Source organism: Neovison vison, chromosome 1, assembly GCF_020171115.1.
Source record: "Neovison vison isolate M4711 chromosome 1, ASM_NN_V1, whole genome shotgun sequence".
NCBI classification, from domain to species: Eukaryota; Metazoa; Chordata; class Mammalia; order Carnivora; family Mustelidae; genus Neogale; species Neogale vison.
The window spans coordinates 116,464,156-116,535,568 of NC_058091.1; the positions used below are offsets into that span (position 1 = coordinate 116,464,156).

The window sequence follows — 71,413 nt, forward strand, 5'->3', positions numbered from 1 at the left end:
ACTAACATGTTTTGGGAAGCTTGAGGCCGACAGAGAAATGGGGGGTGGAGAGGAATTCCTGAGGCCTTCATTGTTGGCCAATCTCACTATCATCTTTTTTTCCTTTCAAGTGTGGGGGCCGGGGTCAGGCAGGGTGGATCCCAGTGTCTTTCTACTCTGCCACTGGAAAAGAAGCGCCCTCTCCTCCATCATCCATCATGTTGCAGATCTGGGGTGTGGGAAACTACCACCATGGGCCAAATGGAGCTCCTCCCATATTCTCTCAATCAAGTGGTCTGGAACATTAGCTATGGATGGTCTGTGGCTGCTTTCAAGCCACAGTGCAAGGGTGGAGTCCTTACTGGAGACACCACATGGACTGCAACACCTAACAGAACATCTTTACAGAAGACTTTTCAGAAAAGTCTATGCCAATCCCTGGTCTCAAAGATCCTAGGATCATGCCCCTTCTTTCAGTAGAATGTAGTGCCCTCTGGGTCAAATCTAATTTCTTCACCCCCAGAGGCAAGGACTTCCATCCTTTTAGCCAGAATGCCATCTCCGTCCTCCTCTCTTGACACCTTGAATGGCATGCCTACAGGTCTGCCACACCAAGGGAATTCACTGTCATTCCCATGGTAGTGATGCTCAGAAACAGAGGTGTAAGTGTGAACTTGTGAGGATGAGCGTGTGTTTCCTCTTTGGTAGCCACAGTGTGTAAGGAAAATACAATACAGTAGCGTGCTTTCTGTCCCACAGGAATGGCCACACACTGTGGTTGCATAGTGATCTCAGAAGGAAGCCCTCTTTTTAGAACAAACTTCATCTTGGGAGTCCCTTAGAACAAGGGACTCCCAAGTCCCTTGTCCTAGACACTAGTTTCCACCAAGGCTTGGGCACAGAGAGGGACAGAGATTCCCCCTGCCCATCAGGGTTTTGAGGGACACGTGCTGTTCCAGGACCAAAGATCCCAAAACCATTCATCCACCTGTCATCCAGCCAGGCATCTGTGAGAGAGATCTACTCCAAGCAGAAAGGGAAGACTGAAAGACAACAAATGACAGCTTTGTGTGACAAGTGCCACCACAGGGGACACTCAGGAGGACTAGGGGTGTGCTAGGGGGACCAGTAATCCTGCAAGATCACTTCCAAATGCTGAAAATTTTTCTTCTAGTTGGTCCATGGAGCCCACTTCAGCATGGACAATGGACCTACCCTGCCCCTAGGCCCTAACCCTATGCCTGGGTTTGGTTCTCAGGCTTCTCTCCCCAGAGGTCTGGTCCCCAAGTCCTCCTGATAGGGGACCTAAAGCCACACCCCAGGAGTTTGCCTTCCACCCAGGACAAAACCATGTCTTTTGGACCAGCAGAGAACCCTCAGAGTGGGAGAAACCTGCATGTACCCCAGAGGCCACCCCCATACTTAGCGGCCCCCTGGGCCATAAACCCATATTTGACACCTCATTTGAACCACACTCTCCAATCAGCCCCCCAGCGACCCTCCCTCAGCCCTGGTACATAGGACCTGCCATGCACTGAGCCCCGAACCCTGACTCTACTTTGGGTTGCCAGTCTTCTGTCCCCATATGCTTGACCCCCCAATCCCTTCAGATCGGGGAACCCTGAGCCATATTCCAGGACTCTGCCTGCCACTCAGGAAGAGACTGTGCCATTGGGACCTGCGCTAAAACCCCCAGTCTGGGAGAACCCTGCATGCCCCAATCAGGCCATCCCCACCTTCTGCGCCACCCTGCGCTACAAACCCAGATCCCAAGGCTCAGCCTCTCCCCATCCCTTAGCTAGGCCTCCAGGGAGCTCACCTTCCTGGTGGCTAACAGGGAAGCCCCCTGGACAGGACCATGGTCCCACATGTCCCCAAGATGTACCTAGCAAGAAAGCACTCCCAACAGTGGGTGGGCATGCACATGACTGGTATAGCCTCACAATGGCAGTCAATTCTCACTAGTATTCTGCCCAATTGAATGCTGCATTGATCAGAAAGCTCATGAGAATTGGTCGGATACCCAGGCAAACTAGCCTACGGCAGTGGGGTCTTTCAGGGGGGACCGCGTCAGCCCTTCCCAGGGTCCCGTATGGTCGTGGGCCAAAGCTTGCGAGAAAGCCCTCTAAACACCAGGTGTAACTGAGGCGCAGATGGCCTCTGAATGGAGGCCAAGCGTGTCCTCTACTCTGCCCTCTGGGGAGTCTGCCTAATATTTGGCAGTTGGGGCCTGCCATCACCCTAGGCCTTAATCCTAACCCTGGGTTGGGTTCGCAGGCTTTCATCCAAGAGGCCTGGCCCCCAAGCAGTCCACATTGTGGACCCCTGAGCCACACCCCAGAAGTCTGCCTACCACCCAGGAGGAAACTGTGGCCCATGGAGATGCACAGAACCATCAGAGAAGGAGAAACCTGCATGCACCCGAGTCCACCCCCAACTTCGAGGGTCCCCCTAGTGACAAACCCAAATCCTGACACCCCATCTGAACAGTCCCTCCACTCAGACCCCTGATGATCCCGCCCCAGCGCTGGCAAACTGGGCCTGCCATGCTCCCAGCTATGAACCATAATACTAGTTTGGGTTGTCAGGCTTCCATTTCCAGTGGCCTGGCTCCCCTAACCCTCTAGATTGGGGAACCCTGATCCAACACTAGGACTCCACCTGCCAGTGAGAAGGAATCCATGCCATTGAGAGCTGCACAAAACCTTCAGAGCTGGAGAAAGCTGCATGCCCCTCTTCAGTCCATCCTCACATTCGACACCCCTCCCCCTACCCCAGCCAGAAAACTGAAGCCTGACACTCAGCCTCACCCACTCCATCTACTCTCCCCCCAGGGAACACGACTCCATGGTTGTCCTCAGAGCAAGCACATGGGAACATCCCACGGTCCCACATGGCCCCTACACATACCTAGTGATAAATGGCTCCCAATACTGGGCAGGCGTATGGCCCGAATCACCGCACAATGCCGGTGAATTCTCACAAGCTTTCTGCCCAAAACAATGTCAGTTTGGGCAGAAGGTTGGTGAGAATTCACTGGGAAACCCCAATGAACTCACTTCTCACAGCGAAGGCCTTCAGGGGAGCCTCCTGAACCCAGCCAGAGGTCCAGGGTGGTCGCGGCCTGAAGACTGATAAAGTGCTCTAAAGCCTGGGCACATGGGTGACCTGGATTGCCTCTGGACACTGGTCAAACATGCACTCTACCCAGCTGCCCCCAGGGGAGCCCACCTCAGGGCCTTTTGATGGGGCCTGCCACACCCCTAGGTCCTAACCCTAACCTGGGTTGTGTTCTCAGGCTTCCGTCCCCAGAGGCCTGGCCACCCTGAGCCTTCTAGATTGGGTACCCCAAGCCACACCCCAGAGCTCCACCTGCAACCCAGCAGGAAACCATGACATTGGGAGCTGCCCAAAACTCTCAAAGCCGGAGAAACCTGCATGCCCCCTCAGGCCACCCCAAACTTCAGGGCCCCCAGACCAGAAACCCAGAACCGGATGCTCGCTCTTATCCTCTCCCTCAACTCTGCCCCCCAGGGAACTCGCCTCCACAGGGGCCCTCAGGGAACATCATGGGACTGGCTCGCAGTCCTGCAAAGCCCCAACATGCACATAGTGAGAAAGCGTTCCCAGCATGGGGCGGTGTGTGGCCTGAACTGCTGCCCAATGCTGGCCAATTCTCACAAGCCTTGTGCCCAAATCTATATTGATTTGGTGAGAAATCTCGTGAGAATTGGCCAGAAACGGCCAGCAACTTCACTTCCTGCAGCAGGTCCTTTGAGCTCCGGGAGAGCCACCTGGTACCTGCTCAGGGTCCTGCATGGTAGTGGCTGGAAGCCTGCAAGAGAGCTCTCAAAACACCAGTGCATGTGTGGCCCGGATTGCTCCAAACTCCAGCCAAACCCACCCTCTCTCAGCCCCCTGGGGAGGTAGCCTCATCACCATCAGGTGGGGCCTGCCACTCCCCTAGGCCCTAACTATAATCCTGGGGTGGGTTCTCAGGCTCCCCTCCCAGAGGCCTGGTCCCTAAGCCCTCCAGACTGGGGACCCCTTAGCCACACCCCAGGAGTCCACCTGCCACCCAGAAGGAACCCGTGCCCTATGGAGCTATGCAGAACCTTCAGAGCAGGAGAAACATGAATGCCCCCTTGAGGCCACTGCCACCATTGGTGGCTCCCTGGCCACAAACTGCTAGCCTGACTCTCAGCCTCACCCCGTCCCTCAACGCTGCCCCCCGGGAGCTTGCCACCGCGGGGGGTACTCAGGGGAGCTGTGTGGGCCAGACATGCAGTCCCATACTATCCCAACACACGCCTAGCGAGAAAGCACTCCCAGGATGTGCAGCCCAAATCGTTGCCCAATGCGGGCTGATTCTGAAGAGCTTTCTGCCCAAATTGACAAGGATTTGGGCAGAAGCTTGTGAGAATCGGCCCAAAACAACTGGCAAACTTGCTTCCGGCTGTCCGGGACTTCAGGGGAGCCTTCAGGCCTGGCTTGTGGTCTTGAGTGGTCACAGCACGAACCCTGCAAGAAGGTGCTCTAAAAACCATGCGCACATGTGGCCAAACGCTCTGTCTACTCAGTCCCCTGGCGTGCCCATCTCAGTGCCCGCAGATGGGGCCTCACATGCCCCTAGGACCTAACCAGAACCCTAGGTTGGGTATCCAGACTTCCATCCCCAGAAGCCTGTCCCCCAAGCTCTCCAGATTGGAGACCCTGGACCCACACCCCAGTAATCTGCCTGCCACCCAGATGGAAACTGTCATTTGGAGCTGCTCAGAACTCTCTGACCAGGAGAAACCTGGATGCCTCCCTGAGGCCACCCCAACTTTAGGCAGCCCCCATGGTTACCAACCTGGAGCCTGTCGTGCTCATGATGCCTTTCCTCAACTCTGCCCCCCAGGGATCCTGCCTCAGCGCTGGCATATTGGGCCTGCCATGCCCCTAGTTCTAAGTTGGGCTTTCAGAATTCTGTCCCAAGAGGCCTGGCGCCCAAGCCCTCCAGATTGGGGACTTCTGAGCCACAAACTAGAACTCCACCTGCCATCTAGGAGGATACCGTGCCGTTTCAAGCTGCACGAAACCCTCAGAGCAGGAGAAACCAGCATGACTCCCAGAGGCCACCCCCACCTTTGGTGCCCCACTGGGCCACCAACATGGAGCCTGAGGCTTGGCCTACACCCCTACCTCAACTCTGGCCCTGGAAAGCTCCCCTCAGCTGTGACCCTCAGGGGAGTCGAGTGGGTCTGGTCTGTGTTCCCAGATGGTAACGAGAAAGCACTCTAAACAGCTGGCACGGGCATGGCCCAAACCACTGTGCAACGCTGGCCAACTCTGATGAGCTTTCTGCCCAAATACTGATTTGGGCAGAATGCTCATGAGATTTGGCCGGAAACCCAAGGTCAACTTGCTTCCAGCTGCGTGGGCCTTCAGGGAAGCCGCCTGGGCCTGACCGGAGGTCCCGAGTGGTTTCAGCCCAAACCCTGTGAGAAAGTGCTCTAAAAGCCAGGGCACAGGTGGCCAAACCCTCCCTCTACTCAGCCCCCTGGGGTTTCATTTTCAGCACTGGCAGATCAGGCCTGCCATGACCCTAGGCCCTATCCCGAACCCTGGATTGGATTTTCAGGCTTCTGTCCCAAGAGGCCTGGCCCACAAGCCCTCCAGATTGGGGACCCCTGATCCACACTGCAGGGGTCCGCCTGCCACCCAGGAGGAAACTGTGCCATTTGGAGATGTGCAAAACCTCAGAGCAGGAGAAAGCTGGATGCCCCCCAGAGGCCACCCATACCTTCAAGTGCCCCAACAGGCCAACAACATGGAGTCTGACGTTCAGCCTCAGCCGCTCCCTCAACTCTGCCCCCAGAAAGCTCCCCTAAGGTGGGGCCCTCCCAGGAGCCACGTGTCCTCAACCCAAGTTCCTGAATGGTTGCAACATGCACCTAACCAGAAAGCACTCTCAACAGCGGGCACGAATGTGGCCGGAATCGCCACAGAAAGACGGCCAATTCTCACGAGCGTTCAGCCCAAATCGATATCGATTAGGGGAGAACGCTCAGGAGAAGGCCAGAAACACCCAGCTGCACCGATCTTCAGGGGAGACGCCTGGGCCTGACCCGAGGTCCTGAATGGTCGCGGCCCGAACCCTGTGAGAAAGCACTCTAAAAGCAGGTGCATGGGTGTCCAACCCTTCCTCTACTCAGCCCCCTGATCTCAGTGCTGGCATGTTGAGCCTTCCATGCCCCTAGGCCCTAACCCAAACCCTAGGTTAGGTTTTCAGGTTTCCATCCCCAGGGACCTGTCACCCAAGCCCTCCAGACTGAAGACCCTGAATCCACACCCAAGGAGTCCGCCTGACACCCACATGGAAACTGCACCCTTTGGAGCTGTGCAGAACCCTCAGACCTGAAGAAACCTGCATGCCTGCTCAGGCTACCCCCATCTTCGGCGCCCCCTACTGGCCAAAAACGAAACCTGCCGCTCAGTCTCACCTCCTGGCACAAATCTGTACCCCCAACCCCAGCTCGCCTCCGCTGGGGTCTTCAGGGAACCGCGTGGGCCCAGCTAGCACTCCCTCAGAAACCCAACATGCATCTAGCAAGAAAGCACTGCCAGCAGGGCACCAGAGCGCGGTCTGAGTTGAAGCCGAATGCAGGCCGATTCTCATGAGCTTTCTGCCCAACTTGATGCCAATTTGGGCAGAAAGCTGGTGCGAATTAGCCGGGAACCCCAGCCGAACTCGCTTCCAGTGGCGGGGGCTTATGGGAGAGCCGCCTGGGCCCGCCCGGGTCTGGAGTGCTGCTGCCGGAAGCCTGAGACAAAGTGCTCTAAATGCTGGTTGCAGCTAGGGCCAGGATGGCCTCCCAATGGCCAACCCCCTGCCCTCTGCTCTACTCTGCCCCCAGGGAGCACATTCCAGCACCAGCAGGTGAGGCCTGCAATGCCCCTAGGCCCAAACCCAAACCTTTGGTTGGGTTCTCAGGCTTCTGTCCCCAGAGGCCTGGCCAACCCAAACCCTCCAGATAAGAGACCCCTGATCAGCACCCCAGAACTCTGCCTGCCACCCAGGAGGAAACTGTCACTGGGAGCTGTGGGAAACACTCAGAGCGGGAGAAACTTGAGTGCACACCCACACCTTCGGCGCTATTAGGTCAGTGGCCCTGGGAATGCAGGAGGAACAATAAAAATGGCCGCCCTCTCCCTTAACCCATGACTCTCCCGCAAAGGACAAATGCTGAGAGCACATCACCATCAGTAACCCGATACTTATGCAGAAAATAGGAACATCAGGACTTCCCCTCCCCTCCAATCATCAAATACCTTACCTTATATGGCTGTGAACCTATGCCTTGTCTTAACCCAGATAAAAGATCCACTTGACCCCTCCTGCGCGTGACTTCCCCGACTCCCCTCTCCTGAGTGTCGGAACCTCGCCTAAGGCGCCTTTAATAAATCTTGCCTTGTGCCTATCTTGCCGGGTGTCATGTTTATCACACCTGTAAAACCTTACAGGGGCCCCATTTGGGCCAAAAACCCAGAGACTGACACTCAGTCTGACCTCACTCCCTCAAATCTGACCCCAGGGAGCTTGCCGCTGGGGGCCGACAGGGAGCGGCATGGGCTTGGTTGCAGTCTGGCAGGGCCCCAACAAGCACCTGGTGAGAAAGCACGCCCAGGATGGCTCCAGCGTTCCGCCCAAATCGCTGCCCAGCGCCAGTCAATTCTCTCGAGCTTTCTGCCCAAATCCATGTGGATTTGGTGTATTTAAAGAAACTTTTATTCTGACTCTTGGAACTCCCTAGCAAAGAGCTCACCAAGCTATACTTTTGTCCGCTGAATGGATTGTCCTTGAGCTGCCACATAGCTTACTTTCTTGTCTTCTTCACTCAAGTAAGTGTTCTTTGTTTTCAAATTGGCCTTGATTCTCAAAAAAAAAAAAAAATTGGCCTTGATTCTCAAAATAGCAACTTCTATTTTGCTATTTAGGGGTTTTGAGGGATTTTGGTTCAAGGACCTGTTTTGGTTTTTTTTTGTTTGTTTGTTTTGTTTTGTTTCATCTGGGGATGAAATTTTCCTAGATATAAAGTATGTTTTATTTTTATTATCTTTTTTTAAATTTATTTATTTACTTGGAAGGGGAGGGGCAGGGAGAGAGGGAGAGAGAATCCCAAGCAGACTCCACCCTGAGTGCAGAGCCTAATGTGGGGCCTGGTTCTGCAACCCTGAGGTCACAACCCTAGCGGAAACCAAGAATTGGATGCTTAACCGACTAGGCCATCCAGGTGCCCCTCAAGTATGTTTTAAAATAGTCTTCTTGTCACTTTTAGGATCTTACATATGTCTTTGGGATTTTGTTCTCCACAGGACTCAGTCCTTCCAGTTTCTAGAAACTGTGCCCCCCCAATCCCATCCTTACTGGCCTAGGAGTGGCAACAGCTCAGACATTACCAGCCTGGGGAAACGCACAATGCCATGTATCCCCCACCCTTGTAGACAGTCTCCTTATTTAACTCTCCCTAAATTAACCTAATTTGAAGTGTGCCACCTGTTTCCTCTGGGACCCTGACTGGTACAATAACACATAGGGAATTTCTCACCTTGTTAGAAAGAGGGGAGGAAAGCTAACATTAATAAATGATTTCTTCCAGGTATCATTCGATTCTCCCTATAATTGTATGCACTAGTGGATTAGTATTTCAGGAAGAGGAGTTGAGTTTCAGAGAGATTAGGTAACTGAAGGTGACAGGGCAATTAAGTGGCATATCTACAATTTACATATGTGAGCATCTGACTTGGTGCTCTATACACTTCCTTATCTACCTTCCTGGAAGGAACTTCATTCAATTTTCCTAACTGATAACAACTTTAAAGGGAAACAGTCCTTTAGAGATTCCCAGTTGTTGACAGTGTAGGGGCCTACTTAGTCAGATGGACTCCATCTCAGTTAAACAGCCATTTTGTTGTTTATGCAGTAAAACTTAAACTGACCCTGCCCACCCCACCCCACCCCACCCCCCTGCCCAGGAACTTACTTAAAAGCAAGTCTGGGAAACCAGTAAAATATGGTCAGCCAGTCCCTGATAACAGAGCCCAGAATGCAAGTAAGAGTCAGGTCAGGTGGAGACAATCTCATTGGCCAGGCTCAACCACCTGGCCTTTGCTCTATAAAAGCTAGTCTATGAGACTGGGGGTCGTCGCTCCTCCATAAGAGACGGCCCGGTCAGTCAGTTTGACTCTCGGTGCTGGCGCAGAATAAAGCTTGGCTTGACCTTAGCTTTGTATCAGTCTCGCTCCTTTGATCACAGACCCCATCATACAGGACAAAGTCTAAATTTTTACCTTGCTACTACTGGTTTACCACTCATTTATTCATTCATTCCACTAATGTTTATTGAGCATCTGCTCTGTGTCAGGATCTGTTTAAGTTCAGAAGATACGACAGAGATTAAAATAGACAAAACTGGGGTGTCTGGGTGACTCATTGGATTAAGCATCTGCCTTCCACTCAAGTCATGATCCCATGGGCCGGGGATCGAGTCCCACATGGGGTTCTGTGCTCAGCAGGGAGTTGGCTTCTCCCTCTTCCCTCTGCCCCTCTCCCCGTGTGTGTGCTCCTTCTCCCAAATAAATAAATTAAATCTTCTTAAAATTAAATCAATATAAAAATAAATAAATAATATACTAAATGATAATAAATAAATAAATAAATAACAATAGAAGAGACAAAACTCCCTGATCTCATGCAGTCGATATTCTAAAAGGAAGACAAACAATAAAATATATAGTTTATCAGACAGAGGTAAATATTGTGAAGAAAAATAAAGTAAGGGAATGAGTGAGGGGTATGGGGGAGATTTAGACTTTTAAGTAGAGGAGGGAAGGCCTTCCTGGAGGGCGGCTTCAGAGCAAAACCTTGACGGAAGTACGGGAGCGAGCGTGGATACCTGCGGGCAGTGGAAAGCAAAGACTCTGAGGCACAAGCCAATGGCAAGTTTGAAGAAGAGCAAGGAGGCAATGTGGCTGAGGCTGAGTGAGGGCAAAGTAGTAAACAATACGGTCAGAGCGGTTGGTGGGGGCAGGTAAAGTGGGGCCCAGAGGACTGGGGCAGACCCATTGGAGAGCTCCAAGCAGAACCCCCTACCCGACCCTAAAGCTGCTGGGTTGAGAAAAAACCGAGGAGGAGAGGCAGGGATGGAGACCCATTTGGATTGGACCCTCAGAGCTTCTTCTCTTGATGTTCACAAATCAACAGTGGCATTTCCGTGCTGCTCCGCACCCCTCCCGTGCTCTTTGTTCATGCCCCCTCCTCGCCAACTCACCTAAATCCTATCCTTTCCTCCAACCCCAAAGCAAACGTCTTGCTTCTTTGAGAGGATTAAGGAAGGGCTCTGCAACGCCAGAGGAAGAGGTTATTAGCCCTGAAAAGAATGCCCCAATTTGCTGATGGTTATTAACCTGGGAAAAGACATCCAGAGGAAAACTTCCCAAGGCGTCCAGAAGGTGCGGGGCTTACAAAACAGACCGAGATATTGTCCTGCTCATATAATTCATAAAGCAGTCCAAGGAGCTTGTTTGTGGCATTCATTGAACTAATCTTTTTTTTTAAGATTTTTTTGTCAGAGAGAGTGTGTGTGTGTGCGCGCACAAGCAGAGAGAGAGGCAGAGGGAGAAGCAGGCACCCTGCTGAGCACAGAACCTGGGCTCAATCCCCCCGACCGTGGGATCATGACCTGAGCAGAAGGTAGACACTTAACTGACTGAGCCACCCAGATTTCCCTCACTGAATTAACCTTAATATTGAATTTCTTTCTTTGGGTTATTCTATTGCTGTTTTTTTAAACCTCTTGTGATCTTTTCTCAAACAGGATCTTCAATAGGAAGTCAGGGAGGCACTGGCTCATTTTGTGTTGCTTTTCTTCAGAGGAGTCCATGTGTTGCTATGCTTTCTCTGGAACAAACGCTTGATTTAAAGGGAATGTACCTGCCAACTTCTGCTTTCCTCTGAGAAACCAAGAATCCTCCTGGAACAGAAGGAAGAAGACCCTTCCTCTCCCTTTCCTTTTACCCATCACCGTTGGTTCACACCTGGTTTGTTGGAGAACGGCCGACTCACTGACTGTCTGTGCAGAGAGACCCCCTATGAGATGTTTGTGATGCCTCCCGGGAAAGCCCAAGGAGGCCGTGCCACTTAGAAAACACGAGTGCGGAGAAGGGGAGTAGGGTTATGGACATTGGGAAGGGTATGTGCTTTTGGGTAAATTGGAAGGGGAGGTGAACCATGAGAGACTATGGACTCTGAAAAACAATCTGAGGGGTTTGAAGTGGCGGGGGGGTGGGAGGTTGGGGTACCAGGTGGTGGGTATTATAGAGGGCACAGCTTGCATGGAGCACTGGGTGTGGTGAAAAAAATAATGAATACTGTTTTTCTGAAAATAAATAAATTGGAAAAAAAAAAAAAAGAAAAGAAAACACGAGTGCTGTGGATGGCCCCAGGGCTCCTTGTAAGGAAATCTTAAGCATTTTCTTCCGTGAGTGAAACTGAATGTCATCCTCAAAGCAGAGGACACAGAAATGGGTGCTTTCTCCTGGCCCTTCCCAGGGTACGGGGCCCTCCTGCCACCTGTTGGCCCCACCTTTGTTGCCTGTGTCCAGATCTGCAGGACCCTGTTCTTTTACCTCTCTGTCTACCTCATCAACCCTCCCCCTTTTTGAAGTATTACAAGTATTAAGAAAGTTATAAACTAGAAGCTCTATATATACATTTTGAGTTCTTTATAGGAAGAGTGTTATTTTAAAATGAATAATTTTTAAAATGAAACAAATATTGTTATTTTTTGAGCATGAAACAGCTTTGTGTATTTTTTTTTTTTTTTTTTTAGTTTTATTTATTTATTTATTTATTTGAGAGAAAGAAAGTGAAAGAGAGAGCAGGGATTGGGGCACAGGGAGCAGAGGGGGACGGAAGACTGACAAGCAGACTCTTTGCTGAGTGCAGAGTAGACATGGGGTTCAATCTCATGGCCCTGAGATCATGACCTGAGCTAAAATCAAGAGCCAGTCGCCTAACCAGATGTGCCACCCAGGTGCCCCAACACCTGTCATAGCTCTTTGTGAAGGAGGGATTCCACTTATTCCTGCTCACATGGGTTCAAAAGTTTGTAGACTTTGATCATATGAGCATCACTTCTGTCCTTCCAAAAAGAAATGTCCTCATTTTTTCAGTTTGTCTTAGGCAATGCCCATACAGTTCCATCATTATTTAGGTTTTGGCTTGTTGGCATGGAACAAATGCTAAAAACATCTTTCTTATTTTATTTTACTCTTTTGATAGGCATAAATCAAAACAATATTAAAAAGTTTCCAATGAAAACTCCTGCTCTTATTTTCTATCCTGAATCCCCTTTATGTCTAGAAGCTTGCTACATATCCTTTTGGAGCTTCTTTTTATATATATATTAAATAAATACATATATATATATATATATATATATATACACACACTTACACACAAAATGTAGCATGTAGTACACATTGTTCTGTCTGTACCATGATTTTTTTGCTTTGCATGGTGATCAGGCACTATTCTAGTTGTCTTACAAATGTTAACTCATTTACTCCTCATAGCAACCTTATGAGACAGGTATTATTATTAGCTCTGTTTTACTGGTTTTTTTTTTTTAAGATTTTATTTATTTATTTGACACACAGGAAGAGAGAGAGAGAGCACAAGCAGGGGTAGTAGCAGGCAGAGAGAGAGAGAGAAGCAGACTCCCCACTGAGCAGGGAACCCAATGCAGGACTTGATCCCAGGATCCTGGGATCATGACCTCAGCCAAAGGCAGACGCTTAACTGCTTGAGTCACCCAGGTGCTCCACTCTGTTTTACTATTAAGGAAACAGAGACAGTTAGTGGAGAGAGGCTATAGAGAGGTTAGCTAATTTATCTAAGGGCACATAACCAGGAAGTGACATAGCTGGAATTCCAAGACAGCCAGGCTGTCCTCGAGTCTAGGTTCTTTTTGTCCCTGTTTTTAAAAAGATTCACTTATTTATTTGGGGGGAGGAACAACAAGAGAGGGAGAGAGAATCTCCAGATGACTCTGAGCTGAGCATGAAGCCCGAAGTGGTGGATCTCACAACCCTGAGATCACGACCTGAGCAGAAAAGAAGAGTCAAACACTTAACTGAGCCCCCCAGAGGCCCCTGAGTCTAGGTTCTTAACTGCTATGCTATACTGCCCCTTGGAGAGCTTGCCATCATCATGGAGTTCTATTAAATGGATCTACCATAATCTATTTCATCAGCCCCTTTTAATGGATGTCCAAATCGCTTCTAATTAGTCGTTATCATAAGCCAAGCTGGAATAAATAACACGTACATTTTGGATATGTGCAGGTCAATTTATCGAATACATTTCTGTATTAATGTGCATTTATAACTTTTGCCAGATCTCGCCTTTCTGCCTTCCATGGGGTTGCCGAGTGTCCTCTGTTCCCCTCAGCCTCTCCAGTAGAATAAGTTAGTAAACGTATGAATTTCTGCCAAAATAACGGGAAAAAATGTTATCTCAAAAACTTTAATTTGCACATCTTTTATAAGCACATCTTTTATAAGGAGCGTCTTCTTTGTTTCCGGGCCATTCAACACTTTATGTGGACTGCCTATTCATATCCTTTGCTCATTTTCTATTGGGTTTCTGGCCCCATCTTAACTAGTTTTCAGGAGCCCGTGATACATCAGTGCTAAGCCCTCTTTGTAACAGCATCTATAGCTTCGGAGTTTCTGCAGAAGGTTCAGGTTTCCTTCTTTTGTGCTGGTGTGGTGGCTTATCTGGAGCGGCCAGAGGCCTGGGGAAAGGTTCCAGCCAGTATCCACAGGGTACTAGGGTCGGGAGTCAGGAGGAGTAGCACAGCCGCTCTGACAGTGGGGCGCTGCTGGGATGGTAGGGCCCAACGGCAGGCCGGGCTGGGGTCAGGGCCAGGAAGGGTAGAGGCGCCTGTTCCAGGCGGACAACCTAAGAGGTCCCCTCCCATCCAAATGCGGAGACACACAGGAATGACATGAAGTTGGTCTGTTGCTGTCCTGACCCAAGGACCAGGGGTTCCCTCGGCTCCCCAGATTCCGCAGAATCTCACCTCCGTGCGCCTGGGAGCCAGGGCCAGGCTGCCAGAGGGGACGTCCTCTAGCGGGAGGCTGCGAGCGGGACCGACGCCTCCTGGCTGGTGAGCCGAGAGTCCCCGCCGCTGCGCTCCCGCAGGGCCCGGCTCCTGCCCTCCCCGGAGCCCGCTGGGGCGGGAGTGGAAGCCGGATCCCGCTCTTTCGTTTTCGTTTCCCGGAAGGATAGCGATTACCGGAGCGCTCTGAGACCTTCCTGGCCCGGGGAACCCGAGGGCACTTCTCGAAAGAGATTTCCTCCTACGCGACCTTCCAGTTTTGGGGACCCAGTTAAGGGGCGAGGGAAGAAGGGGCTCAGCGCGCCGAGCAGCCGCGGCCAGGGGAGCGCTCACGACTCACAGCGCGGAGCTCTCTCACCTCCACCTGTAATGCAGGTAAGAGCCTGGCGGAGGAACACCCCCGCCCCCGGGCGCACGCCTTCGCCGCCCCCTCCCCCAATCCCTCCTCCACCACTTCTGTTTCTGTACTCAAGTTATCAGAACTTTTTCCTGGCTGGAATCTCACTTTCAAACGCATTCCCAAACCTCACCATTCATCCTTCACCAGCCCTCCCTTCTCACTCACCTCCGGCCTCACTGTCTCTCTTCCCACGCTCCCTCTACCCTCTCCCCCTCCCCGCCCGATGTTATATACTGCCCCTCCTTACCTCCGCCTCACCCCTACCATCATCCAGTTGTGACGTCCCTGCAAGTTCCTGCGCAAACCAGACCCGAACCGCTGGCAAATGCCACCACAGAGGGGCCCCCACTTCTTAGAATTCCTTCTCCATTTGTCATATTTCCCCAGCAGTCTCAGAACCGCCCCAGAGCAGGGACCCCTTCCCACCTCCAAAGCCTTTCTCCACCTCCTCTCTCCAAGAAGAAGATTCCAATCCAAATCCATATTTTTATCAGACCTCGCCCTGGCTTTCATGCTGAAGCCCAGAGCTCTCTCAGTAGCTCCCAGGCTGGCATTTCCCAGGCAGTGAAAACCCCGGAATTGGCGGGTTCTCCTGCTTGGAAGAGGGTAGAAGGGTCCACAAGGGGCTTCCTGCAAGGGTGAAACCTTAGACTCTTCTCCGACTGGGCATGCGCTGCTCTCAGGCTGCAGCCTCTGAAGCTGGGTTACCTGGGATACAGCATTGGGGGGGTGCTGTGGTGGGGGTCAGCCAGAAACATGGTGAGAACTACCCCCAAAAGGTGTTAAATCCTCCTCTGTTTTGTGGTTCCAGACCCCTAGTCTTTCGCTGCAGGCTGCCGTCCTCGGACATCGAGAGATTAATGTAATTCTCTTGAAGATTCTAGTTTGAGAAAATGACGTGCTGTGACTGGTTTCACTTTTACTTTTCACGGACTGGCACCTGTGGCTGGGCATAAACCCCAAAGTTACTCCTGTCACTTTTTTCATCCCTCCGTCCTGAAGCATGACCCATATCATCTCTGAGGCTAACCTGGTGGTAAAATTGTAAAGATACAGGCTTCCCTTGGTGAGACCTTGGGATTCAGAAATGTACCCTTCCTTTTCCTTCCTTGAAAACAGCATTTACTTGTTGGTTTATTTATTTCTGACTTAAGGTCTCTGTATCCTGGCCCCTCAGGTTCCTTGTGTCCTCTCACCAAGGTCCCAGTGACTATTCCTAGGCTCTTAGGTTTCCAGCTTACAAGTAGAATCTTGGCGGGGAGCCTTCTGTGGGGTGAGGCACGTGCATGGAGAACTTGAATCAGAAAAATGAAATTTATCATGTGTCCACTCTGTACAAAATGTTGAAGTTACCAATCTGAAGACATACACGGTTTCTACCTTGAAATTTTTTTTAAATTTCTTATTTATTTGAGAGAGAGAGAGAGAGCATGAGCACAGGGGAGAGAAACAGAGGCAGAGGGAGAAGCTGACTCCCTGCTGAGCAGGAGCCCTACATGGTTCTGAATCCCACGACCTGGCATCATGACCTGACCCAAAGGCAGTCACTTAACTGACTGAGCCACCCAGGTGCCCCCACCTGGTTCCTACCTTTAAGATAGATGCAGAGACAGATGCTCTTTCCCTTTAAGAAAAATTCTTAATACATTTAAGGATGATGGAGACTTCACTGAGAAGGCTTGTTTTTGACTGCCCTGGTTTTTCCTCTTTCTAGGAGGGATCACTGGCCAGCTCTTCCGTGAGGCCGGAGGCAGCCACACCACCCCTGGGCACCCAGGCCAGATGTGAAGCTAGAATGAACTTGCTGGGTGAAGGGGGAATCTGCAAGCTACCAGGAAGACTCCGTGAGTAGAGAGGAGGAAAAAGGCTGATGTTTTCCTTTCTTTTTTTTTTTTTTAAGATTATTTATTTATTTGAGAGAGAGAGCAGAGGAGGGAAAGGGCAGAAGCATAGGAGGAGAGAGAGAATCTCAAGCAGTCTCACTGCCCACTGAGTGTGGAGCCCTATGATTTGGGGCTGGATCTCATGACCTTGAGATCACGACTTGAGCAGAAATCAAGAGTCTGATGCTTAACACACTAATACCTCCAGGCAGCCCAGACTGATGTTTTTAAAGGACATAAATGTGACCCATGAACTTCTTACTTGAGGAACTACCTTCCCTCCATCTTCTATGTCTTTGCTGGGTTTTCTTTAACTTTTCATTGATGAGGAAGTCAGAAGAGGGAAACATGAACGCTCACAGTGGGGAATGTGGTTACCATGGCCAAGGGTGAGGGCAGGGCAGGCAGTCTCCTCATTAGTAAGAGGAGGGTTGGGATCAAATGAGCTATAGGATCTCTTCCAATCTAAAGACAAGGAGTTGGGGACACTCCTTCCAATGAGGTAGTCAGATGGAGTTAAACAGTGAACAAAAATTCTGTGTATGTAGAACTCTCTTTTAAATAATTACGTTTAACTGTTATTGTTTCAAAAGTTGCATATATGTATTGTCAAAAATTGGCAAGTGGTGGGGAAGCATAGGAATACGTAGAACAGGGAGTATGGGTGGCTCAGTCAGTTGAGCATCTGCCTTTGGCTCAGGTCATGAGCGCAGGGTCCTAGGATCGAGTCCTGCGTGGGGTTCCCTGCTCAAGGGGAAGCCTGCTTCTCCCTCTCCCTCTGCTGCCTGCTCACTCTGCTTGTGCTCTCTCCTTCTCTGTCAAATAAATAAATAAAATCTTAAAAAAAAAAAAAGGAATATGTAGAACAATCAAATCAATCCAAAGAGCACCACAAGAAACCAACTGGCCATATCTTTTTATTTCATTTTCCTAAATTATGCTCTTGCCCGAGGAAGCTCCTAACCAGAGAACAGGCCATAGATTCATGTATTTATGCCTATATTTCAACTGCCAGAGCTGAGAGGTGGGAGAACTAAGGCTCAAGAGCAAGTGGGCTCTCCATGCTAAGGCCAAACCTTGGTCCTGCTGATAGTCTTCTAAGAGAGTTTTCAACATACTTCCTAAGCCACAGGAATCATAGGCTAGGTAGCAAGCTGCGTGCCAGTGGGAGGTCTTAAAGTGGGTGGGGCTCTTGGGGCAGCGTTGGGAGGTACCTGTGATCTGGGCTTGGAAGCATCCAGGCCATTTCTTGCTAGGCTCACCCAGTGGCTGGAACACTGCCTAATTGATTTCACATCCTTACCAGAATGTTGGGTATGACTTCATAGGCCTTGGGAAGACCAGGTTGCCCCCAAATGCCTCTGCCTCTCCTCTCCATAGCCTGGCATTCTTTTAATGAGGAACAGAGCCTGTGGGAAGATGGGGATTCATGGATATGAGAAAGCCACGGAGCGTGAAGGAGGCCCTCATGCCTCAGAACTGTGGTGGAGGGAAGTAGCTGTGGGATCTAGGGAGAGGAGCAAGGAGCTCTACAAAGAACCTCTGTTGCTTTGTTTTGTCCAAATGCCAAACCTGACTGGTAGCTTGAGGCTCAGGGATGTTCTAAAAAGATATTTGGCAATGGTTACCTTGGTAGGAGGGTAGGATTTGGGCTCTGTTTCCAGCCCAAGTCACGGTGATGAGGGAAAATGGGACTTTGGGGCTGGACCTAAAGACCCTGGGTGTTACTGCTGAGAAGGACATTTGATGTCATCTTATGGCAGCTGAGGACACCGATTCTCAGAGAGGGATGGAATTCTTTGCAGGTCCCACAAGGCCCTCCAGATTACCTCCTATGGTCTCCCCTATCTTCAAAGTCTATTTCCATAATTGGCACACCAAGTCCTAGGATGTTGACACTGATAGAGAACCTAGATGCTGCCTCGGGTAATTCACTCATATTCCAAATAAGGAAATTGAGGGCCAGAAGATTGTGTTCTGCCCAGGTCAGTGACCTCCCTGCCACTGGGTGCCTAACTCAAGGTTACTGGGTAAGAGGGTACAGGAGGAGGAGTGGGGATTTAGAAAATGTAGTAGTCATCACCTTGGTAAATACAATTATGCCAGCCTTTTAATTTTTTGAAGCCTCCTTTGATGGGGCCCCTCTGAAATGGTTACCAGGCCCTCCTGCCCATTTCTAGTGACAAGAACTTCCTCTCCTCTTCAGCCAGTTGGTTCCCTGGTTACTCAGTTCCGGGAGCAGGGTCATGTGATCTATTTAGAACTCCTTAGGTACTAATCCTATTGACTTTGATTAGATTTCTCCAGAAGCAGACCCTGAAATACTTCCCCACAGAAGAGAGAAGGAAATCTAATTTAAATTTAAATTGTAGGGGCACATGGGTGACTCAGTGGGTAGTGTCTGACTCTTGGTTTCAGTTCAGGTCATGATCTCAGGGTTGTGGGATCTCTGCCCTGTGTTGGGCTCTATACTCAGTGCAGAGTCTGCCTGGAACTCTCTCCACTTGCATGCAGGTTCTCAATAAAAAACTAAATAATAAATAAAATCTTCTTTTTTATGATTTTATTTATTTATTTGACAGACAGAGATCACAAGTAGGCAGAGAGGCAGGTAGAGAGAGGGGGAAGCAGGCTCCCCACTGAGCAGAGAGCCTGATGCGGGACTCGATCCCAGGCCCCTGGGATCATGACCTGAGCGGAAGGCAGAGGCTTTAACCCACTGAGCCACCTAGGTGCCCCTAAAATCTTTTTTAAAATTTTTAAATTGTAGCACTGCGGGCAACTGGAGCTCACTCCCAATGGGGACCTCTGGGGAGCAGTGAGAGTATACCCTGATTCCACCCAGCCCCAGGGTAAGGAAGCAGGTTCTTCATTCGCCCTAGGGTAAGGCTGCTTCCATTGACTCCACTGCAAATTGAGAAGACCCCTCCTTTGGGGAGAAGCTGAGCCAAACCCAGCCAGGGCTTGGCTTGGCTTCATCCCCACTTTTCCATTCCTCTTCAGCTTTCCACGTCGCCCTTTGCATTGTCTAAGTCAGGTGCAAAGTCAGGGGCTGACATTCGGCCATTTGGCGGCCTTCAGAGAGTAGAGGTGAAAGCCAAGGACCATGGGCATGCCCAAGTAGCATTTTCTATGCTTCTCATCTTAGGTTTCATGAGTCATATTTACTTCTGAAAATATTCAGGCAACCCAATTCTGGCCCTTAGTAAATACCTAAAAGTCTTAAAAGATAGGGTATACGAAATGACTCATTTTCCTCTCAACAACATCCCAAATAAGCAAACTGCTGACACCTAATGAAGGGTTGACCTTTCAGATGGCTGGGGTGATGTCATTCCTGTTTCTTGAAATTGGGTTTCCACTGCTGGGCATCTCACTGACATTTATCCTCAGTTGCCCATTCCATTCCCTCCTTCACCTCTGGCTTCTCTTCTAATCATCATGGTGATTTGCCTCAGCAGGAAGGTGAACCAACAAAACGAATCTTTTTTTTTTTTCTCCTTCAGTAGCAATGTTTACTCATCTAAACCTCACATTCTTTTTTTTTTTAATTTTTAACTTTTTATTAACATATAATGTATTATTAGCACCAGGGGTACAGGTCTGTGAATGGCCAGGTTTACACACTTCATAGCACTCACCATAGCACATACCATCCCCAAAGTCCACAGCCCAACCACTCTCTCCCTATCCCCCTCCCCCCACCGCCCCCCCACCCCACAACCCTCAGTTTGTTTTGTTAGATCAAGAGTCTCTTATAGTTTGTCTCCCTCCCAATCCCATCTTGTTTCATCTTTTCTTTCCCTACCCTCCAAGCCCAAGCCCCCATGTTGCCTCTCAAATTCCTCATATCAGGGAGATCAAATGATAATTGTCTTTCTCAGATTGACTTATTTTGCTCAGCATAATACCCTCTAGTTCCATCCACATCATCACAAACGGCAAGATTTCTTTTCTCCAACAAAACAAATCTTGCTTATAGCTTTGTGAGCTGGCAATGAGGAGAACACACCAACAATTTCCCTGTAGAGCTTATATTTCCGTGTTTATTTGCCTGACAAACAAAGATGTGCATTAGAGTAGTTCAAAGTTCCCTCTGAGGATGACTGTCCAGTCATGTCACAGGACGTGGGCTGAGACGGAGGGGCTGGATCCATGAGGCTCCAGCACAGTGCCCTGCACTCACAAGAAGACTCACAATGATGTCTTCTTCTCTGGAAGTGGAGAGCGGAAGAGGATTCACACGGCCCCTCCCCGCAGTCTGCATCCTGGAGGGTTTTCCCAAGGCCAGGATGAGTCAGGAGCTATGAAGGCAGTCCGGCCCCTGGGACCCCTTGCAGGAGCCGGGCTGAGGTCCCCCAGGGAGGGAGTCTGGGAGGAGATGATACAACCTCTTGGGACACCTCAGGGGATTTTGAGAAGAGGCAGTTTAGAACTGGTCACCAGCATGGCCGCATTTGATAACAGAGACACTGAGACTCCACATGAGAAAGTCATCTGTGCAGCTGGTGGCCAGAGGGTCCTCACACCGAGAACTTAGTTCGGTCCTGACTCTGCATTTTCCTGGAGCTCATTCCCTGGCCCCAAAACAAAACAAAACAAAACAAAACCCTCTTGAACTTGAACTTGCCACCATTGGATATAGAGGAACCCGTGTCTCTGCCTTTTGAAATTGATTTTCAAAGCTCCCAGGTGTGAATAAGCCATGCAAAGAGACCATAAAGTGTCACCTGCAATTTTCAGATGTCATGGGCAGAGGGATGACACCTCTCGGCAACTCCCTGGCCATGCCAAACAAGGGAACAGGCCCTTGGGGGAATTCCAACAGATGAACTTGCTGCTCAAGTTCGCACACTTCATCTACAGAGAGTCCCCTGGCACTTTATTTTCCCGTGTACACGGGTCTCTTGGAAGGCTTGTTGACATGCAGGTTCTGATTCAGTAGCTTGAGGGTGGGGCACAGCCTCTAGTGAGCCCTATCTTTAGTAGACTTCTGGGTGACACTGCTGCTACTGCTAGAAATACATTTGGGGGCTGCCTGGGTGGCTCAGTTGGTTAAGTGTCTGCCTTCGGCTTGGGTCATTACCGTAGGGTCCTGGGATCAAGTCCCACATCAAGCTCCTTGTTCAGCAGGGTGCCTGCCCCTGCCTTCCTTTTTCCCTGCTTGTGCTCTCTCTGATAAATAAAGAAAATCTTTTAAAAAAAAATACATCTGAGGGACTCATTTTATATAGCTATGTCCTAACAATGCTTTTCAGTTTTTGGTCAGGACTTACTAAGGAATGAAACCAATTTAGTGGGTCAAAATAAGTATGTTTAAAAAATGAAATAGAATATTTCATGAATACTTTGGGCTCTTTATATATACATGTGTGGGGGTCATGATATAGAATGCATTTCTTTTTAAACTGTGGGTTGAGGTCAGAATGGTATGAGAAACTCTGCCCTAGGTTGAGGCATATGAGAAGCAGTAAGTTAGATGGATGCAGGTGCCAAGAGAGAGGTGGGGTGGGGTGAAATGTGGAGGCTGGAGGCTCAAAGGGAATGTTCTGGAAGCTTTGAGTATTCACAGTGATGTTTCCACCTGCCAATGAAAGAGAATGTGGCAAACAACACACAGATGGGAGATTCCAAAACCCCATGATCTGACAACAAAGAACCGCCTCCTTCCTGAAGTCACGGTCAGGGATAGACCATGTGCATCTTTGTGCTGATTAAAAAGATCTCTCCTTTCTGAGGAAGCCAAGCCAAAGCCAGCCAGGGCTGGGCTTGGCTTCATCCATACCCTCCCATCCCTTCCCTCCAATGGTGCCTTTGTGCAGGACACAACACAACTGTTTGCACTAGCCCTGGCCCAATGTCTGGTGACCATAAAGCTAAGTATGATTACCAAGAAAGGCCATATCAGCTGAGAAAGTCAGGAAAACAATGGTGTGACAGATTTGAAGACCCTGGACAGACAGTGACCCTCAATAAGCCAAGGACAAGCTACAGCAATCATGGCATAGAAACAAGCTGCTCCCTCTGTTTTCAGGCAGGCTTCATCAGTGAGGATGTTGGTAATCATAATACATATCATTTGTTGAGTTTTTACTCTTGCCCAGTCATTGTGCTGGGCATATTGTGTTTACTGTGGTTAAATACACTTAAATGGGCCTAGAAAGTAGATTCTTATTATCCCCGCCTAACAGATGTGAACACTGATCTTACAGCAGGGAGAATGATCTTGTCCATAGTCAGCCTCCAGTAAAATAGTGGGGCTGGGATTCAAACTCGGGTACCTCAGACCCTACAGCTGTCACTCTCTCTGAGCAACAGCCTCCGGTGTGGGATGACGGCGACTCCCGTTTTTATCAGACTGGCCAAGCACTTTACAGTTTCTTGTATTCTTCTTGTGAACCCTGCCAGGAAGGTAGAAACCAGCTGTTGGTTCTGGATTTGGTTGCTCATGATTTGTCCAGCTCTGTCATTCTAGAGGTCACTCCATCTAGCAAACTGCAGGGGTATGGTGAGGAGTAGCTGGGAAATATCTTTGCTCAGGAGGGGAGGGGCAGCTTGAGGGGTCTTAAGATCAAGACAGAGGAGTTTTGACTTGCTGAAGTTCATAGTTGGGAGTCAGTTTCTTGAGCAAGAGAGTGAAAGGGATGCCATGGAAAGAGAGACCTGGTTTGGGTGAGATTGGAAGCTGGTCAGGACGCCTAGAAGTCTTTCACCTCACTCATTTAGACAGTTTATATTTATTGAGCATCTACTATGTGCCAAGCATTGCTGTAGGTATTGGAGAGATAGCAGTGACTGGGACTGGCAAAGTTTGTGGTCATGGAGCTGACATTCTAGCGGGGGATACAGTGACTGCTTAAGCAAGATGCCCAGTGATAAACACAGTGGAGGGTCATGTGGCCCAGATGGGGAGGGGAGGCTTTGAGTCCTGCCTTACTCTTGGGGGTGGGTGGAAGGTAGTGCTGACTCTTCAGGGAGATACACAAACCCTCCAGCGGTGTCTGGGACCCACAGTCTCTCCAGCTTCCCCAGCTGGGGACTCTGTCCAGACCTGTTCCAGAAGCCAAGAAGCAGTTGATCTGGAAGTCCCCAGTGATCATGTGGTTGGAGCTGGGAGAGTAAGGTGGTATCAGGCTGGAGTCTTGAGACACAAAGATGGTTGATGTGAGGAACTGAAAATACCATGGATCACAACCAAGAGAGGGAGGAGCCTAGGCAAAGCCCCTGAGGGGTGGTCAGACTGGTAAGGGGAGACTCCGTTAGGCTCATCCCAGACAGGGTCAGAAAGATGTCTGGGGAGGCGGGGGCGGATAGTGGATGCCTTAGATAACACTTGCCAGCAATTATGGAGCTCTTAGGTGTGGGAGGCCATTTGCCAAGCTTTTTACTCGTGTCACCTCGGCTAACATCAAGAGCTCCACTTGTGTTGGAAGGCACAGACCACGTGCCAGACCCTGGTCTTTACATTGGTTATTCCGTAGAATCTTGATGACAGCCCCATGTTGCTGGTACTGTATTCCGTCACCACCCTCGATTTGCTGATGAGGACACTGAAACACAGTCGTTTTGCCAGTTTCCAGCTGGCCTGCCACCATCATCGATCCTTTATGTTGTACGTTTCTCCTTTTCCTTTAGGGATGATTTACATACCGTCCTGTGTTCAGATCTCAAGTGTACAAACGTGGACACACTTGTACAGCTACCACTGAGATCAGGAACTAGACCATTTCCAGTGCCCCAGCAAGTTTCCTTGTCCCTCTTTCCAGTCCATTCCCCTCCAAGTGGCCAAGGGCGACTGCTCTTCTGATTTCTCCCCCTATATTAGCATCTGTTCTTGATGGCATTTTTATGTCGGGCTTCTTTCCTTCAGCAGAGTATCAGTGAGCTTTAAGCCATGTGTCCTGAGTAGCAGTGTTTTGTACTCTCTGTTTTGCATTGCATGGAAACATCACAACGTGATTGTCCGTTCTCAGACTGATGTGTATTTGGAATGTTTCCACTTCTTTTCTATTATGACCACAGCCACTGGGGACATTCGCATACATGTCTTCTGGTGAATGCATTCCCACCATGGCTCTTAGGCGATGCTGGATTGCACAGAATGTAGCCTGGGCTCCTAACCCTTGCTCCATCCTGCCCCTCAAACAGCACAGCAGCCCCGCCAGGCAGTGAAATGTTATCCCATTTCACAGAGGAGGAAATGGAGGCTCAGAGAGGTTGAATAGTTTGCAGGTGACTTGGCCAGCAAGGGGCTGAGCTGGGGACCCAGAGCCTGGGGTTGGAGATTTGGCCCTGAGCTAGGTGGCTGATCCACTGCTTGGAATTTGATCCTTCCCTGGGGGCTCAAATCCTAATTGGAAGGCCCTTTATGCCCCTAGTATTCTTTAAAACACGAGGAACAGGAAGGTCCCTTTTCCGTACTTACTGGACTGGAGGTGCCAGCAACAAAGGGATGAAAGGTGAGGATAGGCGTGAACCAGAGGTGATGAGAGAAAAACTAAATCTCACTCCGGGGCAATGACAGGCTTCATTGTCAAGTTCTACTGTGTGATCTCAGAGTCTGTCACAGGCAGCTTGGGACATCCCCAGCCCATGTCTCTGGACTGGGTAGCAGGACCACATCTGTGGTTGATACTGTCTGCCAAGTTTATAGTTTCCTTCTCTTCATGTAGTTCTAGTGTTTCCCTGGAGGTAGGATGGCTGGGGAGGATGTGGAATCTATCCCCACCCTCTGGCCAAACAGGCCCGTGTACTCCTCTGACTCAGGAATCATAGTCTTAAATTTTCAGGCCGACAGTCCCAAATACTGTGAAAAAGGCAATGCCACAAAAATGCAATGGCCCATGGACCCCCAAGCCCCAACAGCCCTGGCTGGCCAAGGGGCCCGCCCCTGACACTTCTGAATCTCGCTATCTATTGGGTGGTTTCTAGCTTTCACACCGCTCAGCTTTTGTGTCTCGGGCCCTTCTGCAATCACTGGGCTGATCTCCCACGGAGACTCTAAATTCCTCTTTCCACCAGGAAGGTGTCCTTTTCCCTGTCTTCCTGCCAGGGGTAGGTGTTATCATTAAAAAAATGCTATCTCATTCTCTGGTTGTGTCTCTCCCTGACTAGTGAGGTGTCACGTCTTGCCACATGTTTATTAGTGGATTTGTTCTGCTGCAGAGATGCTCAACTGGAGGCAGTTTTGCTCCTCTCCCCTGGGGACACGTGGCGACGTCTGCAGACATTTTGGGTTGTCACATCTTATTGGTGTGTGTGTGTGTGTGTGTGTGTGTGTTTGCTGCTCACATCTAGTGCCCAGAGGCCAGGGATGCTGGGGAACATTCCACAAAGCTCAGGACAGCCCCCACAGCAAGGAATGATCAAGGCAAAACGTCAGTAGTTCTGTGGCTGAGAAATCCTGCTTCACTGTAAATTGCTGGTAAGACGTTTTGTCTTGGAAAAAAAAAAAAGAATCCATTTGGAGATGCTCTTTACCTTGATAGACATTAGCCCTTCATCTGTCATCTATGATGCAAATATTTCCTTTTATTTTGCTCTCTTTTAGTTTCGTTTATAGTCTCTTTTACCACACGTACAAAACTTAATATAGTCAAGTCATCTTCCACTTATGTAACAGCCTCTGAGTTTCCCGTCTTGGTTGAGGTTTGAGGTCCCCCACCCGACCCTTGTTTAATGCATGTGGGTTTCCTGTTTCCACTTTTTTTAAAAAAAGCTTTTATTTTTCTTCTTTTTTTTTTTAAGATTTTATTGTTTGACATAATAAGAGAAAGAGAGAGACAGACAGAGAGAAAGTGAGATACTACAAGCAGGGGAGCAGCAGAGGGAGAGGGAGGCTCCCTACTAAGCAGGGAACCTGACATGGGACTCAATCCCAGGACCCTGGGATCATGCCCTGAGCCCAAGTCAGATGCTTAATGGAATGAGCCACCCAGGCACTCACAATTTCTTTTGAGGTTTCTGTTGTTCTATTCATTAAGCCTTAATCCCATCTGGAACTGATTTTTCTAAGTGGATACCGGTGAAGGTCCAGATATATTTTTTTCCAGCTGGGGGGGGAAAAAAAAACAATTGTGGTTTTAACATAGCTCAAATTCACTATCATTTTCCACTGAATAAAAACCCCTATTGTGTATTAAATTTACACCCACGTGCATGTGCACATATTTCTGGGCTCCATCTTTTTCCCTGATATTTGTCAGTCTCAGTAATATCATCAGATCTTGATGATGTGGCTTTGTGATATGTAGTACATGAAGGCCAGTTGTCACCTCTGTTCTTTTCTTCCCCCTTACTTTATTGGTTAGTTTCAGAAATTTCTTCTTCTTCATTATTCATTCTTAGGTCCCCAAAGAAAGTTAAGGGGAAACTCTCCTTCCTCCCAAACTGGGCTGTGTTGCTCTGCCTTCTATGTTTGGAGCCCAGGGTCCTTTCCCTCCATGTGGCTGAGCAGAATTGTCATTAGACAGTCATTGGATACACCCTCCTGCCAGCCTCACTCTGTGCCAGGTCCACAGCAGGGGCACAGTGCCTGGCACATGGCCCATGCTTCTTAGATATTGGCTGAATTGATGACAAATGGGTAATACACTTGTACTTTTTCTTTTCTTTTTTCTTTCTTTCTTTTTTTCTTCCTTTTTCTCTTTCTCTCCCCCTCCTCCTCCCCCTCCTCCCCTTCCCCTTCTTCCTCCTCCTCCTCCTCCTTCTTCTTCTTCTTTTTGTAAACATGAAAGCAAGTTTTATTTCTTTTGCTGACCAAGACAGTCACAGGGTGGTTTAGTCTTTGTCACTGCAAAACTGTGGCCTTGGACAGGTATCTCCCCTGCCTCAGTTTTGCTACCTATTGCACCAGCCCTGATGAGCCCCAGCCTCCTCCCACTGTGACACAGGATCCTCACAGGGCTGAAGCGTTCTTGGAAGGAGACACACCACACAAAGCAAAGCACCAGGCTGCCATCATGGTGGGCACAGGGCTGGGGGCCCTAACACTTTTAGGGGCCCACAAAAAAGTTCTGATTTCTTTTGAAGTCAAGAGAAAAAAACTAAACTTTTAGGCAGAAGAAAGTGTTTTTACTAGGGAGAACGTGGTTGGGTTATGGACATTGGGGAGGGTATGTGCTAAGGTGAGTGCTGTGAAGTGTGTAAACCTGATGATTCACAGACCTGCATCCCTGGGGCTAATAATACATTATATGTCATTAAAAAACAATAAATTTTTAAAAATTTTAAATAAAATGTTTTCACATATAACAATACACTCATCTTTCTCCAATGCAGTCATAAAATAAAATTTTAAGTATATTTTAGTTGAGGAAGGGGCCTCTGAAGGCACAGGCCCACAAGAGTCACAAGGTGGCCTGGTTAAACACAACCCAGATTAGGGAGGTAAATAACTGACATTAGGAGCATAAGAGGTCCAAGCAGAGTAGACATGTAAGGAGGAGGAATAAAAGAAAGCAGCTCCTTGTCTGGGTATTGCCAGAGACAAGAACACACAAGCTGGAAATGGGTACAGGAGAATTCTTTGTCCTCTGGGCTTTTCCTTGAGCAAACCCAGACCTGAGCTGGCACAACAGAGCAGAACAGACACTTCTCCAATCAAGACATACAAATGGCTATCAGACACATGAAAAAATGCTCATCATCATTAGCCCTCAGGGAGATTCAAATTAAAACCACATTGAGATATCACCTTACACCAGTTAGAATGGCCAAAATTAACAAAACAGGAAACAACATGTGTTGGAGAGGATGTGGAGAAAGGGAAACCCTCTTACACTGTTGGTGGGAATGCAAGTTGGTGCAGCCTCTTTGGAGAACAGTGTGGAGATTCCTCAAGAAATTAAAAATAGAGCTTCCCTATGACCCTGCAATTGCACCCCTGGGTATTTACCCCAAAGATACAGATGTCATGAAAAGAAGGGCCATCTGTACCCCAATGTTTATAGCAGCAATGGCCACAGTCGCCAAACTATGGAAAGAACCAAGATGCCCTTCAACGGATGAATGGATAAGGAAGATGTGGTCCATATACACTATGGAGTATTATGCCTCCATCAGAAAGGATGAATACCCAACTTTTGTAGCAACATGGACGGGACTGGAAGAGATTATGCTGAGTGAAATAAGTCAAGCAGAGAGAGTCAATTATCATATGGTTTCACTTATTTGTGGAGCATAACAAATAGCATGGAGGACAAGGGGCGTTAGAGAGGAGTAGGGAATTTGGGTAAATTGGAAGGGGAGGTGAACCATGAGAGACTATGGACTCTGAAAAACAGTCTGAGGGGTTTGAAGTGGCGGGGGGGTGGGAGGTTGGGGGTACCAGGTGGTGGGTATTATAGAGGGCACGGCTTGCATGGAGCACTGGGTGTGGTGAAAAAACAATGAATACTGTTTTTCTGAAAATAAATAAATTGGAAAAAAAATAAATAAAATAAAATTAACACAGTCACAAAAGCAAAAAAAAAAAAAAAAAAAAAAGAATACGGCAGCCAGAGAGACCTGGATTCTGGACCTGGCTGTACCTCATGCTGCCCGTGTGACCCGGGAGTAGTCAGCTTCCGGGAGCCTCAGCTAACTTATTGGGAAAACAGTAACAATAACATGCCTTCTTCACAGGACTGTTAATTATTCATGGAGCACCGCCTGTGGTCCAGGTGCTGTCCTTGGTGCTGAACACATATACCAATGTGTCCCCGTGCATCTAGCCTGGTGCCTGGCATGGAACAGTTCAGTAAATATGTGTTGAATTAAGAACTGGAAAACAGGCTGGGGTACCAAAACTAAAATAAGTGAACACATACATAATGCACATATAATGATGAACATAAACTTAAACTTATAACTATGTGAAGTGCAATGAAAAGGAAATCAGGTGCCAGGAAGGAAAAGAACAGAACATGGTAAGCAAGAGGGAAACAGGAGAGGACAGCATTGGTGCAGATGTAGCATTCTGGGTGGGTTTCTTGGAGGAGGTGACATTCCAGAGAGGGCCTGAAGTGGAAGGATGAGTGACTGTTGTGGGGAGAGCTCCTGCCTCTGCCCTGTCCTCTCTCCCAGTCCCTGTCCCTGTGGTTGCAGGCATCCAGCCAGCACTCTGGAGCAGGGAAGATGTGTTGTACTGGCTGCGCTGGGCTGAGCAGGAATACTCTCTGCAGTGCACTGGGGAGCATGGGTTTGAGATGAACGGCCGAGCCCTCTGCATTCTCACCAAGGATGACTTCCGGCTTCGTGCACCTGGTTCAGGTCAGGGGAACTCACTGGATTCCCTCTAAAATGTTCTGATGGAAACCCAGGTAGGCCCAGGAGGGAGATGGAGGGAGATGGATGCATTGGTTGGAGGAGCATGCTCACGTCTCAGCATGGCAGATGTCCCCCTTTCCATAAATGTTTGCCTGGTCATTCCTTGCAAGAGCAGGCCTGCGGCAAAGGAATCTGTTTGGTTGTTTGCGGAGACCCAGAGGTATGTCCTGCTGTCGTTTCCCCTCCACTTCCCCATGGCTCTTGTCTTCTCTACCCACTTCAACTCTGCCACTTCTCATCTCATCAGTACGAAGCTTGTGACTGACCCCAGCCATCACCCCAGAGTCAGGTGACTGACTTGCTCCCTTCCTCCACTCCTAGGTGACGTCCTCTATGAGCTGCTCCAGTACATCAAGACCCAGAGGCAAGCCCTGGTGTGTGGACCCTTTTCTGGAGGGGCCTTCAGGCACAAGGTGTCCACTCAGTGCTGCCCCTGCCTCCTGGAAGGTGAGGATCTCTTCTCCGAGCTCTGGGACTCTCCCCCAAGTTGGCCTCACTGGGAAGGATGGCAAGGCTTCCTCTAGGCAACCTAAGGGAAGAAGCAGCTGTGTGGGCTGAGCTCCCAGCTCCCCTCTGCCCTGCCTCCTTAGCCCTCACCCTGGCCCCTGTGACTCTCTCGGCAGCCCTCCTCCTCCTGTCTCCTCATTTCTCTGCTCTCTTCTCCAGCAAAGCATTTCCTCTTCTCCTGATCTCCCTGTGGAAATTGTCCTTATTAGGGATTGTAGCAGCCTGAACTTGGGGGTGTCTCCATCCACCATCAGTCCTTATCTATTATCATGGCCTACAACCCAGTGGGTCATTCCCCCTCCCCTCAAACTCTTCCCTGGGTTTCCAGAACACTCCACAGTCACTCCTTCTCAGTTTCTGGCTTCTCTTTTTCTTCCCTATTTCTCAGTGTTGGGGTACCCCACGGCTTGGGGGGCTTTTCTCTATCTGGACTCAGACCTAGGGTTTTAAATACCATCTAGTACTAATGATCCCTACATATGCCCAGATCTCTGTGAATTCTAGATTTTCACACCCCACACTGCCTACCCTACACCTCTCCTGGGATGTCTAATGGGCCTCTGAACCCTAAAAGCTCCTAAAGCAAACACCTGAGTCCTGCCCCACTGCCCTCCCCACAGCCGTGCTCCTCTTCCAGACTTCCTCATCTCAGCAAACTGCAACGTTATCCTCCCAGTTGCTCTGGCCAAAATGTTGGACATCACCTTTGATTGCTTGCTTTATCTCCCACTCAAATCCCCACCATCAACAAGTCCTATTGACTGTATTGGAAGAGAAGGTGAACCATGAGAGACTATGGACTCTGAAAAACAATCTGAGGGGTTTGAAGTGGCGGGGGGGTGGATGGGAGGTTGGGGTACCAGGTGTTGGGTATTATAGAGGGCATGGCTTGCATGGAGCACTGGGTGTGGTGAAAAAAATAATGAATAATGTTTTTCTGAAAATAAATAAATTGAAAAAAAAAAGTATCCTCAAAATCTATCCAGAACCCACCCACTTCACACACCTCCCCTGCTGCCCATGGCCCAGCCCTCATGACCAGAACCCACTCACTTCACACACCTCCCCTGCTGCCCATGGCCCAGCCCTCATGACCAGAACCCACTCACTTCACACACCTCCCCTGCTGCCCATGGCCCAGCCCTACCACCTCTAGATGCCAGCACTGGTGTCCTTGTTTTCACTCTTGACCTCCTATCATCTATTCACAACAGGGTAGCTAGAGAGATCCGTAAGTCAGATTCTGTCGCTTCTATGCTCAAAATCTTCCGATGGATCCCATGATATACTCAGAGTCAAAGCCACAGTCCTTACAATGACCTCCTGTCTTCCCCTGGCCTCCCGCACCCTGCTCCCGCTCGCTCATGCTGGTCTACCCACAGTGGCTTCTTCATTGAACAAGCCAGAGACATTCTTGCCTCAGGGCCTCTGCTCTCCCCGCCAGGAATTCCCTCCTTTAGATACGCACATAGCTCACTTCTCTACTTCCTTCACATATCTGTTAGGTGTTAACACTTCAGTGAGAACTTCCTGTACCATTATGTACCTCTGTCTTTCCCAGGATTTCCCATCCGCCTTATAACGTTTTATTCCATCCCCCCTCATATTGTATACTATTTCTATTTCCTTTTTTATTTTAATCATCTCTCTCCCTTTCCAACCACCGTCCCCCGCCAACGCCCCCACTGCTACAATACAAGCTCCATGATAGCAGGGGCTCTGTTTTTCAGTTCAGTGGTATGTCCTCAAGGTTTTTAGAACAATGCCGGCTCACAGAAGGTTCTCAATAAATATTTTTTGGGGTGCATAGAGAGGACATAGGACTGAGGTACAAGGCATCTGGATTCTGGACCTGGTTCTGTCATCCCTTGGCTTTGCAAACATTTTACTGATGAGGGAATAGATTTGAGAGATTGAGTTACTTGTCTGGGAGCTGGGGTTAGCACCTGGTCTATCTGGCCCTCACACTAGCCCTCTGTGCCTCCCTGACCTTCCAGCTTGGAAGTGGATGGAGGAAGAGCATTAGAAGTGCTGCCCACAGGGCTCCTAGTCATGCCATTAAGGGGTCTGGGCTGGGGGAGGCTCTGGGCCCACATAATCAATGGTACTTACCTGCTTGCAGAGGGAACTGGGCCACTTCCGTTGGCTCCCCAAAGCAATGTCCTGCAGCAGCCATCACACCTGGGGCTGGCCAGCAACTCAAGTCCCCTGGCCAAGTGGCCCCTCAGCAGGGAGGAGTCCCTCAACGTATCACACTGTGCGGACCTGGCCTGCAGGGCTAAGGGAGCCTGCTCCTTCCCCACCATGCCACAGGCCCCCATTGATGGCAGGATTGCTGGTGAGTAGGAGACCATGTGCCCCTGGCCCAGAGGGAGGTGTGCTGAGGCCAAGTCCCAGGGGTGGGTGGCAGGGAGGAGGGCTGTTTTCAGCTTGAGAATGAGTCTGTGCTGGGTTGTTGGGGGATATAAGGTGACTGACCGTATGCCGGCCACAATCTGGACGCAGCAGGCAGCGCTGTCCAGGGTCGCCAAGCACACCCTTTCTCCAAGGCAGGGACAGTGAAGCCGGTCATAGTCCGTGAGATTGGCATGGCATACTCTTCTCCTTCGAATTTTTATGTATTTCTTTTTAAATGGTTGGGTGCTTACTGGGTGCTGGGTGTGATTCTGAGAACTTTATTTAATCCCACACCAGCTTTTGGAGGTTTGTGTTAGACCCATTTTATAGCAAGGAAAATGAGGCAAGGAGAGGTTAAGTGACTCCCCCAGGATCAATCACACAGCAGTAAGTGGCAGAGCTGGGGTGTGACCCCAGGAAGTCTGGCTCCAAAGCCTGAACGCTAAGCAGGTGACACAATTCCACTCTACATTCATCAGTAAAGGGTTGATTAAAGGCCACCAGACAGACTGACAGATAAATCGCCTGCTCAACTACCGCCAAGGGGTGGTTTGTTCTAAGACACCACAGAAGGGGCGGAAGCCTAGCTTCTGGGTTGGAAATGGCTGGGAATCACTAACACACAAATATCAGGTCTTTTTAATAATGATGCTTAATATTCTTTGAGCACTTGGGGCACCTGGGTGGCTCAATGGGTTAAGCCTCTGCCTTCAGCTCAGGTCATGGTCTCAGGGTCCTGGGATGGAGCCCCGCATCGGGCTCTCTGCCCTGCAGAGAGCCTGCTTCTCCCCACCCCGCCGCCACCTACTTGCAACCTCTCTCTCTCTCTCTATCTCTCAAATAAATAAATAAATCAATAAATAAAATATTCTTTGAGCACTTACTCTGTACCAGATCCTGGGCCAAGGGCTTTTGAGTTTATGTTACTTAATCCTCATATCACCACCTATAAGGAAACTGTGGCTTGGAAGAGGTTAGGGAATCTGCTGGAAATGACCTATCTGCAAGACTCAGGGAGGGGGACTAAATCTCTTACTCCCAGGCCCTCTCTGCCACTTGCCTTCCAAGATGGCACGTTTGATTTTCTCAAGGCCTCACCCCAGGGGGTTCGACAGGGTGGATTTAATAATCCCAATTTAATGGAGAAGCGGCTGAAGGGATGAATCTGGAGACAGGTACAGGCCACTGGCCACGCTCTGGCACCCCCACTGCCTGCCCTTGCCACCATGAAGGATGTTGGCTAGGTTAGACACCTTGGTCTGTGTGTCACTAGGAGACTTCGGTGACTGAGGAATCTGTCCATACCTCTATGAGCCCATTCCATCATCTTCCTGGGGATAAAGGTAACCACTACCTAAAGTTATGGGGAATAAATGAGGCAATGAACCCCCACACACGTGTCTGGTCCTGTTGAAGCTGTCATCTTGACCATCCCACTGCATGCCTGGGCCCTAGCCTAGAGAGCGCCAGAGCACCTTCCTAATGCCTGTCCTCATGGCTCCAGGAAAGCTCTGTCTACACCCCTGTGCTCAATTGCAGACTGCCGGCTGCTGTGGGATTATGTGTACCAGCTGCTCTCTGACCCCAGGTACGAGCCCTACATCCGGTGGGAAGACAAGAATGCCAAGATCTTCAGAGTTGTGGATCCAAACGGGCTTGCCAGACTCTGGGGAAACCATAAGGTAAACCACAGCCAGCAGGCGGGGTGGCCTCCACACATCCAGAAGAAGACAGAGCAGGGGTTCAGAGTGGACCTGTCAGCTCTAGGGGATGGTCCTCAACTGACCGGGTAGGGGAGGGCGTCCCCAGCTTCCTAGCAGCTCCAGGAGTGTTGGGATCAATTTATTCTGGGAGATCCTGGAGGACAACAGGATGTTACTTCTGAAGGATGGGGACTGTCCCTGAAACTCAGGGGTCTTGCCATCTACTCGCTCGAACCCACTTTTGCTTAGCACTTGAGATTCTCAAAGCATTTTTACTTGAATTGTGCAATATGTGCTGTGGGGCAGTTGGGCCAGATGAGGAGACCAGTTTCCTGGTTTCCTGGAGAGAGCTGGGGTAGAAACCCAGATCTCAGGTCTTGTGTGGCTCCGGGCTCTACTCTATTTTAAAGATTGGTTGATTGATGGATGGATGTATTGATTTGTGGTGGGAGGGGCAGAGGGCGAGGGAGAAGAAGAAAAGCAAACTCCCCGCTGAGCAAGGAGCCCCACTTGGAGCTTGATCTCACTACGCCAAGATCACGACTGGGGAGAAAATCAAGAGTTGGGCTCTCAACCAACTGTGCCACCCACGCAGCCCCGCGGTGCCCCCTCTTGTTGCCTCTCAGGGTATTGGTGGCTGGAAGGATGTAAATGACTCAAAGCTGCATGTGTTCACCTGGTTCAGTCCCCATGTAGTACAGGGAGGGAAACTGAGGCCCAGAGAGCAGCATTTCCATTTAATGAGCATATGCTACATGCCGAGCATTGTGCTAAGTGCTCGAAGGGTTTAGCTAATTTAGCCCTCACAATGCACCTGCAAGATAAATGGTCTTATCCTCATTTGGAGGCCAGGGAAACGGATGCAAAGAGGCAAGGAAACTTATCCGAGGTCCCGCAACTGCCAAATGGCAGAGCTGGGGCTTACGGTGACACTAAAGCCCAGCCTCTTTGCCCTTACTCTGCACTGTTCAACCCTCAGAGAGAGAAAAGATAAAATGACTTAGCGAAAGTCACACAGCTTGTGGTGATTTCCTCCTACTGCTGTGCTCCCCTTCCCCTGCTGTCTCTCTGACTGTGTTTTCAACTAAATATATACGTATTTGATTTGTTGCTCCGGGTGACATTTACTATTTTTTTTAAAGATTTTATTTATTTGTCAGAGAGAGAAAGGGAGAGAGAGCGAGCACAGGCACACAGAATGGCAGGCAGAGGCAGAGGGAGGAGCAGGCTCCCTGCCAAGCAAGGAGCCCGATGTGGGACTCCATCCCAGGACGCTGGGATCATGACCTGAGCCAAAGGCAGCTGCTTAACCAACTGAGCCACCCAGGCGTCCCTGACATTTGCTATTTAAAAACAATGCATGAAGGGTGCTAGGGTCATTCAGTTGGTTAAGATCTGCCTTCGGCTCAGGTCAAGATCTCGAGATACTAGGATCCAGCCCCGCATCAGGCTCCCTGCTCAGCATGGAGTTTACTTCTCCCTCTGCCCCGCCCCTCCTGCTTGTGCCCACTCTCTCTCAAATAAATAAATAAGATCTTTTTAAAACAAATTATTTTAAAAAATAAAAGCAACAGCTGATTTACTTCTGCCCCATGGTTCTCAACGCTGTAGATAGTGCTCATTATTTCTCCTCCCTCCTTCCCCTGCCTTTCTCCTTCCAAACTCAAAAAACTCTTAGAAATGCTGACAACAATCCTGACTGAAGGGGTTAGGAAACCACCCAGTTCAATCTGCTCCTTTCTTTTCCTTTTTCTTTCTTTCTTTCTTTCTTTCTTTCTTTCTTTCTTTCTTTCTTTCTTTTTTAAGAAATGGAGGTAGTGGAGGATGGGAAGCAGGGAGACAGAGACAGATACTTTTTTTGAGAGAGAGTGAGAGTGACCATGGGGAGGGGCAGAAGGAGAGGGAGAGAGAGAATCCCAAGAAGATACCTGGCTGAGTGTGGAGCCCGACATGGAACTCGATCTCCCAGTCCTGAGATCATGACCTGAGCTGAAAGCAAAAGCCGATGCTTAATCACCTGAGCCACCCAGACACTCCCCAACCTGCTCCTTTCCAGGTGTGGAAACTGAGGCTTGGAAGGAGTGGGGTGGGGAGAGGAGGGTGATGTGGGACTGCTTTGCCTTCTAGAACCGGGTGAACATGACCTATGAGAAGATGTCTCGTGCCTTGCGCCACTACTATAAGCTGAACATCATTAAGAAAGAACCCGGACAGAAACTCCTATTCAGGTGAGTAGCCTAGGGGCCAACGTGAAAAGGGGAAGTGGTGGTGTTGGGTGGGCTGGAAGCAGCTGGGGCAGGAGCTGATTTGCAACTGGGGCTTGACTTCCAGATTTCTGAAGACACCCAGCAAGGTCAGCCAGGACGAGGACAGCCGCCTGGAGCAGCCAGAGAGCCAGGAGCAGGACAGGATGGATTTCAAGGAGAAGATGCTGGAAGTGTCTCCGTGAGGGTCAGGTGGATTCTGGGCACCAAGGACTGATGGACAGAAACTGAGTATCTCTTGATGGCAGCTAGCTGCCCGGTCGTCTCTGCCTTCCTCACAGAGCAGCAGGGATCCCCCATGGGTTTTGCGCTCACAGGATCATCACCGTTGTCTCAGACCTCAAAGCTGCCTGGGCACCCGGAAGGCTGAGAACTGGGAGGTTTTACATTCTGGACACTGTGGGGGACATCGTTCTTGAGTAAGGCAACCCTGGGGCTCAGTGGGGTGTGGGAGTGAACTCTCTCCCTGCCCTACCCCTTGCTACCTGCTCAGCTTGGGAGCAGTCACTGGGCACTAAAAGAGTCTCCAACTCAGCTCCTTCAACTTACAGAAGAAGGTAGCAGAGGCCCCTCACTGAGCCTTAGCTCCTTCCTCTTTTGTAAGAGGGACCTGTCAGTCTTAGTAATAACATCTAACAACGCTAACTGACATTGAAGTGACCCCTGTGTACCAGGCCTCTTACTAAGGGTCCTGCCCATATTTTATCTCATTCCATTCACACACCAAACCCCCAAGGATTAAAGATGGGGAAACAGAGGCAAGGCTTGCAGAGCTGGGATGTCTTTTCAGGCACAGCTCTGTTCCTTGGCTGGTCGGTTGGTGTTAGTGATTCTGCGTGTCTCTGGGGCCTTTAGTGACTCTGGGGCCCTTCTCAAGCCAAGGCCATGGCCCTGCCTCTCTGCCCTCAGCATCTCTGGTGAATGGTTTGCCTCCCTTGGCCCAACCTTCTTTCCTGTTTTCAGTCCTTTGGTGACGCTGTGACTCTGACCCAGCCGAGAGTGCCTCTGCCTCCTGAACCTGTCATCTCCTACCCACACCTGCCACATGACCTTGGGCAGGTTGTTGTCTCTCTCCGGAACTTCAGGATTCTCTGTAAAATGTAGATGCTGTTTCCAACCTGACCTCACAGGATTGCTAGAAATCTCCGTAGGACAACATTGGTGACGTGCTTAGTGTGTACCTGCTCTGTAGGGACCACTTAGTCTGTGTTCACCAAAAACATGCCACAAACTCAACTGAATCTGTGTTCAGCTTCTCTTCTTTTCTCCCCAATGCCCCAGGAGTGGCCAGGGCCTTGCCAGGGGCTCAGAGCCTCTGCCCTGTGTAACCCTTCCAGTAAGGTTTGCGGGTGAAAGGGAGGGGGATATTTTTACTTCATTGAAAACAGAACTTCTTGGATTCACATCTTCTTTCTCGGCAGGAGGAAACCTCTGCCTCCTGTCCCCACCCTCCACCCTCTGGCAGGTCAGGAAACCCCCAACCTGGTGAGCCTGAGCAGGTTCTGAGTCACTGTGCAGAAGCTGATAAGGATTCCTGGACTTTGGCCCGCAGAGCTGCCACCACGCTTGTGCAGGGCTCCTGTCCTGGCTGAGCCCCACCCCGGGCCCTGGACAGTTCCACGCCAGAGGGCCAGGCAGGTGGCCTGGGCGTAAAGGCTCACTAAGAAAATTCTTGGTCTCTTTCCTCTCCCTTGAAACTGCTCCATCTCCTTGACTTTGGTCCCGGGTGAACCCTTGCCCCATAGCTTTTCTCAGCATCTCTAACCCAGAACTCCACAACTAGACTGAGAAAGCCTTTCAAAATCCACTTGTCCAGTCTCTCCTTTTATTGATAAGGCAACTGAGGCCAGAGATGGGGAGGGAAGGGCTCAAGGACAAACAGCCCAGCTCAGCCTAGCCGACTCCTCACGTGCCTCAGAAGTCACTTTTTCCAGGTACGATGTTAGCATTTTTGAGGCATTCATTCGTGGTTGTCAACAGCAGTGTATCCCCGGGGCTACATCTTCACCCAGGGTGATGAATCCCACCCAGCGCTGGACCCGTGGGGCCTGGGCTTGGGCAGAATCTACCACCCCAGAGCCCAAATGCCCGGTCATCCCGCTCAACCCCGGGGGAAGCCCACCCTTTCCCCATCTCCCCAGGCACATCAGGCCCAGGTCAGGGATATCCACCTAGGTGCCAGGAGTAAAAGGATTCATCCAGCCCTTCCTTCCACCAGCATTAATGGAGCACTTGCTGTCTACCTGGCACCAGGTGAGGCTCTGGGTTTACAACCATTTTTGGCACAGATTCCTGAAAAGTGATGGGTCACTGAAAACAGGTCAAGATGAACTTCCTCACAGATCATTTTTAAAAAGCAGGAGATAAATTTTCATGATTTGAAAAAGTAGCCAGCCATGTTTGTCTCTCTCTCTTTTTTTTTTTTGCCAAATAATATTGAAGTCAAAAGTAAATAAATAATTTATTTAAAAACGGAGTGTGTTAAGAAGTTCATTAATGAAAAAAATGACACAAGTCACAGGAGCATGGGCTCCATGACTCTCCGTTTCTGCTACGTGGGTTCTTGCAAACAGTCTTTTTCCCTCACAAGGAAGTTCCACTTCTCCCCGGCTTTACTGAGATGTGATTGACGTATGGCACCGCGTAAGTTTGTGGTGACAACATCTAACACTTCCTTCAATCCTGGTGACACTGCCATTTCTTGGGCTCTTAGGGGAAACCTGGGCTGATGCTGGTGACCTGTTGTCCCTGTCGTGGAGGAGCCTAGCAGTGACCATCGTTCTTGACTTCTTCCTCTGGTCCCTCTCCATGATGTCAATCCGCATTTTCTACCCAAGTCTTGGCTGGGAAAGTTTTATAGAGATGCAGAGAAAGCACATACATTTACAGAGCAACGGCTTGCTACCTCCAAACTATCCAGCCTCTGGAGATACCTGCCAAGGCGAGCCTGGCTCAGAAGGAGTCTGGGGAACGACCCGCTCCCTCCTGTGTGCCCACTTAGCCCCGCGATGGGACTTCCAAACTAAGCTGCCACGGGGGCCAGCTCCAAGATTTGTGTGGGGAGTTCAAACCATGCGGTTCTGAAATCAGGATGCGCCCATGTAAAAAAAGATTTTAATCATGAACTTAAATTCCTAAATCCTCTTAAGTGAATTGCGGATGTGGGGAGGTGTGGGGCTGGCATCTGAAGGAGGGTGCAGCCCTGCCTTTGGGAAGTTCACTCATCAGTCCTTGTCGCAGTCCTCAGGGAGAGGTGTAATGAGAGGCATGCCCCCTGGAGATGGTGGGGGACAAGGTGGCGCTGGGACGTGCCAGAGAGAGCACCCCTAGGAAGGATCATAGAGGCTTCTGCTCTGTTTTCCCCTTTTTTTGGAGGGCCTGGAGGTGTGGTGGGGCTGTGGGCTTCATGATCACGATGAGTTGAGGGTAGGTCAGGGGCTGACGGCAGAGGCCCATCCCTGGGGGGAGGGGGCAAAGGGGGTCCCCGAGTTACATGCTTTAGTCAGCCTTGCTATCAAGGCAGGGGAGTAGACCAGGACTGGGGCTGACACTCCGGTAAGGGTGAAGAGCACCTTTGGGAACAGGGAGGGGGGGTCGTCCTGTGTTGGACCCTTGAGGACCTACCGGAGAAAACTCCCGACAGCACCCGCCGCACATACCCCACTTCCTGGGGCAGCTGCTGCTGGGAGGAGAACACATTATATAGAGCCAGTGCACAGGGAGCCGTCAGGGGGTCACTCAGCAGACTACCAAACTGCACTCCAGGCCAGGGTTTTCTGCCCTGCCTCCCAGGGGCCTGGCCAGCTGGTAGGCCTGGAATGAACTGTTCATTAAAACCGTGCCCTTTCCTCAGAACTGAAGTGAAACCAAAAGAAGAGGTGAGAGGAGCAGCTGGCCTGGGACAGGGCTTCACACAGGGTAGGGAGCCCATCTCCCTCCGGGACAACTGAGCCCCCAGGCTTCACCACCCAGAGCAGAAGGAAGGCTGGGCCGGGAGCCAGAGCCCATTTCAGTGCTTTAGGGGGGCTGAGCGTAATCAAACACTCACCTTAGATGGGGCTGCCCTGGCCCACTGTGCTTTCAAATGTCTATGCTTTTGTTGATGACACAAACCTCATGTGGTCCTGTTGACAGGTAACGCCCATCGCGGCTTCGATGGGGCCGTTGTAAGGGCCTCTGATGATAATAAATGATGCAATCAGGTAATAAACATAATGAGAACATATGTTTTGGTACACAGACTCTTCCAGGATATGATGTCCATGGGGGAAAAACACTTTGAGAGAGTTTGTTTTTGTTTTTGTTTTATTGTTGTTGTTGCTTTTTTCTGGGGCTGGTTTCACAGAAACTCACGTGGAACTGAACCTGGAAGTTTTTGCTCCTGGGCAAAGACAATTCAAGGTCACTCCAATCCCAGGGACATGCCTTAACAAGCCCTGAGTCCCGCTAATAATAAATCCTCCCCGTAACCGTTGCCTCTCTGAAGACTGCCGACGCCTGGCCGGGCGCGGAGGCCCCGCCGAGCTCTCACAAACTAAAGCAGACCCCGGTGAAACTGAGAGCGTCTACGGTCTTGGGGACCCTCGGGCTGTGGGCTTCTCCCTGGGAAAGGGCTGCAGTTTGAAGACATGTCCACCAGATGGCGCAAAGCCTCTTTTGTAAGAGTGTAGGAGCCCATGGTCGGCTCCCTGCACCTGCTCTGGGTGGGGGCGAGTCTGCCTTCTCCTACCAGGACATGAATACAGATCTCCAACCCAGGCATACCCCGTAAGCAGACATCCAGCCCCGGCTTAAACACCTCCGGGGACGGGGAGCTCACCAGCCCTGGGGGCAGGGTAAGTAGTGGGGGTTGGGAGAGAGGGCGAGGAGCAACGTATTCAGTGATAACGTCACCCATCCTTTCCCAACACTCGGTCCACGGGTTTCTAAAATCCCTAGCGCCAGGCTCTTTGTTGTGAATAATTTAGTATCTCCATCTCTAAATCTTTTATCACCTTATCCTTGCGTAGTTTATCAAGAGTCTGAACACTGGCTCAGACAAGATTTTTCACAGTCTGGGATGCGGCCAGGGACATGTCAAAAGTCACTCTACCTGCCCACTCTCCCGCCCGCCGGACCTAGATAAGGAAGCCGAAGGACTGAGACTACCTGAGTTCCCTGGTGGCTTTCGTGAAGGCAGCCTCCTGGGCCTCGGTTTCCCTATCTGTAAAGTGACTAACAGCATCCCTTACCCTGACTGCCATATTAAGTTGTTGAAAAATTGCCAATGAAATGATGCATTCATTTATTTACCAGATATTTATTGAGCACCCCCTATAAGGTAGGCACTGTTCTAGAAAGTAAGGAAGATGTAAGTAAACAAGAAATGGCACATCTGATATCAGGCGGTGCGGTAAATGCCACGAAAGAAGATACAGTGGAGTCAAGGGAAGGGGGGGCACTCTAAATTGAACTGTCAGAGATGTGACAAGCATGTGAAAACAGGAGCGAGTCATCTCCCCCGACAGCCATTTCCCCCTGTCCTCTGTCTGTCCCCCTTCTCTGTGGCCTGTGGTTCCTACTGTGAAAGTGAGACAGATAGTGTTTCTGAGTGTTGAAATGGATACTGTTGTTAGTTTCTGTTATGTGCAACCAGAAGCAATCCTAGTAGATATGAGTAGTGCAGACGGAAAGGCTGGGAGGGGAGAAGACCAAACTGACCCAGAGCTGCTCCTCTCTAGTCCCCTCTTTTCCCCGTGGGGGAACCACAAGCTAAGGCTGATGAGATCATCAATTCTCCTGAACAGGCCTCAACTCTCCAGGTCAGACCTGTCTACACATCTCAACTCAAGAAAGTACTGGGTGTTGTTGAAAGCTCTCTGGCTGGAAAACCCCAGGTTCTAAATGTGGCTCTTGAAATCCCAGCAATTCTTACCAGAAGGAGATTTCCCTTCAGTCACACACTCCGGCTAGTGACAGGCTCAGGTTCTCAACCTGTGGCCTGGGGTGGAGGGTGCCTATCAGCTTATGGGAGAGCTGATGTCTGGGCCTGGCTGGTACCTGGTGAGTAAATCCCCAGAGAGTTTCTGGAGCAGCTGACAAAGCACTTTTCTCCCTACCATCCCTTCTGAGCACCATGATCAGACTCTGTTTTAGGGATAGGACAACTGAAGATCAAAGCTATCAGGGGATCAGGGTCTGGGATCCTACCTTTCATTCAGGGCCCTTTCCAAGCTTTGGAACAGACCATCCCAACTCCAGCTTCGCACAAACACTAATGTGATTTGTGACAAAGAATGTTATGTTTTCATGGCTGAAGAGTGAATAACTCACCAACTTGGGTCTCGATCAGCCACAAAAAGGGAAAAGGATGTTTGACAAAGCAGAAGATCTGAACTAGAGCTAACAGCAGAAGGTCCCCCAAAGAAATAGCAGAAATGAAAGCTGGGCGGCCCGACCTCATCTTTATTTTCAGACAGATGAAGTGCCTTTCTGATGATGCAAATTCATATATTTGACTTTGCAGTGAGTTGGATGTGCCCAGATCAAAATCCAGTTCCTGGGTTAGATGGGACAGGAGACGAGGCATCCATCATTTCTGCCCACATTCCATTGCCAGGACTCGGGCAGGTGGCGTACACATATGGTCCTCAGCTCCTTCTCAATGCCGTCCCACCCGTACTCATTCCATTCTCCAGCCTTCCTTATCCTGCTCTGTGGCGAGGAAGCTGACACATGGGGATGGCACCAATGGGCTCCTTTTGTCCTCTGCTGTAGTTGGCTTGGGTCAAGGAAGCCTCTGGCAGGAAAACTGGAGAGTGTGCCCAAGGTATGTGTTTCCTCCAGTTTCTCCTTGACTGGGGACATTCCCCCAGTCCCAAGCAGGTCCATAGGTTGGCTATGTTCTTCTACTAAAGGCCACGTTTCTGTCTCCAGATGGTCACTCCATACGGTCACTCCCTCCAAGTTTTGTTCCTAATCCCTCCACTTGCCCTTTTAGACCGAGGGATGGTAACCACTGCCCACCGTTGGCAGCCCCAGGAAACCGTGCCAACATTTGTGTTTTCCCTACACCCTGTGTGCATCCTTGTAAATGGTATGGCTATTAAACTTTCCACAATTGTCTGGTGCGAGTGGTCCATCTGCTTCCTGCCGTCGTCCTGACTGCTCCATGTGGATGCACATAGATGCAAGGGGGGTTGGGGAAGGGAGTCCCAGCCTGGGTGTTGCTCCTCATGGTATGGAAAGGACTCTTTGGTGGACAGCTGTCTCTGATCCACCCGCTCTGACCTCTACACCTTTCGGCTTTTCTGTGTAGGCTATTAGGCTATTAGAGGGTAATGCCTCTTTCCCGCACCCCAGCTTCCTCATCTGTAAAATGAGTGAGTGGGCTGGGGAGGAAATCTATTCACCTGACATTGGGTAGCCCCTCCAGCTGTAAATGATGTCTCTGTTGTCCCGAGCTACTTGGCTCCTTGCCTGTGAACTCAAATGCTGGTTTCTCTTTGTGGCTTCAAAATAAAAGTCATCTCATAATTACCTATGCTCATAATGTCACATAGCTTCTAACTTCCTCTTGTAAATGCAGTTGTGCCTCTCCGCAAGACCAGCCAAATTCATTTCTTGAAGCTCTAAACCCCAGTACCTCAGAATGCAACTATATTTGGAGTTAGAGCCTTTAAAGAGGTAATTAAAGTAAAATGAGGCTATTAAGGTGGGCTCCAATCCAATCTGACTGGTGCCTTTCCAAGAAGAGGAGATTAAGACACACAGAGAGACACCAGGAATATGTGCACACAGGGGAGAGATTCTGTGAGGACACAGCGAGAAGGCAGCCATCTGTAAGTCTGTGGTACTCAGTGATGCAGATCTTAGGAAACCAACACATGTCCCACCTTGGGTTCCAGCCATTGAAGGTTGTTGTGTGTTATGGCTCAGTGCTTTGGTAACATAACCTGTGATGGTAATTCAGTGGAGGTCAGGGAGTCCCTCAAATTTCCCTCAGTAACACATCTCTAGTTGAAGCATGACTCTTCATAAGACAGAGTCCCAGAGAGATGGGCAATGAGATAATGTGGGATTCAACCCAGCACCCCTCTTGTCATCCTCCTGGTAATAAATGATTTGACCTCTGGGAGTAGCTTCTCCATCACAGTCTTCTGCCCCTGCCCTTGGAGAAAGGCCTGCAACCCAAGCGGGGCCACTGAGAGAAGCTCATTCCCCTGACCACAGTTATTCTTCCAGAGAAGGCATGTGACCCAGGACAGGCCAGTTAGAGTCCTTTCCTGGCATTTTCTGACTGGAGCTGGCAGAGAGGTTACCCACCCCACCCCACCCCCAGCTGGTAATGATCACACCTTCTGCCATGACAGTATGACAGAGAAGCAGAAGGTGAAGGGAAGTCCTGACAGGGCCTGCCGTCCATTTCTGATCCTTGGGAACTCTGAGCTGTCCTGAGCCCTGAAGATCTTCCTTTAATTCTTTGACAATCCCAATAACTTCCTAACAAATCTCCTCTCACTTAAGTTGGTTTGAGTTGGGGTTTCTGTCTTATACAATTAAGAATGCTCTGACTCTATTTTGAGGAGGTACGGTCCTTACCAAAGGACCTGTTGGTCTATTTTGAGGAGGTACGGTCCTTACCAAAAATTATTTGGCACTCTTCAAGTCTGCTCCCAGGCCTGCCACTTCTCTGTCTTCTAGAAGCTGAGTTCCCTATCACCAGAGGATTTCAAGGAGTGGGGGGTGTCCTTTGTCTGGGATGAATCAGAGAGAATTGCTGCTTTGGAGATGAGGAGATTTCACTGGGTGGCATCAAATATTCTCAGTACCAGTCACTGATTCCATTATGTACCTTGTCTTCCTGCCAGGGATTAGAGAGGCCTACTGCTTGAACACAGCTCCACTTCTGTCCCAAACTCATACTAGAGTCCATGGACATCAGTATAGTAGACTATATTATTAAAACCTAACACAAAACACATACCATCATCTCAACAGACACAGAAGAATCATTTGGCAAAATCCAACATTCTTTCATGATAAACATACTCATATCTTGGAATAGAATTGAACCTCTCCAACCTTATAAATGTCGTTTATGAAAACCTGGCTGCTACATCACACTTAATGGTAGAAGATTAGATGCTTTCCCCCTAATGCCAGGAGATTCTAGCCAGGGAAATTAGGCAAGAAAAAGAAATGAAAGGCATTCAGATAGGAAAGGGAGAAGTAAAACTCTGTCTGTTCATATATGTTATAGTATTGCATATTGAAAAGACCCAAAGAAAAATATATAGTAGAATGAATAAGCAAGTTGATTGTAAGATATAAGACCAATCTATAAAAGTCAACTGTATTTCTATACACCAACAATGAAGAGTCTGAAAATGAAATTTAAAAACAATCTTATATACACTAGTATCAGAAAGAATAAAATACTTAGGAGTAAATTCAAATAAAGAACAAGAAGTATATTTTCAAAACTACAAATCACTGCTGAATGAAATTAAGGAGGATCTGAATACATGGGGAGATATTCCATGTTCATGGATCGGAAAACTTACTCTTGTTAAGATGGCGGTACTCCTCTAACTGACCAACAGATTCAGTGCAATCCTTCTTGTAATTCCAACTGTTTGGGGTTTTTTTTGACAGAAATGGATATGCTGATACTAATATTTATATGGAACAACAAGCGACCCTGCATAGCCAAAAGAATAGCCAAAGTAATCCTGAAGAGGAAAACAAAGATGGGGGACCCATGTTTCCCAATTTCAAATTTTACTGCAGAGCTACAGTAACCAGAACAGTATGGTACTGGCATAGGATAGACATGTAGATCAGTGAAGTAGGATTGAGAATCCTGAAATAAATCCACATGTTAATGACAATTAATTGTTGATAAGCATGCCAAGACTATTCAGTGGGGAAAGAATAGTGTCCACAAAAAACAGTGTTCAGACAATTGGGGATCCACATGCAAAAATGTGAGGCTGTATGCTTGCCTCACACCAATATGCAGAATTCAACTCAATGCAAAATTCATCTCAATACAAAAATTAACTCAAAAGGAATCAAAGACATACATATAACGGCTAGAACCATAAAATCTTTGGAAGAAAACATAGGAGTAAATCTTCATGACTTGGATTATGTAACAGTTTCTTTTTGTTTGTTTGTTTGAAGATTTTATTTATTTATTTGTCAGAGAGATAGAGAGAGAACAAGAAGGGGGAGATGCAGGCAGAGGGAGAAGGAGGCTCCCCATGAGCAAGGAGCATGATGTGGGACTTGATCCCAGGATCTTGGAGATCATGACCTGAGTCAAAGGCAGATATTTAATCAACTGAGCCACCTAGGCACCCGCAGATAAGAGTCTCTTAAATGAGACCCCAAAAGCAAAAATAGATACATTGGGCTTCATCAAAATAAGAAGACAGCACAGAAAATGGGAGAAAATATTTCCAAATCGTTATCTGACAAGAGACTAATGCCCAGGAAATATGAAGAACTCTTACAAACCAATAATAAAAAGAGAAATAACCCAACAAAAAGGGGCAAAAACTTGAAGAGAGAATGAAAAATCCAAAAAAAGATATAAGAATGGCCAATAGGCACATGAGAAGATGTTCCCCACCATCAATCTTTAGGGAAACACAGACCAAACCACAATGAGACACTATCTCACGCCTACTAGGATCGTCCTAACAGATAAGTGTGTGGAGAATTTGGAACCCTCATACATTGCTGGTGGCACTGTGAAATGGCGAGGCTGCTATGGAGAACAGTTTAGCCATTTCTCAAAAAGACAATATAGATTTACCCTATGATCCAGCAATTACATTCCTAAAGACATGTCCAAGAGACCTGGAAACAGAGGGTCACATAAGAATTCATACACAAATGTTCATTGTGACATGCTTCACAATAGCCAGAAAGTAAAAACAACCCAAGAGTGCATAGGCTGATGAATGGATAAACAATATGGGGTATATCTATCCAATAGATTATTATTTGGCCATAGAAGGAATAATGTTCAGATTGTATGATCCCACTTCCACGCAATGTCCATCCAGCTAAGTAAATCAGTAGAGGAAAGAAGTGCTTATGCGCAAACAGACCCCTATGTGGATTGACAGCTTCCCCCAAAGACAACAGGTCAGAGGCACTTTCCTAGTCCCTGAAAGTGGGGCACAGCATAAGGATTACAGCCCAGTCTTTGAATTGTGATGGTTTGTGGGCTCGAACACTCCTTCCACCTCTTATGAGATGCAGAGTGTTAGAAAATGGTTTCTCTGAGCCCTCTCATCTGTAACATAAGAATAATTCTTACTTTGTAGGCTTCTTAGGGGGATTACCTTCAACAAATGATTGTTCAACAAATGATAGCTGAATCATCATCATCATCATTGTTATTGTTATTTTCTCTTGGACAAAGAAGGAAGAGGTCCCTGGGAAAAAATTTTGACCTTGGATGAGAGGTGGAAGGAAAAGGCCCCCTGAAAGAAGTAGACAAAAAGAGTTTAGGTTGTAGGTAGGGCTAGCAGGGGACGGATGACCCTCTCCGGGAATAGGGGGCAGGAAGGTGACCAGAGAAGGAAAGGGTACAGATACTCAGCCTCCCAGTACTATCGCCAAGTGGGTTAGAGCTAGATGCAGATGGAGTATTTTGTCACATTCTAGAGCTGCAACTTTCCTCCCTTCCTCTTGGGAAGGGGCCAGGAGCTGCTATGCTGTCCCATTGTAGATACTAAGCATGGCACCAAAATCAGCCCGGGCTCCCCTTGGCTAAACCAGTGATTCCAGATACAAATGAATAGCAACAGCTGGCCCATTAGGACTACATCGTGAATGGCCTGAATGTTTTCTTCTCATCAATATTTGATTCTTGTGCAATAACAGATGATTTTTATTTTGTTCTTTGGCCTTTTTTGTACTTTTCAAATGTTCTACAGGGATGAGGTTTTTTGTTGCTGTTGTTTTTACTAAAATGCTATTAGGGAACCCATAATAAGCATGACTCATGACAACATTGCCTGTTGTCCATGCTTTTCTTTCTTGTATCTTGCCTGGCTCCGTCAAGGTTAGTATTTGAGAGCTCATTCAGTCAGGGTTCAGCTGGGGGATAGAGGAACTATGCCAGCTGATTGTAGCAGGAACCAACTCAGGGGCTTACAAAGTCGGTGGAAGGGTTGGAGAAGTGGGTTCTGAACTGTGGTCCCCAGGAATGATCTAGAACACTGCCATGAGACCTGTGATCCGGACATCAAGGGCCACTATTGTTCTGTGAAGGGGTGCCCACAATGCTGGAATGCTGCTGAAAAAAAGACAGTTTCTCTTGACCTTGCATGTCCCCACAGGAAGATACCCCATCTCACCTGCTCCTCCCAAATCTTGGGCCCCAGGATCTAATGGTTGTATCCTAATTCACATCCAAAAATCTAGGGGCAAAGGAGAGTGGGGAGTGTACTTTCCAGTTTTTCAGCCTGTGAAATAAAGGAAGGGACTCTGGCAGAAGGCTGGGATGGAGATGAGTGGGGTCAGTCCATCAAGACCAACCTCCTTATATCAAGATTTTGACATTCTTTTGGCTTGAAACTTACTTGAGTTAAACAGCTGATGATCTCTTTCTCTCTCTCTCTCTCTCTCTCTCTCTCTTTCTTTCTCTTTGCTGTGTAAAATTTATCTTTGCAGCCTGAAATAACTTTTTCCTGTGTGTGCAGTCTATAAATTTACCTCCGAAGCCCTGGAAACCAGGAGAAGTGGTTTCCTGTGGCAAGTCCTCATATCTGACTTCAAGGGCTCCGGGTTTGGCCGCTGCTGGAATGAAATCCGCTTTTCTGCAGGAAGTGGGAAACTCCTGTGCGTTATAGGAAGTAAGAGTTTCCACGTATTCTCTTGAGAATAATGAGCACTTCCTGGAGGAAACAATATAACTTAATAAATTCAGTTTTTTCAATAAAGAACCGGCTGCTTAAGAACACACTCAGAGGTTAAGAAGACTTTGAGACAGCTACACTTCACGAATAATTAAAAGCAAATCAAAAACAAGAGTAGCTCATCAGGTCGGTAACAAGGAACAGCCTTGGGAGTGTCTACTCACGTCCGGTGTTTTTTGCTGTGAGTGTCTTTGCTGTAGACATTTTTGCTGCAAACGTTTTTGTCACAAAATTAATTGGCCATAAGGTGATTTTGCTGTACAAGATAAAATAACTGGTTGACGTTTGGTTTCATTTCTCCATTGACAAAGTTCCCATTTTTGTGTTACATAAATCTTTGCTAGCCCTCATAATGGTCTAGACGGTATTGAATAGAGGCAGTGACCTTAAAATAGTGGGTGATAACAACTATGTGTATCTCCTTGATAGGAAGTTTGGTGACAAAACTTACCAGCAGTGTGACATACCATGTCGAGCAGACCACATACTATACTATGCCAGAAAATGATATCTTATCAGTTACAGTGATCACAAAGCTCAGTTATAAATACTTTACAGCACTGGCATTTCTTCCACATTTCCCATAGAACTTGGAAATGTCTGTCAGTAGACAGGTGATCATATGCCAAGAGCGAACAACGGTGCAGAAGGCTTTCACAACGCAACACGAAGCTCAGTGACAAATACATCCTACTAGCTGGAAATGGATACCTCTCTTAACGAAAAGAAATTGTGTTCTTTTATGTTTGAATTTACCATAATTTTATTTACTTGTTTGCGAGACAGAGAGTGAGCCGGGAGAGGAGCAGAGGTGGGAAGAGGGACAAGCAGACACTGCACTGAGCTTGGGAGCCTGACCCTGAGATCACCACCTGAGCCGAAGCCAAGAGTCAGATGCCTAACTGACTGAGCCACCCAGGTGCCCCTGAAAAGAAATTTCAATGCAAAAAAAAAAAAAAAAAAAAAAAAAATAGTGTGATACAGAATGAGGAGATGAATCAACAGGCAAATTTAAAAAATGCATACTGTAGTCCCCCCCTTGTCTGTAGTTTCATCTTCCAGAGTTTCATTTCCCCCTGGTTGGTTTCATTTACCTTAGTCAATCAACACTTGCAAAAGCAGACGATTCTCCTCCTTATGTCATCACGTCATCACAAGAGGAAAGGTGAGCACAGCACAGATATTTTGAAAGAGAGGGAATTACGTAACTTTTATTACAATACATTGTTATGTTTTATTATTAGCCTTTGTTGTTAATCTCTTACTGTGCCTAATTCATAAATTAAACTTCATCATCGGCATGTACATACAGGAAAAAACTGCATATGTAGGGGTGGGTATGGTTTCAGGCATCTGCTGGGGGGTCTTGGAACATACCCCTTACAGATAAGGGCAGATTACTGTATTACTATGAATGAAAGACTTTGAAGACATGTCCTTAAGAACAATCCACAAGGGGCACCTGGGTGGCTCAGTGGGTTAAGCCTCTGCCTTCAGCTCAGGTCATGATCTCAGCGTACTGGGATCGAGCCCCACATCGGGTTCTCTGCTCAGTGGGGAGCCTGCTTCCCTCTTTCTCTGCCTGCCTCTCTGTCTACTTGTGATCTCTGTCTGTCAAACAAATAAACAAAATCTAAAAAAAAAATAAAAGAACAATCCACAAAATAAAATCTAATTTTTGTGCAGTGTTACTATGAATCCACATTCTAGATCTTGAACATATTCAAGTAGTTTGTGTTTCCCAATATTTTTAATTCCATTATTCATTTTTCATGTTCTAGTATGTGCTTTTAATGAATGTTCCTTTTATTTTTCATGATTTTAGTTTTTATGACAAATTGCCTTCATTTCGCAATTTTTTTTTAAATGTCCCTCTTATGGGTGCCAGGGTGGCTCAGTGGGTTAAAACCTCTGCTTTCGGCTCAGGTCATGGTCCCAGAGTCCTGGGATCGAGCCCCGCATCGGGCTCTCTGCTCAGCAGGGAGCCTGCTTCCCCCCTCTCTCTCTGCCTGCCTCTCTGCCTACGTGTGATCTCTGTCTGTCAAATAAATAAATAAAATCTTTTAAAAAATAAATAAATGTCCCTCTTGTATTTTGCATTATTTTATCTTTTATGGCAAAATGGACTTTGGTCGACAGTTACACAGGGAAAGACACTTGTGGTAGAGTAGAGATGTCTATGGGAAAGATGTTTATGGCTGAAGCTACCTAGACTTGTGTTTACTGTGAGTATGGATACAGAGAAGCAGTAACTCTCAGCAACCGCAGCTGGCAGGGTAAAAAGGCACAAAGTTTTGGAACAAAATTCAGCAAAATACCAAAGTTCAGCAAATACCAAAAAACTGACTTTATTGGAACTCCTGGGTGGCTCAGTTGGTTTTGGTTAAGTGCCTGCCTTTGGCTCAGGTCATGATCGTGGGGTCCAGGGATCAAGTCACACTCCTTGCTCAGTGGGGAGCCTGCTTCTCCCTCTCCTTCTTCCTGCTGCCCCCTCTGCTTGTGCTCTCTCTCTCTCTGACAAAGACATAAATAAAATCTTAAAAAACAAAAAACAAAAAAACTGAATAGATATTCAGCGTGCTGAATGCATCCCTTGGGACTGAGTCATTCCATTTCTGAGAAAACACCTTTCAGGAATGTCCTCACATACAAACAAAAATATATTTATAGCAATTGTCTTTGAAACATGGGGTTACAATTGCAAAAATTGGGAAAAGCCCAAAAGGCTAGCCGTAGGGCTCAGATCAATAAATACAGTGGAATAATCTTTGGTTCTGCAGGACACTTGAGATAAATTCTATCAAGGAGTCAGACTGAAAGCATGACTTCCTCCAAGAAGTCATAAGGGTTTTATTTACCTCTCAGTGTTCCCCAGTGAGGAAGGAAAAGTTGAACTTGGGTTTCTGAATTGTTTAACGCCTCGGGTTTAAAAGCCGAAGGGGTGCTATCTTGGAGAGAGAAACAGTGACCTAGCTGCCGGCAGACAGATGGCTGATTTAGGTCCATCTCCATATCCCTGCATGTGTAGGCTGGGGTAGGAAGGGGGGCTCCTTACGCAACAGGGAGCCTGCTTCTCCCTCTGCCTGCTCTACCTGTCACTCTCCCAGCTTGCGCTCTCTCTTGATGACAAATAAATAAATAAAATCTTTAAAAAAGAAAAGAAAATTTCAAGGAGAAAAGTCCTCAACCAAATGCTGAGAGGTGTGGGTAAAAGGCAATATTCTAAAATGCATGGGAAATACAGAGATGTTGCTGCACTCCCCTCCTTCAATATTCACGTTGACTGTCGCTTGGAGTTCTGAAGCTTCGCACTCACTCAGTTAAAAAAAAGAGACCTTTGGGGGCTTGGAAGGAAGAAGGGCATCTGCCCTGCTCTTTGGCCACAAATTGCCTTAAGACACTGTTTATTGTGGAACATAAATAAGAAAGGGCGAGTCACGGAACAGTATATATTGAATGTTCCCATCCATGAACACAATAATAACAATATGTAATGCTATGCTGTTTTCCATATTAAAAAGAAAAATCCCAGAAAGGCTTATTCAAAACAATGGCTATGTCCAAATGTGGAGGCATTATGTGGCCTCTGGTGTTTTAAGTCACACACAGACATGAATTATTCTAGAAGGAAGCTGTTCTGTCCCCAGCCAAGCTGCCCACAGGCTTGCCAGCCTGTTGGTAGGCTCTTGTTCTGATAAGATAAGACCTTCAAAGTCTGTCCTGGATGGCTTGTTTTCCGGTTCCCTGGTAGAAGCAAAGAGATCTTACTTATCAACGGAGGCACAGTCACCTGCTAGGGGAAAGGCCTGCCACTTCCCCGAAACATGTCTCCTTCCAACTTGGGCCTCCTATCCAAGATCCTGATATCTGATCACATTCCCCACGGAATTCCTAGAACAGTCAGAAGGACCTGCTGTCACAAGTGTCACCTTGTGGGTGACAACTGCAGGTGAAAATCTGGACCTCCCTTGGACTGACTGGGAGGGTCAGAGATGCCAAAGAACCTTCCGTCACCAAAGGCAGAAAGATCTGTGAATTATACTTTGCCTTGGCTTCAGTAACTTTGATATTGGTTTTACATTTTTTATTTCAACCTCAATCATTTTCTCTTGTATTTTATTTTATTTGCTTATTTCTCAGGGCTATGAGAGGATTGCTTTGGAAGTGATGGAATATGGTCATGTCTTCTGCCTGAGATGCACACTTCTGCTGGATGGCTCAGGGTGCTTCTTGTTCTAGAAGGAAGGGAATATTCCAGTGGTTCCATACCTTTCTCTTAGTTTCCGGGGGTTGCCAGCAACCCTTGGCATTCCTGGGTCTGTAGATGCCTCCCTCTGATCTTTGCCTCTGTCTTACACAGCCCTCTTCCCTCTGCATGCCTCCATGAGTCGCAAATCTCTGTCTTTGTACGGACATCTGCCATGGGGTTTAGGACCCACTCTAAATCCAGGATGATCTCATCTTGAAGTCTTTAACTTAATTATATCTGTAAAGACTTTTTTCCAAATAAGGCCACATTCCCATGTTTCAAAGGGTTAGGACTTGGTCATATCCTCCTGGGGGGGTCATCATTCAACCCACTACAAAGAGGGGCCCAGCAAGAGTGTAGATGCTGCTGCTCTCATTGCCCTTTGGGCTACTGCAGTTGGTCATGGCATGTTGCAAATCTCTGTCCAATAATTTGCATGATCTCATGTTTGCAAAAGAGCTTCCAGCTCCTGGAGCCTAAATTGCAGCCTTTCATCCAGGTCAGACCTGGCTAGAAGATAGACATAATGGGGCCCTTTTGCAGAAGACACTGGGGTGCTTGATGAAGCAAGGCTCTTGAGCTCCTGAGGAGCAAGGGTCTTCTTAAAACTCCTCCTCCTCTCTGATTGTTGTCACTTCCTGGCCTTGGGTGCCTCTCCTCTCCAATACTTGCAACCCTCCCAGATAGGAAGGCTTGATTTGGGTTTGTTCAGTGTCCAGAGAGCTGGAACCACTCGTGGCATTCTGTTTGGGAGCCAGATCATGATGGAGGTCTGACTTGCGGCTTGTGTTTCTTAGTGAAACTGAGAGACCCAGGGTGATGGGTCTGAGGTCCCATGTAGACAGGAAGAAAGTTTCCATGGGGATAGCAACTTGGAAGCTGTCCCTGAGCAAGATACTCCAGGAATCCTCCTCTCACACCCTTTTTACCAAAGAGGTTAGCCAATTCTTGTTTTGTTTTTTTTTTTAATATTTTATTTATTTTAAAGAGAGAGAGAGATTGAGTATGATTGGGCGGGTGGGGCACAGAGAGGCTGAGTGCAGAGCCTGATGCAGGGCTCAATCTCAGGACCCTGAGATGATGACTTGAACTGAAACCAAGAGTGCGGTGCCCAACCTACAGAGCCACGGTGGTGCCCCTGGGAAGTTAGCCATTTCTACAATTCACCTGGTGGGGAATTAAGCCAGGAAAATACTGTTAACTCATTTTCAAAAATGGAGTATTATATAAATAATACATATGTACTACACAAATTGGGAACATTTGGCAAAAATAAATAAATAAATATCACTTATAATTCCTTCCGAAATGAAAGTCATTTGAAGTATTTAGGTGATTAAATTTCCATCTTTAAAAACACACTTGCATGCTTTAATACCATTTAGATTCTTCTGCATGAGCAATTTTATATCCCGAGTTTTCTGCTCAAGGTGTTATAAAATATATATATGAAAATAAACTGGGTATGCAAAGTATAGTTGTATATTAACAATGATGTTAAACATGTATTATGTGTTTACTGATTACTTCTAAGTTTGCATTTATTTTTGCATCCTTTATAAAATAAGGAGAGTAACCCTTGGCCTGTATTATTTGTTGCAAATAACTATTCCTAGTTTGGTTGTTCATCTTTTAACCTTTGATAGTGTTTTTGATTTGCAGAAGTTTATGATTTTGACCAAGTCAAATCTATCATTTTTTTCTTGTATGAATCTTCTCATTATGGTTTTTTTTTTTTCTTAAAGTAAGTACTAGGTCCAATGAGGAACTTGAACTCACTACCCTGAAATTTAGAGTCACATACTCTACTGACTGAGCCAGCCAGGTGCCCCTCATTATGGGTTTTATTCTAAGTCCTTCACCCAAATTTAGTTATGTCTTTATTTTTTTTTAGCTTTTTAAAGTAGTGTTATTACATGTAATGCTTTAATACATCTGCAAATTATTTTATACTCCAGTATAAAGTGTGGGTCTAAATGAGTCCTCCCCACCTTCTAGCCAAGGTCTCCAATACCATTTGCTGTATAACCCACCTCTTCTTGTGGGTTTGTGAGCTTTCTTTCTCATACATAAAATTCATAGATCGCTTGGAATTGTTTCAGAGCTATTTTTTTCTGATTGACTTGTCCATTGATTCTGGTTGATGCAGCCTTGTTTTACTTCTTTAGCTTTCTAATACATTTCATATCTGGCAGAGAAAATGTCCCTTCTTTATCTCAATTATTTTTATCTTCCAAAAATATTATGTAACCTTACCTGTCAGTTTTCTATGGAAATATAGCCAGAGAAAATTTGCCAGTTTCTATATTCAAATTCTGTCAAATTCTTTTTAGTTTTAATCAAACTATGATGAACTGTGAATTAATAGCAGAGAATTGAAGTTTTTTTTTTCTTTTTTAATAAGCTTTCCTTTCCAGAAGGTGGATGTTTCTGTATTTTTCTCAAATTTTCTGTACTGCTTATAGATCTCATATATTTCTTCTTTGGGACAGAGTATTCTCTCTTTCTCTCTCTCTCTTTTTGGAAAGATTTTATTTATTTATTTGAGAAAGAGAGAGAGCAGGAGAAGGGGGAGGAGCAAAGGAGAGGGAGAAACAGACTCCCACTAAGCAGGGAGTCTGATACGGGGCTTGATTTCAGGACCCTGAGATCATGACCTGAGCCGAAGGCAGACGCTTAACTGGCTGAGCCACCCAGGCACCCTTGGACAGAGTATTCTCACCCAAATTGCTTTATGGGTGCCAAATTTCCTGCCATCACACCTTCCACCTGGTTATATAGAAATAAAGTAAATAATAAATAGAAAATATTGCAAACAACAGTAAATAGAAAAACTTGACCTTTTTGTGGTATTTATTAGTTTGCACACAGGCTTTTTTGTGTTATTAATCCTAAAAGTTTTCAACTGATCCTGATTTTCTGGTCGTGTAATTATATTTTCACCAGTGATAATAATATTGCCTATCTAGATTTATATCATGAAAGGATTTCAATCTAAAATGGAATCAAAGGATACAAAGTAGAGAATCTCATACATGTACCCTCAGAAAAACAGAACTTAAGAACCAAGAGACTGATTTCCATTAAATGCCTAACTTACAGAAAACAAGACTTATCTACTGATCAATAAACATCTGCCAAGAATCTCTCCCTATCCTCAAACCAATGAACCCATTACTTGGACTCTGGCTGGACTTCCTTTCCCCTCTATGTGCTTTTTAATTGTAAATACAGCCCACACCAAACCCTCAGCTGATTCCCCTACAGGGAAGCTACAGCTTGCTTAATCTTGTGTTTCTTGCATTGCAGTTCCTCTGCTATTCCTAAATAAATTCAAATTTCTTTGTAATATGAGCTTGCCTCAATTTACCCCCTTATTTAGGTTGACATTCAGTGGTGTCAGAAGTGAGATTGGAAAGAGATCCACACTCCCCCCTGACCTAGGGAGGAGGAACTGGAAGAGGAGCCTCAGAATCAAGCAAGTTGCCTGCACTGAGCCCCTTGAGCTCAATGCTTTCACGAGTGACATTCTGCTTCCGGTTTTGTGAGTCTCCTCTTGAATTTCAAGCTCCCTCTTTTGGTTGAGCTCTCTGACTTTTTTTGGGATTTGGATAAGGACAGATTGTCCTTCTGGTGAGTACTCTTTTGGTTTCTGAATTTAGAATGCACTTGGTTTCTGAATTTAGAATGTGCTTGGTTTATGAATTAAAATGTGCTTGGTTTAGATGTAAACTTGTGAATTTTCCTGAGGCCAAGATTAAAACCAAAGCCAATGGGCATGGGTTGGGCACCTGGATCCTGCTAGAGCACTTGCCACCTTTCTAGGAGAGAGAACCATCTGTGAAGCCCAAGACTACTGTGTGAATATAAGGTGACCACGGACCAGGAGGTTCCATGTTAGGTCACTCACTACCAGCAAGAAAATTCTGCTCAACAAGGGACACCAGGTCACAGGTCAGATAAATAGGGCAGAAACTGTCTGTTAGGGGAAAGGAATATGCTGCAAAATGCATGCTTTCAAACAAAACTGACATCTCAACCCCAAGCATGATCCCTAGGCTATCTAAGAATATTTTTCTTTGCTCTCAAGAAAACTCCAAAAATGGGATCCTAGTCATCTAAATGCTTTAAGGACGGTCCCCTCCTTAGCAACTATGGTTGGTTTTATGTTAAAGATATGGTCTTTCCTCATGTGCATGGACCAATCTTACTGAAGACAACCTAGAGCAATGACCATGATGAGGAACGTTCCAACTGGACAAGATCATTTATTTTAAAAATGCACTCGGAAGCTAGGGTTCCTAAATCAAACAAAATGGGACATCTATTTTAATTGGCATGTAGGAGCCTCCAAAAGTCTTCAAATTTCCCAGATATTTCATTGAAATATTCACTGCAAAAGGCTAATGAAGAATTAAAGGCATAAATATGCCTCAAACAAAAGACCATGGGGTTGATGTCACTCCTCCTGTCCCCTCTACCCTCCTCTATGTAGGGACTCATGCTACCACTACATGACTGTAAACAGAAAATAAAGACCACTGTTGGTGGTCTTATAGATGCCCCCATGTCTGTCCTCGAAGGGCAGCTGCCCCCCCTCAATGGGTCTTTCCTAGGGTTGACAGGATCTGAGGAATTTTCTGGTAAACTGCTACCAGTGATTTCCTTGACAAGTCAAGGGAAATCTAAAGCTAATGGAAAATTTCATCAATTTCTGGTAGATACCAGGGCCACACTTTAATCCCTACTCGCTTTGGATTGCAGATGGCATCCTAGGAAAGTGGATAGTGGCCAGCAAAGGGTGAGAATTCTCACCAGGGTCAGCTCTCCTGATTCTCCGTCTGTAGTGCTCAGGTGAGAGAGGAAGGTAAAATTTCACATTGTCTCTTCCTTTCCGAATCCAAATCCACTGGTTATGGATCTTTTTTTCACCCCTCACCCCCACCCAGAGTAGCTGTTACTCTCTTGTTTGCCTTGTTTTGTGTCCTAAGAACTTGGCTTGGGCCCCCCCCCAAATATGGCCAGACACCAGTGAGGGTTGCCGCCCATTTGCAGGCAGAGTCCATTGCCGGCACCCTGGGGGACTTGCCTAAAAAGCCTTTCTTTCATTTAGCTATCCCTGAGAGTGGCTCTGAATCTTTGGCAGGTATCAACTTTGGCAGTGTTTGGGGGGATGCCTCTTGGGTCCGCGGCGCTATTTAATATTGTCGGGAATATTTACTGTTTGTCCTGGCTGAAACCTAATAAGACACTTAGAAGGATTTTTTAAGTAGCTCTATGGTCAGAAGTTGGCTCAGTTGGGAGCCAATAAAATCTGTAACTATATGTATGTGCATCTCTTTCTGTATCTACTTCTGTGTATCCATCTCCCTACCGATTTACCTTTTATGCATAACTTTTATTTCTATCTCAGTTCTTAATGCGTGGGTCAGAAGTACCCAGAACAATGTTCACCAATTATGAGATAATTGGCTTTATCTTTTTTTCCAGTTTTCAACTGGAGAGATTCATGGTCTTCCTGTTTATTTTTGTTTGTTTGTCTATTTTTTTTTCCTGGACCTCAGGTACAGTTCGTGGTATATCATTTGCCTGTGCAAGGCCCCCTCCAGCCCCTCTAGCCTCTATGTGTGTATTAATCCTAGGTGTGTCTCTCTCTCCCCAACTGAGCCTGCCAGTATACAGAATGTGTATCTTTTCATCCGTGTTCTTACAAACCCAGCATTGTTGTTTTGCCTGTTCATAATCCTTTTTTTTTTTTTTTTGAGAGAAAGAGAGAGTATGTGTGCAAGTATGCACACATGAGTGCAGGAGAGTGAGACTGGGCGGGCAGAGGGAGAGGGAGAGAGAGAGAAACAGGCATGCTCAATGCCCAGTGTGGAGCCAGTGAGGGGCTCCATCTCACCACCCTGAGATCAGGACCCCAGCTGCAATCAAGGGTCCCGTGCTTACCACTGAGCCACCCAGGCGTCCCTGCCTGTTTATCTTCTTAATTTACATAACATTATTTGGTACCTCTTCTTCTGTTTCTCACTTTCCCAACAAACACTGCATTTTTAGGATCCTTCCACATTGCTACGTGTTCATCCAACTAGATGCCTCTCATGTCAAATAATTCTTCAGGGTGTCCCTTCTCCACAGTTTATTTGTCCTTCTCCAGGATCCTTTAACTCTCTGGTCCCACAAACGGTGCTGCGGGGACTCCTCTTTCTGGTGTCTTTATGGGGCCGTGTGAAAACTTCTAGGAGTGGAATTGCTACCTCCCAGGAACACAGACACCAGCCCATACGCTCCCCGCCCCCCGCAGAAAATGCCCCTGCGGCCCCATTACCTTTCAGCACTTCCTAGTCCTCTACTACATGAAACCCGATTTTTTTTAAAAGCCCTGTGTCCCCCGCCCCCCAGTGGTTACTTCCATTGATCTAAGTCATATGTTGGATATGACTTAAGATAAATAATTTTTGTCATGAAAAACAAATCCCCTTTTATGTTTTAAAAAATTCCCATCAGGATTGCATATAGAATTGTCAAACAGTTTTGTTTAAACCCGTTGACATGGCTCCCTGACAGGAATAGTTTCTTAATCTCAAATTGCCTTTTATTTCTTCAAAATACAGTCTAGTGGATGTTATGGCGAAGTCATTTAATGCACTTTCAAGTTTAATTTGTTGCTTCATATTGAGAAATACTGTGATATTACTGCTCTAAGTGACCCGGATGTATTCCTGAGTTTGATCTGGAAAACCCGAAACATGTGACTCTTTGTATCAATCTGGGTCAGTGAGCTATGGCTTGTCACCTGTTTTTCACCTGTTTTTGTATGGCCCAAAAGCCTCAGGGAATGATTTTTACATTTTTAGATGATTGGAAAAAAAAGATTTTTTAGAAGAGTACTATTTCATGGCATGTAAAACTTATATGAAATTCAAATTCAGCGCCCATAAATAAAGTTTTCTTGGAACAGAGCCACTCTGATTTGTTTACGTGTTATGTACGGCTGCTTTCTCACTCACTCTGTTCAGAGTTGAAGAGTTGCAACAGAGGTCATGGGGCCCACAAAGCTGAAAATATTCCCCATCTGTCTCTTTACATCAAAGCTTTGCCAAACACTGGTAAGCATTATTTAATCAACAAAAGCTTATGGAGATCCTGCTAGGATAGAACGTGCTGTTTTGGTCCCCAGGGGCGATCACTGTCCTAACAAGGAGAAGTCGCAAGTAACGGAGGTCACAGGGCGACAACTGCTAGGATAAGACAACATGGGGGGGCTTGACGGGGATATAGCAGAAATCTTTGAGCCACACTGGAGAGATGAAGGAAAGCTTCTTGGAGGGGGTCACGTGTAGGCAGAGACGTAGAGAGTGAGAAGGAGCTGGCCATCCAAAATGGGCGAGGGGAGGCTGGAGGTGGCAGGAAGAATATTCTGGGCAAAGAGGACAGCATGCCTGATAACCAGAGGGATTGTGGATCGTGGAAGGAACTCATTTGCACTATGGGATTATTCTTGTTAAACCATGTTTAGTTTGCATATGAATAAATAATCACCTAGGTAGGGCTTTTAGTGAGGTAAGCAAAGAAGGGGAAGTGAAAGCATTCATTGATTGGTTCACTCATTCATTCATTCAATGAGCACTGATTGAGCACTTTCTCAGTACAAAGCACCTGGCTAAGTTCTGAGGACACAGAGGAAAACCTGAGGAGGTCCCTGTTGTCAAGGTGCTCTGGCCTAGAGAGGAAAGCAGATGGAAAAATGATTTCCACAAGTATGGAGACTGCCCATACCACCATGTCAGGGGGGGACCCATGCCATTTCCTACCCTCCTCTCCCTGGCCACCTAGTCACTTCCCCAGCCTCATTTGCAGCTAGGGATGGACATACAACCAGTTTTGGTCAACAAGACCAACTACTGAGAAGTGGCTGGGAAAACTCTTAAGATTAAAGGCGAAGCCACACATGACATCATCACTTTGCGCCTATTGCCTACCTTTGAATTTGAATGTGATGGTGTAACAGTGGGATTTATAACAGCCATATTGTGATCATAAGGCAATGGTCCTTGTTAGCATCCTTAAGCTGCTGCACCAAACCTGGAAATACCTACCTCCAGGGACTTCCAGTCGGATGAGATCATTACACAGCATCATTGTTTAAGCCACCAGTTCTTACCTGGGCATGATTTTGCCCTCTAGGGACTATTTGGCAATGTCCAGGGACATTTTTATTTTTCACTACTGGAACGGGGTACTCCTGGCTTCTAGTGGGTAGGGGCCAGGATTGTTATAATCATCCTACAATATGCAGGACAGCCCACAAAACAAATAATTATCTGGTCCAAAGTGTCAGTAGAGTCAAGATGAGAGACCTTGGCATAAATCGTTGTTGACCAAGTATGTTGATTTGATACAGAGAATGTGAAAGGCAGGCCAGAGCCACGGGAGGGTGAGCGGACCAATACCCACCTTAGGACATGGGAAAGAGGAGTGCAGGGAATTATCCTAGCTGGCTTCACTCCCACAGCCCTGTTAGACTTGATGCAAGTTCCATGAAGAGAAGAGTGGTCCCCAGCTCCTCAGCTAAGACTTCATAGTGGGCTCTGCTACACCCAGTTCTGTCATGGCCTGAGTCCCTTACTCTGTGGCCCAAGCTAGTGCTCACGGGAATCGCCTCCTTGAACTTTCCCACCAATTCTGCCAGACTGGAGTCGCCTATTCCCATTGTACAACTATGAAAACTGAGGTTCAGAAGAACAGTGCTGTGCCCTGGTTAATGGCATGTTTGGAGATTGATGAACAGGTTTTCTTCTCCCATTTAGCCATGTCACTTAAGTATTTTATCTTTTGGGGTGTCATTTTCCAGATCTGTAAAAGAACAGAATCGACTTTATAAACATTATGAGGGGGATAAAAATAAATAACACATACAAAAGCTCTTGGCACAAGGTCTGACATATAAAAAACATTTCACAAATGGCCACTGCTGGCATTACTGTTCTAGTATGCCTTGTCTAGTATGCGGACGAGGAGCTGGATTGCCCTGCAGCTCTGTCCAAAGCCAGTCGTGTCCTCATGATGGTCACCGAGTTGCCCACTTGCAGGGGGGGCCCAGAAACAACTGAGAGAGGGGAGATTCTGGAAACCACTGGAGGGACAGAAAAAGACACCGAGGCAGGGGAACATGGAGATGGATAGAGATTCCCTGAGCACTTAAGGCAGGAGACCCCAATTCAGTCATTTTTGTCCCCAACCCAAAAGAAACTCCGAGACTGCCTTCTGGCCAGGGGATTTCCGTCCTTGGTCCTGACCTGGCTTGGGAAACGGTGCTGTTCAGAGTTCAGGTACCTGATACCGAGGAGAGAGGAAGCAGAGCTGGGTAAGTGGAAGGTGCAAGCAAACCGTGTTGAGGCTGGACTTTGTATTGGCAGATTCCGGGCAGAGGGTGTGGCCCCAGGAAGGAGGGCATGCCCAGCCACTGTCTCTTCGCCCTTGGACTCACCATTTTCACAATGCAAATTCTTTCACTGGGATGCAGTTAGATTTCTGGGAATGGGGGTTCCAAACTCACAGATTCATGAGTGTCTCTTGGAAAAATTCTTCTGTTCAAAATGTCACTCCTCCCCTGGCTCCTGACACTGGAGACCTCCCTTCCACCCCCCACCCCCCCAACCCCTGCCCCTCTTCATTCGATGTCTTCAATTTCCCTCAAGACTGAGTCTATCTTCTGGTCCCCGTGTTGACTCCACAGGCCACCCAAGAGAATAAATGGACCTTCTAAACAAATGTACTGGCTCCGGTGGGGGGGGGGAGATTCTCCATTTTGTGAATATGCCCCTGTTTTTGTAAGTGTTTGCCTTTGGGACTAATACAAATAGCGCTCATAGAAGCTGTCTTAGAGCTGGCGCATGCAGTTGGGTTGTGTTTGTATCTAGGAATGGAAGTGCTGGTCAGAGGGTGGGTGTCCGCTCAGCTTTAATGGACAATGCCACTCAGTTTTCCAAAGGGGCTGCTCCCTCCTGAGGCTTAGGAGAGTTCTGGGCCTCCCACATGCTCTCTGACCCTTGGCATCGTCAGTTGGAGAACTTACAACCCTTACAACTGCACTACAGGCCACAGCATGGCTGAGACATGAAAGAGAGAAAAGCCAGCCTTGGAAGAGAACATGCCCTCCGGTTCCCATTTACATGAAACCCCCAGGGGGACAAAAGTAATTTACACTACTGGAAGTCCCAGCTGGGGTCCCTGTGAAAAGCAGGAGGAAGGCTTAGCACGAGGAAGGCTTCTGGGCTGCTGGGATTGGGCTTCTTAATGTAACTGCTGGGTCCACAAGTTTATTCTCTTTGTGAAAATTCTGTATGGTTATGATTGGTGAACTTTTCTAGTTGCGATACTTAAATGAAACTTTCAAAAACTATTCTCTCTCACTTTTCTCCTCTCCCTTCCTCTGTCATCTTCCACAAGCACTGACTGAGAACTGCTCCCATCAGAGTCCCCTCCATGGCCATGGGACCCTTACAGTGGCTCAGAGCTTGCACTCAGAAAGCCCTGCCATTGGTTTCATGCTCTGCTGTCTCCGTCTTGAAATAATTAGCCCTTTTTTTTTTTTCTTAAAGATTTTATTTATTTATTTGAGAGAGAGAGAGAGTAAGCATGAGCTGGAGAGGGAGCAGAAGGCGAGCGAGAAGCAGACCAAGAGTCCGCCTTTAACTGACTGAGCCAGCCAGGCGCCCCTACTTAATACTTTTTGAACAAGGTGCCCTTTGTTCTCATTTGGCACTAAGCCTCACACATCACATATGTAGCCAGCCCTGGTCCCAGGCCGCTGCCAGTGTCTCCCCACAGATCCCTGCCCAAGGCTTGGTGTTTGACAGGCACAGGGCCAGGGCTAGGTTGCCCCTCTGACCCCTGATGCCCATAATGGCCCCAGGATAGCTCTCCCTCCTGTGAGAACCCAGGATTATATGTACCTGCAGATGGACTTACTGGGTCCATAGAGTAACTTTGTGCAAAACCAATGCCCCCCTTGACTCTGCCCCTGCTCTTCCATCTGCCTTTTTTTTAAATTGTGGTAAAATATACATAGCATGAAATTTACTGTCTTTCTTTAAAGATTTTATTTATTATTTGACAGAGAGAGAAAGCACGCATAGCAGGGGGAGCAGCAGGGGAGAGGGTGTCCTCTGAAATTTATCATTTTAACCATTTTTAAGGTCTACAGCCCAGTGACATTAAGTACATTCACTTTGTTGTACAACCAGACTACCAGCCATCTTCTAGATCTCTTTCATCTACCCAAACCGACACCTGACACAATACTGCCCATTCCCTCCCACCTGTTTGCGTGGTGCTTCTATGTGTCTCTCCTCCAGGCTATACCGATCACCCTGAGGGCTGGGAGGGGCTTATTTACCTCTGAATAAGAAAGGGCAGGCAGGAGGCACAGCCAAACTTGAGAACCAGGCTGAGAAAACGCAGTTTCCTTAAATAAAAGGAAAGAAAACGTTGGAGGGATGGAGATATCATTTAACCCTTGTTGAAGCCTGGGTCATCTCTTGTTCTAATCAACCCTCTAAGTCCAATGTTGAGACAGTGCCCAGCCCATAGCTGGATCCCAAACCTCTTTGCTGGCAGAATGAATAAAACATTAGTAACCATGCCACCAATAATAAATTATTGGCCCTTTATTGAGTACTTACTAGGGGCTAGACATTCTTAATACACAGAAAGGATGGAGGGGCGCCTCGGTGGCTCAGTTGGTTAAGCCTCTGCCTTCAGCTCAGGTCATGATCCTGGGGTCCTGGGATGGATCCAGGTGTTGTCAGGCTCCTTGCTCGGGGAGGGGCGGGGTGTCTGCTTCTCCTTCTGCCTCTGCCTCCTCCTTCCCTGCTCATGCTCTCTCTCTCTGATAAATAAATAAAATCAAGAAAGAAGGAAGGAAAGAAAGAAAGAAAGAAAGAAAGAGAAAGAAAGAAGAAAGAAAGAAGAAAGAAAGAAAGAAAGAAAGAAAGAAAGAAAGAAAAGAAAAGAAAGGGTCCTGCACTCAGTACACTTCCTTGTTTTTTCCTTAGGAACACTATCACATTTGGCCCTACAGTCACCCTTTAAGGTGACTACTTAGTTTTTGAATGAGAAACAAAGTCAGAGATACCGTGTCCCTGGCCAGAGGTCACACAGCTGGCATATGGTTCCAGGTCTAGGTGCCTCCAAAACGTGGTGCTTTCAATATTTACTTTGCAATGCCTCCCCATGTCAATTAACCAAAATTGGATTTCTGCCAACTTTTGCTTTTGTTTCAATAGAACTAGTTCTTCTTTTTTTATTATAAACATGTATAGATGCCCTTTAAAAAATTCAGGCATTACAGAAAATGAAAATGTGAATTTTCAAGACGTTTTAGAATGATCTGTCAAGATTCAGGGCGACCCTTTCCAGGGGTAGCGGGATTTGGAAAACATGTCCCTTATCAACTTCTCCTGAGTTTTTCCTCCAACTCAAGGAGTATATGTATTGCGTTCAATGACCTTTCTTTTTAGAGCTTTCCCTCTTTCGGGAGAGCTGAAGGTGAAGGAGATAAAACACCTCCTTCTTCAGCCTCCCCACCTGCTTTTCCCATAAAGACCTGTTTTCTCTTCCACGGACTGGCTTTCATCCTGCCAGGTCCAAGGTTATTTTCTGGTATTGGTTTCTTGTTGATGTTTAGATGTAATAGGTAAGTCGTCAAATGAAACTGGGTTTTTTTTTTTTCCCCCTCCCCCAGGTAGCTGAGGTAAGCCTCCTATCACTGGAGGAGCAGGAAGCAGCCCTGTGATAGGACAGGGTGAGGCCGTAGCTTGCAAACTTGACCCTGGCTCTCTGGATTGGCTGCCCATGAGCTCAGCTCCTGGGAGTTAGGATATAAATTTACGGTGACCAAAATATCTTCGGAGATACTGGAAACTGGCAGCTCAATAGCAGCATCTTCTCCCTGGGTGAGCCAGGGGGATTACCCTCTGGGTCCAACTTCCAGCCAACAGGAAGTGGTACCCAGATACTGCGGGGGTTCCCGACGCAGAGCCCCTGGTCTGGAGATCCTGGCCAAAGGTGTTCTGTGACGGCAGTGACTTCTGTGGTCTAAGGTTAGTTGAACGATACTCTCTCTTTAGGGGGCTAGAGTAGTGGGTATCTCGGGGTCCTGAAAGTAGGGGCAGACCCAGGACTCTGAGTCAAACTCCAGTTCTGCTTCTTGCTTGTTGGGCTTTCCCTAGGCCTTAGTTTCCACAACTCTAGACAATGCAGACTTCAGTGATGTAATCTCAACGCTATCCTGCAAAGAGCTCTGAACTAACTTGAACTTACTACAAGTGCTGAGTTCAAGTCCCAAGCCTGCCGCTTACTAGCCCAGCAACCCTGAGCGAGGACAGTCCCTTTTGGGGGCCTCAGTTTCCTCACCTATAAAATGGGAGCAGTATTACCCATCTTTCTTGCTTGTTTCCTTATTGAACGTTGTAGAGGTCAAGTTAGAGACTTTATGGGAAGGTCCATTGTAAAGGGAAACCTTACATAAACAGGAGGTATTGTTATTACCCGTGGCTCAATTCGATTTCTAACACTTTAACGTTCTTAGAAGTTAGTCTAAGGGCAGGAAGATTTTAGGAAGAGTTCTGGTGGCCTGTGGCTCTGACAACAATTTGAGGAGGGGATGATAGTGTTGCAGTGCTTGTGGTCCTGGATACAGGACATGATGGCTTGGGGACCATATGGGACACGAGCAGAGCACAGTCTAGTGTTGGATGGTGGGCAGTGGTGGTTATCTTAGGGGTTTCCCAGCTTTGGAAATGATCACTACACTACCCATGCCCCAAGTCTGCCCCACTGCTGGGTCCTAGTGCCTGAAGCTCCACCATTAGGTAGTTCTTTCTTGTGGTTTTGGAAACATCCTCAAAAGATGCAAATGCCTAGCCTTTTGGAAAACAGGCACCAGGCATCAGTGTGTTTTGGCAGTGATGATAAGGAACAGGCAGACGGTCAAAGTCCACCTTTTGCTCTGAACTGGCACCCCCAACGGTGCCATGTGGCTGCTCAGATGTCCTGTGGCCGGAGGCTTTATGCAAAGATCCCATCCTCTGCCGGGGCTGGGCCCTGGCTGGAGCCCCTATCCAGGCCTAGGCCTCATGTTTTGAAGTGGACGAGGACCAGCAGGTGACTACCAGGGGCAGGGTGCCCAGAAGGAGGACAGGTCTAGAAAACGTGTGATTTGAGGTGACTTCGGTGATCGGGATGATGGATGGGGACAGAGAGGACTCAAAGGGCAACACGCCCTCCACTCAGGTGAGAGGGACTGCTGCTGGTGACTTCAGCTTAGTCTAAGGAGGACTTCCCTTAAAAAAAAATTATAGGCTGGCCTGATTCTGTGTGGAATCCCCTGCCTCGAAGCGTGGAAATTTCCCACTGCAGGAAGTGTTCCAGTATGGGTGACAAGTCTCCCTGCCAGGAATGTGGCCTAAAGGAATCCTATCCGAGAGGTGGGGCTAGATCCTTCTCTGGTCCCTTCTTGCTCCTGGACCCTATGAGGAATGAAAGGAGAAGAAACACCTTGAATCACTGCCGTCTAACACCTGAGAGGTGGGCACGGGACTAGGACAGTTTTGAAAGAAAAGATGACAGCCTCACCCTCCACTTGATTCTGGCCGGTGGAGGTGGAAGGTCTTTCCACCCTCCCTCCCTGCATGGCATGTGGGGGGTGTGGGAGCTTCCCATGGGACCTACATCGCTGCGGGAGCCCAGGTTGAAGGCTTTGAACTTGGACGCACACAGCCCCCACGCCAGGAGTTAGGAGTGTCTATGGGCCACCCATGCCGTGAGAAGCAAGTGTGACCTTAGGGTATAGCCCTTGACCCTCCAGCCTCCTGATTGGCTCTAGTTCAGGGGTCTATGAGCCCCTCCTGGTGTTTACAATCTTTGCCTCAGGCACAGGCGTCCATTCCAAGAATGCGTGACATGGGACTCCATGTGGGCAGCTCACAGCGTGCGTGTCTATAGATCTGGTTATCTCCATGCATGTGGACCAGGAGGTCCCTGGGTGTGTGTTTGTATTTACGGAAGGCCCCTTGGTGTAGGAGAGAAAAGGAAGGATTTAGAAATCAAGGAGGTGGATTCAAGCCCCGATTCACTACGCTTCCTGGCTGCAGGCACCCAGGCAAGTCTCTTGACTGTTCAGAGCCTCAGTTCCCCACCCCCAGACTGTCAGGGTTGCTGGGCCATGGCTTTGCATCTGGACCAATTCAGAGGACCATCCAGAGCATTCTGGACATTCTGGGGGCAGCGCACAGGTGACAGGTCGAATCTGCATGTATCTGTGTCTTGCTTCTTTGTTCTACAAATGCTGAGAACTCCCTAGGCAGGGTGGTCCCCACTGGGAACAAGGCAGGCTGGGATCCTCTCTCTCAGCCTGGGGAGGGGGGCGGTGGTGTGGCGGCAAATAGACTCAGTTACTCCCTTGCATTTGGTTTAAGAAAAATAACACGGTTAGGAAGCCACGTAGGCTTATGTGTGTTAGAGTTTGTTTCTGTGACCCACGAGTGTGTGAGCCCATTTGGGCTGCTGTGGCCCCCAACCTGGGTGTCTTAAACAACAGACCTTTATTTCTCACCATTCTGGAGGCTGCAAGTTCAAGAACAAGGCACCAGCAGATTTGGTGTTTCTTGGGGGCCTCTACAGGTGCTCCCCTTCTCAGGGTGCCCTTACCTGGTGGAAGGGGCAAGGGAGCCCGTCTCTTTTAAGAGTGTTCTGCTCTCATGACCTAATCACCTCCCAAAGACCCTGCCTCCTAATATCGAGGTGTGTGTGGGGGGGGGGACACACACAAACATTCAGCCTACGGCAATGAGTGTCTGCAGGTGTTGACCTTGGGCCCCCCCATGGGCGCCATGGGCACTCCATCAGATTGTCCAGCTGTCTGTTCACATCAGTTGTGTGAAGCCCAGGGCGGAGAAGGGGAGCCACAGAACCTGTCTGTGAACCGGAGCCAGAGCAGTTACAGAGGAATGGGGCCAGAGGAATGAAGGAGCGAATGGAGTACAGATGAGGTCAGTGTTATCATTCAGACAATAAAACAAAGATGGCAGCACGCTTCGAAGAAGTTGGCAAACGTCCCGCTCCTTGGTCCCTCAAGGTCAGCTCTTCGGGCTTTCTCTGGTGGGCGGTGTTTGCTGTGAACACGTCACCCACCTGGATCGTGGCTTATCAGAAGACTTGAGCTTTGCGTCTCACCTGGGGGGTTTCGGAGCAGGCTGGGACTTTGTTCCAAAGTCCACTTTCTGCGAAGGTCATAAACGAGTTTACAGGAGCAGCTGGGGCCCCTCACTAGTCAGGGTTGGCTGCTGTCTCAGGGTTCCTGGTCTGCACCTACTTCCAGGACAGGGTGGAATTCCCCGAACAGCCGAGAGTGGGTGGACCACCAACAGGGCAGGGGCATGGAACATGGAAAAGAAAGAGGAAGAAAAGAAAAACTTTTGCTTTGCTGAATTCTAGATAGGCAGAATATTATAATTAGAAATTCTGGAAAGATTTAATTTCAGCACACATAGAATTTGGGGTGTGGGGGGGTGTGGGGTGTGTGTGTAAACACAATCAGGGCTTAGAGACTTTAAGAGTCTGAAGACACATTGGCCAACAGGAGGCTCTTCCTGGTGTCTCCTGGGGGAGGGTAGGCGTGACCTCCTGGGCCAGTCGCACTCTCTCCACTCCCTGCTGGCATATGGAGAGAGGATCTTTGGAGCATCATAGAGAAGGAGCGCTGGTCAGAGAGGTAGAGGGAGGCTGGGCTGAGCCTGAGGTCATGGCCGCCCAGGGAGGGCAGAGTTTCAAGGAAGTAGAGAGGCCATGTGAACGCAATATCGAATGCTGTAGACCCATAAGGGAGGACGAGGTCCCTGGTTTGGAATGAGGAGAACTTGAGAGATCCTGGGTCTCTCCTCTCTGGGGAAAGCCTCAGAAAGGCTTCTGCCAGTCAGCCTCTGAGGCTTCGGCAGCTGCTGCTCTCCCTGGCCTCCCTCGGGCCCAGGGCGTCGATGTTCTGGGAGGGGGCGGCCAAATCAAGGCAGTTTCCTTGAGAAAACATGGAGAAGGACACCACTGTCTGGTGGAATTATACCGATGCTCTGATGAGAAGTAGCAGCGTGTCCTTCAAAGATAGTAGGAGGACACTGCGACCATCAGCAATGGTGGGAACCGTTTCCATAGCAATGACAGCTTTTAAACGATTACCGCAGCTCTGTTCCCATTAGCTGGGAAGGATGCTCCGACCCTCCCTGCCATGCACCCCCACCCCCCTACCACTCCCAGCCCCGCCTCTGGAGCCAAGTTAGCACAGGAAGAAGAGGGGCTGAGCTGAACGAGGGTGTTCTGCTGTGTTTGGCTGGTTCGGTGGTTTTGTTATCGAATAGCCTCTCGGCCAACCCCATCCAACATGCCCTGACCACAGGAATATACAGAAAAGGCAGAGAGAACCCTGACATCACTCAGTAAATATTTCTGGCCCAATTTACTTGGATCTTGAATTAAATAAACCTTCAACCTAAATTTATCTTCTCTTAAGACCGTGTGCTACTAAAGAGAGAGGAACTCTCAGAGGACTAGACCATTACCGTCACTACCACTTACTGTG

General features: G+C 47.9%; 2 protein-coding genes across 2 annotated transcripts in view; both read left to right on the forward strand.

Annotated features, from left to right (window-relative positions):
- Nucleotides 1–14,332: 14,332 nt before the first annotated feature.
- Nucleotides 14,333–37,951, forward strand: ETV7 (ETS variant transcription factor 7). The gene is made up of 8 exons (XM_044237930.1): nucleotides 14,333–14,522; nucleotides 16,262–16,391; nucleotides 29,517–29,681; nucleotides 30,060–30,185; nucleotides 32,368–32,583; nucleotides 34,182–34,324; nucleotides 36,473–36,573; nucleotides 36,677–37,951. Exons 1-8 carry the CDS (start codon nucleotides 14,517–14,519, stop codon nucleotides 36,792–36,794), a joined length of 1,005 nt encoding a protein of 334 aa, XP_044093865.1. The 5' UTR covers nucleotides 14,333–14,516; the 3' UTR covers nucleotides 36,795–37,951.
- Nucleotides 37,952–66,717: 28,766 nt separating this feature from the next.
- The window catches only part of BNIP5 (BCL2 interacting protein 5), a 20,689-nt gene continuing 15,993 nt past the window's right edge, over nucleotides 66,718–71,413 (forward strand). The window contains exon 1 of the mRNA XM_044254761.1: nucleotides 66,718–66,884. The gene's annotated coding sequence lies outside the window, so the exon portion shown is untranslated. The remainder of the gene's footprint in view (nucleotides 66,885–71,413) is intronic.

What these genes read in the sequence shown, in the direction of transcription:
- ETV7 (XM_044237930.1), top strand. An exon ending in CTGCCCCTGCCTCCTGGAAG is followed by an intron (nt 30,186 to 32,367) that starts GTGAGGATCTCT and finishes ACCTGCTTGCAG; the next exon opens with AGGGAACTGGGCCACTTCCG. An exon ending in GACTCTGGGGAAACCATAAG is followed by an intron (nt 34,325 to 36,472) that starts GTAAACCACAGC and finishes TTTGCCTTCTAG; the next exon opens with AACCGGGTGAACATGACCTA.